The sequence below is a fragment of the Salmo salar genome, chromosome ssa04 (genome assembly GCF_905237065.1).
Source record: "Salmo salar chromosome ssa04, Ssal_v3.1, whole genome shotgun sequence".
In the NCBI taxonomy this organism is placed as follows: Eukaryota; Metazoa; Chordata; class Actinopteri; order Salmoniformes; family Salmonidae; genus Salmo; species Salmo salar.
The window spans coordinates 27844135-27916223 of NC_059445.1; the positions used below are offsets into that span (position 1 = coordinate 27844135).

Here is a 72089-nt window from a genome sequence, read left to right on the forward strand (position 1 = left end):
GTTATGATTATTATATTAAATGGTGCTTTCTTTGTCTTTGTAGGCTTGCTGTATACTTACAGAGTAGTCTTGAGAGGATTTGGTCTCAGATCTCACTTCAGAACTGGGTCTGAGTAACATTGACCTGCAAGATTCAGGAGTGGTGCTGCTCTCTGCTGGACTGGGGAACCTGGAAATACTGAGGTCAGGGCTCATATTAAAAAAACATGTAGCTTTAAGACTAGTCCTGGAGTGGTACTTTTATAGGCAAAACTAGACGGTAACATGAAGATTATTAGGCCATAATACAATGGCCCATCTGTACACATTCCAGACCACAATCACTGAGCCCCTCTACCCAGCATTTGGGGGCAGACATGATGTGTCCACTGTAGAGCTAATGCTCATACTCCCTCCCTGCTTCTCAGTGTCCCTGTGTCAGGTAGAGTAGCCTCCTGTGTCCTGTAGAAAACACCCGAGTCTCCATGGAACCACCCTCTTGTTATCTAACCGTGTGACATGATAGGGTGTTGTTGACAGTGTTGACTTCAGTTATGGACGTTGTTCCAGATAAAGTTGTTGAGAGTGATCATGACACCAGATATGGACATAAATAATCACAATGAGGTTGTAATGACATGAATGATTGTTACATTCCTGTGACTGTGCATCCATTTTCTGAGGTGAAAGGCCTTTATATCTAAGTAGGAGACATTTAATAATTGTGTTGTTGTTAAATCAGTGACATTGATCAAATCTATAGTTTGCAAATATTACTGTTTGGCAAATGACTATGTTGAATAATACAGACAACATACAACACACTTCTCTGTCTTATTACCGCAAGAGAAAAAAAGCTTTTATGAAAGAAACTGTGTGTGTGTGCGTCCGTGTGTGTGTGAAATCTTCTGCCCTCTTCACCTCTTCTTAATGTAAAACATTTTTCACTTGTCCAACTCTTTCAGATCTTTGTAGTTCACAGGTGTCAAACTAATTCCATAGAGGGCCGGAGTGTCTGCCGGTTTTCGCTCATCCCTTGTACTTAATTGATCAATTATGGTAACTGAGCCGTAGTTGTCAAGGTCTTAATTGGAAATAACAAAAAACAGCAGACACTCTGCCCTCCATGGAGTTTTTACACCCCTGGTGTAAATGAAGGTAAGGAGACAAGGTGAGGAAGCCACTTTTGACGTGGTGGAAGATGAGTTGGGCAGGACGCCTTTTGATTGACACCCAAAGTGGCAAATAGCCGGTGTGGTGATACTGATGTTTTGTCGGGACTGATGATTTGAAGACAGTTGCAGAATTGTAGCTAATCCTAACCCAGGTATGGAGAGAAGTGAGTTTACATAACATGTTAGGAGAACTAACGCAGCAGGTTAGGAGAATTAACGTAGCAGGTTAGGAGAATGAGGTTAAGGTTAAGAAAAGGGGTAGGGTTAGGCTTGACTAAAACACTACAGTTGTCAACAACTGTTATCCCTGACATGACATCTAGATGGAGCTATACTCCATCTAGACACAACCAGACAAAACATCAGTATCATAACAGGATGCCCAAACCAATGCCCATTCTCCAAAACACTGAAAATGATTAACTAATGTTAGGCTGCTACATTGACAGGCACTGTGAAAGACATATAAGGAGAGGTATCTGCATTTTAACCCAAGTGCCATGACAGAGCATATCAGTAGATATGTTCTCTACAGTTAATATATTAGGCACAAGAATATTGCTAGGTTAAGAATATTGAATCTATAACAGTAGATGACAGATTAACTTAATAATTATGATTAGATTATTACGAACAGCATAAATAATACGTTTAGGCCTACATTTAAGATAATACACTTCAAATGATGTGACTAATTACAGTACCATCTTTTATGCATTAATATTACTTGTGATTTTGTTTCAAGTAATTTTAGCATCAGATTTTCTGGGGACTTGGACATTTTCTTTAACTTTATTTAAACACAATTTATTCAACATATTTTAATCTGATTAAAAAATAGCAACAACTAACATACGTGCTGATGAATGTAACATTATTTCATTCCATCTGGATGTTTAAAGGTCAAATACTGTACCTCACGTGACCTAATTTGAGCTGACAGGCAGTCAAGGCCACCGACACTCGCGTCATTGAAGATCCGTGCTGCGCGCTCTAGTTGGGTTGCCGGTAGTACCAGCGCGGTTTCAGTGTGTATGCTTACCCGACGGATTTCAAAGAAGCCTTACTATTTTTCCAATATTATAAATATTTCGAGGGACCTAATCATATTACGTTAAATAAACTGTGTAACCATGTTTTACATGTTGACGAGTGAACTATCCTCTAACCGAGCGCAAGAATGTGTTAAGTTACCTGTCCTCATTTCGAGTATCTGTCTGAAACGTGAGTAACGTTATCTTCAAGACTCTCCGTGTTTGAGAGTCATTTTACACGGAAATATGTAAATTAAATTTCGGAATATAAAATGTCGAGTGCAAGAATTAGCCGTCGAAATGCGGCGACTTTATTTACACTATTTGCTGTGTGTCTTTTGTGGGAGCGCTCATTTGCTCAACAGGTGTACAACCTCAGTCTCTCAATTGAAGAGGGACTACCTGCGAGGACTATTGTTGGGGATATAAGAGCGGGGTTACAGACTCCAAGCAGTGGATTTTTTATATCTGAAAGTAGAGATTCATATGTTTTTAAAGACTTGGAAATTGATGCAGACACTGGAATAATTTCAACAGCTGTGGTGCTGGACAGGGAGAGCAGAGACCAGTATGAATTTGTGGCAGCCACTCTCACAGGTGATGTGATTAAGGTAAAAATAGTGGTTAAAGATGTGAATGACCATTCTCCTTTATTCTCCACTGAAAAGGTGGAGTTGAATGTGTCAGAATTAAGTCCTCCAGGAACTCGCTTTGAATTTGAGGGGGCTAAAGACCAGGATGAGGGTGAGTTTGGAACTCGGGGTTACCGCATCACTGAAAGTGAGATGGGAAATATTTTTAAGGTGAAATATCGTGAGGGGGTTGGAAATGTATTCAACCTGGACCTCATCCTCACTGACAAATTGGACAGAGAAACAAGAGATCTTTATTCCCTGACCATTGAGGCATTTGATGGGGGTATCCCACCTAAAACGGGTCTGCTTAAGGTTTATATCCACGTCTCAGATGAAAATGACAACCCACCTGCGTTCAATCAGACTGAATACCAAGCTTCAGTGTGGGAGGATGCTCTGGTAATGTCACCTGTGTGTCAGGTCTACGCCACAGATCTGGACCTCGGAGACAACGGGCTCGTAACCTACGAGATCAATCGACGCCAGAGTGACCCGAATGAATTCTTTGTCATCAACGGAACTTCTGGTGTCATCCATGTTAACAAACCCTTAGACTTTGAGACACAGCCATTTTATGAGTTGATTGTCAGAGCGAGGGATAATGGTGCCCAGCCGGAGTATAGCAGCACCTTCGTAGCCTTGAGGGTACTAGACATCAATGACAACAGCCCCATTATCAACGTAATGTTTCTGAGTGAGACTGGGGAAGCCGAGGTGTCGGAAGGGGCAGGTATGGGGGAATACGTTGCGAGGATATCAGTCTCTGACCCCGACCTGGGAGAGGTCGGGAGGCTCAGGGTCACCCTCGAAGGTGGCGATGGGAAGTTCACCCTGAAACAGACTGATGACTTCCTGTACGCCTTGTGTGTGGATGGCGAGCTGGACAGGGAGAAAGAGGGGCTGTACGAGTTAAAAGTGGTTGCCTCGGACTTCGGTAGCCCACCATTGAAGAGTGAAAGCACATTGTTGGTGAGGGTCACCGACACCAACGATTGGCGGCCGGTTTTTGACCAGGACATCTACACTGTGTCTGTATCTGAGGATGTACCCCAGGGTAGTTCCCTACTGAGTGTGCAGGCCAGAGACTCAGACGACGGGGTCAACGCAGCGATCCTCTACTCCATCCTACAGTCAGACCAAGACCACCTGGTCAACGTCGACCCAGAATCAGGCCTCATTACCACGGCAGCCAGGTTGGACCGCGAGAGGGAGACGGAGGTGCGGTTCCTGATGGTTGCGGTCGATGGGGGGTCACCAGCCCTGTCCTCCACAGCCACCATCACCGTTATTGTTGAGGACGTCAATGACAACGAGCCTGTGTTCCAGCAGCAGCTGTATAACGTGTCCGTCCCGGAACACACCCAGATTGGGAACTGCTTTTTACAGGTATGTTGGCTAGTTTAGTGTGTGTGTGTTGCATAAATGAATATGTGAAAAAAATATTCTGGGCAATTTCCATGTAAAATGACCCATGAGCACCAACGTGAAGTTCATAGGAGCACATAACATTTGTTGTCAAATTAAAGCTTTAAGGTATTTGAAATGCATCAAAACACAATGTTAAGGCCCTTGCCAACCAATATCAACATTTTAATATCTAATTTTGCAGAAATTATTTGCCTTCTGTAAGTTAAGAAATATTGCCTAGTGTCTTGTCATTCTGTTACAAAACCCCACATACAGTTGAAGTCGGAAGGTTACATACATTTAAACTCAGTTTTTCACAATTCCTGACATTTAATACTAGTCAATATTCCCTGTCTTAGGTCAGTTAGGATCACCACATTATTTTAAGAATGTGAAATGTCAGAATAATAGTAGTGATTTATTTCAGCTTTTATTTCTTTCATCACATTCCCAGTGGGTCAGAAGTTTACATACACTTAATTAGTATTTGGTATCATTGCCTTTTAAATTGTTTAACTTGGGTCAAACATTTCGGGTAGCCTTCCACAAGCTTCCCATTCCTCCTAACAGAGCTGGTGTAACTGAGTCAGGTTTGTAGGCCTCCTTGCTCGCACACACTTTTTCAGTTCTGCCCACAAATTTTCTATAGGATTGAGGTCAGGGCTTTGTGATGGCCACTCCAATACCTTGACTTTGTTGTCCTTAAGCCATTTTGCCACAACTTTGGAAGTATGCTTGGGGTCATTGTCCATTTGGAAGACCCATTTGCAACCAAGCTTTAACTTCCTGACTGATGTCTTGAGATGTTGCTTCAATATGTCTGCATAATTTTCCATCCTCATGATGCCATCTATTTTGTGAAGTGCACTAGTCCCTCCTGCAGCAAAGCACCCCCACAACATGATGCTGCCACCCTCGTGCTTCACGGTTGGGATGGTGTTCTTCGGCCGGCTTGCAAGCCTCCCCCTTTTTCCTCCAAACATATCGATGGTCATTATGGCCAAACAGTTCTATTTTTGTTTCATCAGACCAGAGGACATTTCTCCAAAAAGTAAGATCTTTGTCCCCATGTGCAGCTGCAAACTGTAGTCTGGCTTTTTTATGATGGTTTTGGAGCAGTGGCTTCTTCCTTGATGAGCGGCCTTTCAGGTTATGTCAATATAGGACTTGTTTTACTGTGGATATATATACTTTTGTACCTGTGTCCTCCAGCATCTTCACAAGGTCCTTTGCTGTTGTTCTGGGATTGATTTGCACTTTACGCACTAAAGTACATTCATCTCTAGGAGACAGAACCCGTCTCCTTACTGAGCGGTATGACGGCTGCGTGGTCCCATGGTGTTTATACTTGCGTACTATTGTTTGTACAGATGAATGTGGTACCTTCAGGCGTTTGGAAATTGCTCCCAAGGATGAACCAGACTTGTGGAGATCTACCATTTTTTCTGAGCTCTTGGCTGATTTCTTTGTATTTCCCCATGATGTCAAGCAGAGAGGCACTGAGTTTGAAGGTAGGCCTTGAAATACATCCACAGGTACACCTCCAATTGACTCAAATGATGTCAATTAGCCTATCAGATGCTTCTAAAGCCATGACATCATTTTCTGGAATTTTCCAAGCTGTTTAAAGGCACAGTCAACTTAGTGTATGTAAACTTCTGACCCACTGGAATTGTGATACAGTGAAATAATCTGTCTGTAAACAATTGTTGGAAAAATTATGCACAAAGTAGATGTCCTAACCGTCTTGCCAAAACTATAGTTTGTTAACAAGAAATTTGTGGAGTGGTTGAAAAACGAGTTTTAATGACTCCAACCCAAGTGTATGTAAACTTCTGACTTCAACTGTATATACATTCTCTCAAGGACTTGTCCCGAAGCCACTCCAGCATTGTTTTAGCTATGTGCTTAGGGTCGTATTGAAAGGTGAACCTTTGCCCCTCTGGAGCAGGTTTTCATCAAGGGTCTCTCTGTACTTTGCTCCATCTTTCCCTCGATCCTGAATAGTCTCCCAGTCCCTGCCGCTGAAAAACATCCCCCACAGCATGATGCTGCCACCACTATGCTTCACCGTAGGGATGGTGCCAGGTTTCCTCCAGACGTGACACTTGGCATTCAGGCCAGATTTCAATCTTGGTTTCATCAGACCAGAGAATCTTGTTTCTCATGGTCTGAGAGTCCTTTAGGTGCCTTTTGACAAACTCCAAGCGGGCTGTCGTGCCTTTTACTGAGGTGTGGCTTCTGTCTGGCCACTCTACCATAAAAGCCTGATTTGGTGGAGTGCTGCAGAGATGGTTGTCCTTCTGGAAGGTTCTCCCATCTCCACAGAGGAACTCTGGAGCTATGTCAGAATGGCCATTGGGTTCTTGGTCACCTCCCTGACCAAGGCCCTTCTCCCCTGATTGCTCAGTTTGGCTGTGAGGCCAGCTCTAGGAAGTCTTGGTGGTTCCAAACTTATTCCATTGAAGAATGATGGAGGCCATTGTTTAGGTACCCTTCCCCAGATCTGTGCCTCGACACAATCCTGTCTCGGCGCTCTACGGACAATTCCTTCGACCTCATGGCTTGGTTTTTGCTCTGACATGCACTTTCAACTGTGGGTACTTTTATATAGTCGTGTGTGCCTTTTACAAAATATGTCCAATCAATTGAATTTACCACAGGTGGACTCTAATCAAGTTGTAGAAACATCTCAAGAATGATCAATGGAAGCAGGATGCACCTGAGATCAATTTAAATGGATTAAATGTGTTTGTCCATATGACTGATTCTGTTCGACAAACCTCAAATGCAAATAGCGAGTTGAAACTGCTTCTTGTCAGAGAGGAAGTTGTGATGGAACATCACGCTAAAACATGCATTCTAATTCATTAATTTGATATAATTGCCCAGTCCTAACTGTGCTGTCTATCTTGTGAAACAGACACCATGATTGGTTCAGATTTGGATTGACCAAATTTCAACGTCCATGGATGTCCGGTGTCGGTCGGTGCTCAGTTTGTACAGTAAATGGAAATAGTGGGATCATGGGTAGTCGTCCTTAAGAGCTGGGAGAGGTAATATTAAAGGTGTCCGCATACCTAGGCCTTTCCTCAATTGCGTACTCCTCGTGTCCTCTCCTCCTCAAACCCATTGGTTTTGAGAAGGAGATGAGGAGAGAGGACACTTGGCGTATGCAATTGAGAAAAGGCCATAGGTTCTGTTTGCTCCTAGTAGAACTAGGCAAAATGAATGTCTGTGCTCGCAGACTCTCTAAAGACCTTGGCTTGAAAAACGGACATGCAATATTCGTTTTTTCCCTCTAGAGCCACTGTAGCAACAACAGCCAGTCATAATACACTTCATGGCCAGAGGTATGTGGACTCCTGCTCGTTGAACATCCCATTCCAAAAATAATATGGAGTTGCCCCCCCCCCTTGCTGCTATTATAGCCTCCATTCTTCTAGGAAGACTTTCCACTAGATGTTGGAACATTGCTGCAGGGACTTGCTTCCATTCAACCACAAGAATTAGTGAGGTCGGGCACTGATGTTGGGCGATTAGGCCTGGCTCGCAGTCGGCATTCCAATTCATCCCAAAGGAAATTTGACAAACTGACTTGTAGGAAAGGTGGCATCCTATGACGGTCCCACGTTGCAAGTCACTGAGCTCTTCAGTAAGGCCATTATACTGCCAATGTTTGTCTATGGAGATTGCATGGCTGTGTGCTCAATTTTATGCACATTTATAAATTATTCTATTTTATTCAAGTTCAATTATAGTCTTCTTACTGTAAATTCATAGCCCTAATATAAATAATGGCACAGCACTTTTAAGCTTGTCTTGTCAGCTAAATGAACAAACCTACAGCCTTAGGCATGGAACATAGCCAAGTAACATACAGTAGGCAAACCCATTCTATTCTTCTGACATACATCTTCTTCATATCATGTTTCTTTAGACATGACTAAAATAAATCATGGATTTATTGTGATTTGGTATATTAAATTGATTTAGACTTTTTAAATGTAGACGTGCCAAAGGCACGCATCAGCCACTTGTATGCAGGTTGTATGCGTGGAGGCCTGTAGTTACGAAGTGTTTGTTAATTAATGGTCAATTACAATGAGACCCGATCGACTTTTGCATGACAATAACCGGCTGAGAAAATGTCATAACCGCCACAGCCCTGTAAATAGATCAGATATCCTTAATTATGCATTTCTATATAGTACAGATCAGGCACCCATGATCAAATCAAACTTAATTTGTCACATGCGCCGAATACAAGTGTAGACCTTACGGTGAAATGCTTACTTTCAAGCCCTTAACCAACAGTGCAGTTAAAGAGCTAAGGAAATATTTACCAAATAAACTAAAGAATAAAAGTAACACAATAACGAGGCTATATATATATGTACATATAGGTAGGGGTGAAGTGACTATGCATAGATAAACGAGTAGCAGCAGTGTACAAAACAAATGATGGGTGGGTCAATGTAATAGTCCTGTGGCCATTTGATTCATTGTTCAGCAGAGTGATGGCTTGGGGGTAGAAGTTGTTAAGGAGCCTTTTGGTCCTAGACTTGGCGCTCTGCTTTTTGAGGATCTGGGGACCCATGCCAAATCTTTTCAGTCTCCTGAGGGGGAAAAGGTTTTGACGTGCCCTCTTCAGTCTTTGTGTTTGGACCATGATGGTTCGTTGGTGATGGGGACACCAAGGAACTTAAAGCTCTTGGCCAGCTCCACTACAGCCCCATTGTTCGGCCCGCCTTTTCCTGTAGTCCACGATCAGCTCCTTTGTTTTGCTCACATTGAGGGAGAGGTTGTTGTCCTGGCACCACACTGCCAGTTCTCTGACTTCCTCCCTATAGGCTGTCTCATCGTTGTCGGTGATCAGGCCTACCACTGTTGCGTCATCAGCAAACTTAATGATGGTGTTGGAGTCGTGTTTGGCCACGCAGTCGTGGGTGAACATGGAGTACAGGAGGGGACTAAGTGTTGAGGATCAGCGTGGCAGACGTGTTGTTGCCGACCTTACCACATGGGGGCGGCCCATCAGGAAGTCTAGGATCCAGTTGCAGAGGGAGGTGTTTAGTCCCGGGGTTCTTAGCTTAGTGATGAGCTTCGTGGGCACTGGTGTTGAACGCTGAGCTGTAGTCAATGAACAGCATTCTCTCACAGGTGTTACTTTTGTCCAGGTGGGAAAGGGCAGTGTGGAATGCGATTGCGTCATCTATGGATCTGTTGGGGCGGTATGTGAATTGGAGTGGGTCTAAGGTATCCGGGAGGATGCTGTTGTGAGCCATGATCAGCCTTTCAAAGAGCTTCATGGCTACGGACGTGCGTGCTATGGTGCGGTAATCATTTAGGCAGGTTACCTTCGCTTCCTTGGACACAGGGACTATGGTGGTCTGCTTGAAACATGTTGGTATTACAGACTCAGTCAGGGACAGGTTGAAAATGTCAGTGAAGACACTTGCCAGATGCTTTGAGTACATGTCCTGGTAATCCATCTGGCCCCGCGGTCTTGCTAACATCTCCTACCAAGAGCGTTATCACATAGTCATCCAGAACAGCTGGTGCTCTCGTCAATGCTTCAGTGTTGCTTCCCTCGAAGTGAGCATTAAAGGCATTTAGCTCGTCTGGTAGGCTCGCGTCACTGGGCAGCTCGCGTCTGGGTTTCCCTTTTGTAGTCCGTAATAGTTTTCAAGCCCCTCCACATCTGACAAGTGTCAGTGTCAGAGCCAGTCCTGTAGCATCCGCGCCATTTGACCACTTCCGTATTGAGCTAGTCACTGGTACTTCCTGTTTTAGTTTTTGCTTGGAATCAGGAGGATAGAATTATGGTCAGATTTGCCAAATGGAGGGCTGAGGAGAGCTTTGTATGCATCTCTGTGTGTGGAGTAAAGGTGGTCTAGAGTTTTTTTTTTTTTTCTCCTCTGGTTCCACGTGACATGCTGGTAAAAATTTGGTAAAACTGATTTGTTTGCTTGCATTAAAGTCCCCGGCCACTAGGAGCGCTGCTTCTGGGTGAGCATATTCTTTTTTGCTTATGGCCTTATAGATTTGGTTGAGTGCGCTCTTTGTGCCAGCGTCGGTCTGTGGTGGTAAATAGACAGCTACGAATAATATAGATAGTGTGGTCTACAGCTTATCCTAAGGTACTCTACCCTAGGCGAGCAATACCTCAAGACTTCTTTAATATTAGACATCGTGCACCAGCTGTTATTGACACACACACACCCCCACCCCTCGTCGTACCAGACGTAGCTTCTCTGTTCTGCCGTTGCATTGAAAATCCCTCCAGCTCTATATTGTCCATGTCGTCGTTCAGTCTCGACTCAGTGAAACACAGGATATTACAGTTCTTAATGTTCCGCTGGTAGGATAATCGTAGGTCATCCATTTTATTTTCCAATGATTGCATGTTAGCAAGTAGAATTGATGGCAATGGGAGTTTACTTGCTCGCCTACGGATTCTCAAAAGGTAGCCTGATCTGCGTCCTCTTTTCCTCTGGATCTGGGCCTTTTCCCGGGAGAGCAGTATATCTTTCTCGTCAGACTCGTTAAAGGAAAAAGCTTCTTCCAGTCCGTGGTGAGTAATCCCAGTTCTGATGTCCAGTAGTTATTTTCGGTCATAAGAGACGGTAGCAGCAACATTATGTACAATATAAGTTACAAACAATGCAAAAAATAATAATAAATAGCACAATTGATTACGGGCATGTAACACGTCAGCCATCTTCTTGGGCACCATTTTAAATAACTGATGTCAGTTACCATCATTCTGTTATCAGATGTTAACGCACTCGACTTACTGTTGCTCAATAACAAAATCAAGTTGTCAAATCACAACGGGGACACAATTATTTCTGCAGACATTTTGTCATCTTAATTCAGAGTAGACATTTAAGAGTTTTTGGAAAACTTTGTCACAAATTGAGGGAGAATTTTATTTAATTCTGTTACAGAGCTTTACATTTGCCCTGTTCAAGTATGTGTTTTTGTAAAATTCAGTGAATTTTTGTAAAACAATTGTCCTTGAGCATAGTTGGTTGGTTTAACTTTGCAACCAATGGCTTTTGTTTAGCATGCATTTTAAAGTGAAAAATCTCAGTCTCGGTGTCACTGTTACCATGGGATTACCCTATGCACAGCAGTATAACATAATTTTTTTTGAATTCCCATAAGTATGTTTCTATGAAATTAAATTATTGTTTAAATAATATGGCCCTTTATTTTAAAAGGTGAGGCCTATCAGCCCAAATAACATGACAAGATTGTGGACAAATTATCAACTCTTGCGGGTGTGCAGGTGCGCGCGTGCGCACTCTCTCTGAGGGGACAGTGGCATGCTTTCTCTGTGTTCACAAAGCCACCAGTGTTACCCTGAGGGGCCCAGTGTTGTCCAGGCTGGATCCAACACACTGACCCAGTCCAGCCCAGTGTTTATGTGATATGACAGATCTGATGCTTGGTACCACCTCCCTAGCTTGGCACAAGTCAAGGACCATGACAATGAACCATTAATCACAAAGTCTGTCTGTGTAGTTGCCAATGGGCAGGTTTGAATGGTGGAAGAAACAAGGACAACAAAAATTCAGTTTCAGCAATATTGGGATGCTATTAAAAGCACCGTCCTTAATTTGTTTTCAGCCAAACAGCACTTGCTTTGCTGAGGAATGGGGTTGAAGAAATAGACATTAACACAAATTGTGTTCAAAGATTGAGCAGTAAGACAGCAGTTATAAAGTGCCACTACTGGGCATGCTGATCCTGAGCCCATACTTATTTTTTGAATGGAGCCCTCATTAGAATTCTTCTGAGTAGGACAATCTGTAAACAAATTAACTTCCGAAACGTAATTGCGGAAGACTAATTGCTATCAGAGGGGAAGACCGTGCACAATAAGTAGAAAAACACACATTGGAAAAGAAATGGCAGTGGAACAGGGGTATTATGACAACTAGTAAGGAGTCCGTTTTGCCTGATTCAAGGTGCACTATGCTCGTGTGTGATGTATGTATGTATGTATGTATGTATGTATGTATGTATGTATGTATGTATGTATGTATGTATACATGTATACATACATACATACATACATACATACATACATACATACATACATACTTACGCACACACACACAGTGCCTTCGGAAAGTATTCAGACCCATTTTTTTGTTACAGCCTTATTCTAAAATGTATAAAATAAAATCCTCAGCAATCTACACACGATACCCCATAATAACATATCGACAAAAAGGTTTTTAGACATTTTAGCAAATGTATTTAAACACATACCTTTATTTACATAAGTGTTCAGACCCTTTGCTATGAGAGTCGATGGAATTGTCCATAGAGCTTCGAGACAGGATTGTCAAGGCACAGATCTGTGGAAGGGTACCAAAAAATGTCTGCCGCATTGAAGGTCCCCAAGAACAGTGGCCTCCATCATTCTTAAATGGTAGACGTTTAGAACCACCAAGACTTCCTAGATCTAGCTACCTGGTCAAACTGAGCAATCGGGGGAGAAGGGCCTTGGTCAGGGAGGTGACCAAGAACCCGATGGTCACTCTGACAGAGCTCCAGAGTTCCTCTGTGAAGATGGGAGAAACTTCCAGTAGGACAACCATCTCTGCAGCACTCCACCAATCAGGCCTTTATGGTAGAGTGGCCAAATGGAAGTAAAAGGCACATGACAGACCAATTGGATTTTGCCAAAACTCACCTCCAGACTCTCAGACCATGAGAAACCAAGATTGAACTCTTTGACCTGAATGCCAAGCATCACGTCTGTAGGAAACCTGGCAACATCCCTACGGTGAAGCATGGTGGTAGCAGAATCATGCTGTTAGGATCTTTTTCAGTGGCAAGGACTGGGAGACTAGTCAGGATCGAGGCAAAGATGAACGGAGCAAAGTACAGAGAGTTCCTTGATGAAGGACCTCAGACTGGGGCGACAGTTCACCTTCCAACAGGACAGCAACCATAAGCACCCAGCCAAGACAACACGAGTGGCTTCGGGGATTGGTCTCTGAATGTGCTTGAGTGGCCCAGCCAGAGCCCGGAATTGAACCCGATCTAACGTCTCTGGAGATAACTGAAAATAGCTGTGCAACAACGCTCCCCATTCAGCCTGACGGAGCTTGAGAGGATCTGCAGAGAGGAATGGGAGAAACTCCCCAAATACAGGTTTGCTAAGCTTGTAGTGTCATACCCAACAAGACTCGTCTGTCATCGTTGCCAAAGGTGCTTCAACAAAGTACTGAGTAAGAGTCTGAATACTTATGTAAATGTAATATTTCAGTAAATTTTTTTAATAAATTAGCAAACCTTTCTAAACCTGTTTTTGCTTTGATTATGGGGGTTGTGTGTGTGTGTGTGTGTGTGTGTGTGTGTGTGTGTGTGTGTGTGTGTGTGTGTGTGAATTAAGGGGGGAAAAACATTTTCATAAATTTTAGAATAAGGCTGTAACCTAACAAAATGTGGAAAAAGTCAAGCGGTGTGAATATTTTCAGAAAGCACTGTATATTTCCACCTCCACATTGTTTTTCATTTATGATAGCCCTGTCTGACACATGACTAGACTCACCAGTAAATGAACAACTTTATAGCTTATATACATTGCAACAACAACAAAAAGTCCCTGAACCAGCATTGGGAAACGCTTGTAGTATTTCTCCCCTCATTCTCCTCAATTCTATGTATACAGTGTCCCAGCTGTCAACTGTAATACAGTTGGATACGGTCAAAGAAAAGAGCCATGCAATGTCACACGACATGAGGCAGAACCTCTGCTTGGAATTTTCAATGTGATTGCATTGTTGTGCGTATAGTGTTAGCTGGCATGTCAAACAATGGGGTAGTTCTCGTGCCAGTGTGCCCTCTGTGTACACACACACACAGCGAGGGGTCATTACATTTGCATGCATATGAGTAAGTAACAACTAAAAACTGTTGCAGACCTTGACCTGTGTCTCTACACCTCATCTCACAGTCAATAAAGCCCGGCATGATATCACTTTTATGGTGGGAAGGGAAGGGCACCATCAAATGGAGACGGTGAGATGAATCTGTCATATGCGTTCCGAAACGTACCTGCAATCTCCCATGTTTTGCGTTGGGTGTATGTGTAAGACAAACGGTCATAAACTCCCATCAAAGAATCCCCAGGTTCAAAGGCGTTCTTTATCTAGCTTCTTGGCTCCACTTGTTATTTTATGGCCTGTATGTGGAATCACACTAGATCTTTGCTGGTAGATATTTGCTGCAGACATTGCAAGTCCTTTATAAGTGATGTCTCACGTGGTCTTTGCTTTGATCCAGGTCTTCTGCTCATACTCTTTGCCCCTGGGATAAGGATGGCTATTTATAGTCTTGTCTCACTGTCTCCCACCAGCTCACTGTACCTAGCACCACCACTAGTTATGGGAGAAGAAACTTACGTACCTACAATATTTTTTAAATGCTTCATTCAGAAATGACATTTGTCAACCCACTCTGTGTGTGTGTGTGTGTGTGTGTGTGTTGGTTATAATTGATGGTGCCACATCCACAGAGATGATACAATAACCTCTAAGATGAATCGGTCAAGGTGCACCAAACACCCTGCCTTACGCCTGGGTTTTATCATTAACGAACTAATGTCCAGCTAATGAGATGTGCATACTTGTAAAGGAAAGGGTATCTGTAAAGTGGAGATTAATACTACGAGGTTTATGGGGAAAGAACATCAGATTTAGGCAGACCTGCTAAGTAGACACGTCATTGTCAAAGCCCTAGGGGATATCGTCAGACTTTGTCCGAGGTAGTAACACTGTCGTCATTAAAAATTAAATGTATAGCATAAGTTGCTAAAACTCTTTTGTACTATTCCTGAATGATGCTTTTTGTTGCAAGTGTTGCGGTGTCTTCCCCATTCAGGTAGATGTTAGTTTATGGGATGTTAACTTGATGTGATGCCATCCTCTGACCTCCATAATGTGACCTTACAAAACGTGTTGTGATTAGGGTCTTGGCACCATTCCACCCAACTCCCTGGCTTTAGCGCTAAACCCAAACTCCAAAGCGATTTGCAGGTAGAGCTCCTGGAAAAGGTGCTCTCATCCTCTACCTAAGCAACTTACTACATTTGCCAAAACCATAGAAAGCGTATTACGCACACCTTTTGTATGGCCACAGATTACTATAATTCCTCTGTCAGAGCCAAGTCGAGGTTCTCCTGAAGAGCTATACCGGCGTAAACACGATTTCGGTTACAACCACATGTTCAATCCCTTCACGTTTCCGCTAATGCACACGCAGACTCTGCTGAGGTAATCCTTGGTGGTCATGATCCTTAGGGTCATCATTATCCAATTGTTTTGTCATGTGTTTCCTGTGCCCCTTGCCACGAACCCTCCCCCATAGCTAATGTCTTAACGAGATAAAGGAAGCAGCCCAGATGGGCAACCTGGTATCTCTCGTCAACCAACATATGGCGTCGAGATTGAGCCCCATCATAAAGGTCATAGGCCACATAGGAGCTTATGGGTCAGCAGCTAAAATACTGGGCCCTGAATTCTAACCTGGTGGTCCTGTATGGGGAAAACAACATTTATGAGAAAAGCTAAAGGGCCTTACCTGGCCAACAAACACGTGAAGTTAATAATTGGTTTTGTTGTGGTGTGAGTCACGCCCCACTCCCCTTTTTGGTTTGCGACCACAAGCTGAATTGTTAGAATTGGTTACATTCCTATGGATGTTTTAAAATATTCAAATTACACAGACCTATATCAACCTGTGCTTAGAACTTTGACTTCCAACCCATGTGATGGAGGATGTTTCCTTACCTTCTGCAGGTTGTGGCCACTGATGTGGATGGCAGGGATTTCGGTACGGTGCGCTACTCCATCTCTGACGGCTTTGATAAACAGGACACGCACCCTCTCTTCCAAATCAACCCAGACTCTGGAGAGCTTTGCATCTCACAGGATATCGACAGGGATTCGGGCCTGGCGACCTATGATTTATTAGTGAAAGCTGAGGATCAGGTGAGTTGAGAATGATCAAGTAGTTATATTAGTAGTTATACACTGTGTACAAAACATTAAGAACACCTTCCCAATAGTGTGTTGCACCTCCCCAAACCTTTTGCCCTCAACAGACTCAATTAGTCCAGCATGGACTCTAAAAGGTGTCGAAAGCGTTCCACAAGGATGCTGACCCATGCTTCCCACTGGTGTCATGTTGGCTGGATGTCCTTTGGGTGGTGGACCATTGTAATATATACAGTACCAGTCAAAGTGTTGGACACCTACTCATTCAAGGTTTTTAAAAAACATATTTTTTTACTATTTTACATTTGTCTTCACTGTTATTCTACAAAACTATGAAATAACACACATGACTCGTGTAATAACCCAAAAAGTGTTAAACAAATCAAAATATATTTTATATTAGAGATTCTTCAAAGTAGCCACAATTTGCCTTGATGACAGCTTTGCATTCTCTGAAGCAGCTTCATGAGGTAGTCACCAGGAATGCATTTCAAATAACAGGTGTGCCTTGTTAAAAGTTAATTTGTGGAGTTTCTTTCCTTAATGCGTTTGAGCATATCAGTTGTGTTGTGACAAGGTAGGGGTGGTATACTGAATATAGCCCTGTTTGGTAAAAGACCAAGTCCGTATTATGGCAAGAACAGCTCAAATAAGCAAAGAGGAGGAAAATAACACTGGAACATGCATGAGAGCACCAGCTGTACCGGAAGACTGTGTGATCACGCTCTCAACCTTTAAACAGGTCAACATTCACAAGGCCGTAGGGCCAGATGGATTACCAGGACGTGTACTGCGAGCATGCGCTGACCAACTAGCAAGTGTCTTCACTGACGTTTTCAACCTGGCCGAGTCTGTAATACCAACATGTTTTAAGCAGACCACCATAGTGCCTGTGCCCAAGAACACTAAGGTAACCTGCCTAAATGACTACCGACCCGTAGCACTCACGTCTGTAGCCATGAAGTGCTTTGAAAGGCTGGTCATGGCTCACATCAACACCATTATCCCAGAAACCCTAGACCCACTCTAATTTGCATACCGCCCCAACAGATCCACAGATAATGCAATCTCTATTGCACTCCACACTAGCCTTTCTCTCCTGGACAAAAGGAACACCTATGTGAGAATGCTATTCATTGACTACAGCTCAGCGTTCCACACCATAGCTTATTGATGAGTTGAGGGAACTAAGGACCCTGGGACTAAACACCTCCCTCTGCAACTGGATCCTGGACTTCCTGACGGGCCGCCTCCAGGTGGTAAGGGTAGGTAACAACACATCCGCCACGCTGATCGTCAACACGGGGGCCCTCAGCGGTGCGTGCTCAGCCGCCTCCTGTACTCACTGTTCACTCATGACTGCACGGCCAGGCACGACTGCACGGCCAGGCACGACTCCAACACCATTAAATTTGACGATGACACAACAGTGGTTGGCCTGATCACCGACTACAATGAGACAGCCTATAGGGAGGAGGTCAGAGACCTGGCCGTGTGGTGCCAGGACAACAATCTCTCCCTCAACATGATCAAGACAAAGGAGATGATTGTGGACTACAGGAAAAAGAGGACCGAGCATGCCCCCATTCTCATCGACGGGGCTGCAGTGGAGTAGGTTGAGAGCTTCAAGTTCCTTGGTGTCCACATCACCAACAAACTAACATGGTCCTAACACACCAAGACAGTTGTGAAGCAGGCACGACAAAACCTATTCCCCCTCAGGAGACTGAAAAGATTTGTCATGGGTCCTCAGATCCTCAAAAGGTTCTACAGCTGCACCATTGAGAGCATCCTGACTGGTTGCGTCACCTCCTGGTATTGCAACTGCTCGGCTTCCGTCTGCAAGGCACTACAGAGGGTAGTGCGAACGGCCCAGTACATCACTGGGGCCAAGCTTCCTGCCATCCAAGACCTCTATACCAAATGGTGTCAGGAAGGCCCTAAAAATTGTCAGACTCCAGCCACCCTAGTTATAGACTGTTCTCTCTGCTACCACACGGCAAGCGGTACCAGAGCGCCAATTCTAGGTCCAAGAGGCTTCTAAACAGCTTCTACCCCCCCAAGCCATATGACTTCTGAACAACTAGTCAAATGGCTACCCAGACTATTTGCATTGCCCCCCCCCCTCTCTCCACGCCACGCTCTGTTGTCATCTATGCATATTCACTTTAATAACTCTACCTACATGTACATACTACCTCAACAGAACCGGTGCCCCAGACATTGACTCTGTACCGGCACCGCCCTTTGTATATTATGTTTTTACTGCTGCTCTTTAATTACTTGTTATCTCTTATCTGTAATTTTTTGCAACTGCACTGTTGGTTACGGGCTCGTAAGTAAGCATTTCACTAAGGTCTACACCTGTTGTATTCGGCGCCTGTGACTAATACATTTTTTATTTGAATTGCACAAAGAAACCGCTACTGAAGGACACCAATAATAAGAAGAGACTTGCTTGCGCCAAGAAACACGAGCAATGGACATTAGACTGCTGGAAAAAATGTATGATTTTTTTGGTTCCAACCGCCATGTCTATGTGAGACGCCGAGTAGCTGAACGGATGATCTCTGCATGTGTGGTTCCCACCGTGAAGCATGGAGGTGGTGTGGGGGTGCTTTGCTGGTGGCACTGTCAATGATTTATTTAGAATTTAAGTCCCACTTAACCAGCATGCCTACCATAGCATTCTGCAGTGATACGCCATCCCATCTGGTTTGTGCTCAGTGGGACTATTATGTTTTTCAACAGGACAATGACCCAACACACCTCCAGACCAAGAAGGAGAGTGATGGAGTGCTGAATCAGATGACCTGGGGTCTCATTTATAAACGTTGTGTAGGCACAAAAGAAGGCGTACACCACTTTCTAAGCAAACTTTGAGATTTATAAAAAAAAACTAGCTTGACAGGAGAATGTGCGGTCCTCCATGGACACTTTGACCCATATGTACGCACATAAACTGGAGAAATGAGAAACTGCAACTCCGATGGCAGAAGGTTGAAATTCGAAACGCTTTGAAATGGATACCATTGTGTAAAATAAATCGAAACATTACCTCTCACAAACTCAGCAAAAAAGAGACATCCTCTCACTGTCAATTGAGTTTATTATCAGAAAACTTAACGTGTAAATATTTGTATGAACATAAGATTCAACAACTGAGACAAACTGAACAAGTTCCACAGATGTGAGTAACAGAAATTGAATGTGTCCCTGAACAAAGGGATGGTCAAAAGTAACAGTCAGGTGTGGCCACCAGCTGCATTAAGTACTGCAGTGCATGTCCTCCTCATTGACTGCACCAGATTTGCCAGTTCTTGCTTTGAGATGTTACCCCACTCTTCCACCAAGGCACCTGCAAGTTCCCGGGCATTTCTGGGGGGAATGGCCCTAGCCCTCACCCTCCGATCCAACCGGTTCCAGACATGCTCAATGGGATTTAGATCCGGGCCCTTCGCTGGCCATGGCAGAACACTAACATTCCTGTCTTGCAGGAAATCATGCACAGAATGAGCAGTATGGCTGATGGCATTGTCATGCTGGAGGGTTATGTCAGGATGAGCCTATAGGAAGGGTACCACATGAGGGAGGAGGTCTTCCCTGTAACGCAAAGCGTTGAGATTGCCTGCAATGGCAACAAGCTCAGTCTGATGATGCTGTGACACACCGCCCCAGACCATGACGGACCCTCCACCTCCAAATTGATCCTGCTCCAGAGTACAGGCCTCAGTGTAACTCTCATTCCTTCGACGATAAACGTGAATCCGACCATCACCCCTGGTAAGACAAAACCGCAACTCGTCAGTGAAGAGCACTTTTTGCCAGTCCTGTCTGGTCCAGTGACGGTGGGTTTGTGCCCATAGGTGACGTTGTCGGTGGTGTCTGGTGAGGACCTGCCTTACAACAGGCCTACAAGCCCTCACTCCAGCCTCTCTCAGCCTATTGCGGACAGTCTGACCACTGATGGAGGGATTGTGCGTTTCTGGTGTAACTCGGGCAGTTGTTGTTGCCATCCTGTAACTGTCCCCCAGGTGTGATGTTCGGATGTACCGATCCTGTGCAGGTGTTACACGTGGTCTGCCACTGCGAGGACGATCAGCTGTCCGTCCTGTCTCCCTGTAGTGCTGTCTTAGGCGTCTCACAGTACGGACATTGCAATTTATTTTCCTGGCCACATCTGCAGTCCTCATGCCTCCTTGCAGCATGCCTAAGGCATGTTCATGCTGATGAGCGGAGACCCTGGGCATCTTTCTTTTGGTGTTTTTCAGAGTCAGTAGAAAGGCCTCTTTTAGTGTCCTAAGTTTTCATAACTGTCAGTAAGCTGTTAGTGTCTTAATGACTGTTCCACAGGTGCATGTTAATTAATTGTTTATGGTTCATTGAACAAGCATGGGAAACGGTGTTTAAACCCTTTACAATGAAGATCTGTGAAGTTATTTGGAATTTTACAAATTATCTTTGAAAGACAGGGTCCTGAAAAAGGGCCATTTCTTTTTTTGCAGAGTTTATTATATTTGAGGAGTTCCCTGGAGTGCATACAAAAAAAACACACAAAGAATATGATTTAGGACGATAAATGCAAACTGAGATCTGTTTTTGCAAAACAACCCCTCATATGTTGTACAGTTTAATCGGGATTCATATTTAATTGGATCTGTAATTAAACAATACTTGCATGTTATGAAATGTATTCTAATAAATTATGTTTAAACTGATGCCGTTTTCGATGCCTCAGGCGGGCAGATACGAGTGTACAGTTACATATTGTTTTCACATGTTTGTTGAGCAGAACTGTCAATGTGATAATGGCCCTGTCATTGTCAGTTACAATCAGGGTAATTACCATACCTGAAGGTGTTACGCAATTTTGTAGCTTTAACAATCAAATGGGTGGGTATTTAAAAGGCATGCAATTACAATGTGTAATGACGCATAATGGCTGCTTTGGCACTGTTGGAAGATTTGGCGAATGGAAGAATTCTGAGAGAGCGAATTTCCTGAGACCAAGATTTACTGGCCAATGATGATGAGTGGCTTATGTGCCATTTCCGATTACCAAGCGCTGTTCTCTTGGATCTCTGTGCTGTAGTGGGCCCAGCTTTACTGAGAAGCACCAGCAGAAACCAAGCTGTGCCTGTCCCACTTCAATCCTTGGCAACCTCGTTAATAGCATCTGTGAGGACATGGCTGCTGGAAGGTTGTGACACACAAGGTGCAGTGGAGACACCGAGGCTGGGCGCACTCAGCTCCTGCTCAGCTGCAGCATCACCGACCCCGCTGGAACACGCAGCGACTAAAAACAATAGAAATGTCACAATTGTGTAAATAAATGTTTAAACCGAAATTGAATGCATTTGGTTTACTCGTCTTCAAATGAGGGAATACTAATTACGTACCTGGATCATCCGGTGCATCTTGCATGTCCGTGTCCCCCTCCACCTCCGTCACTACTCCACTCAGGAGGGATTCCCCTATAATACTGGCATGTCGCTCATCAAGGGGGTTGAGCTCCGATGTCCCTTTTCCCCCACCTGTGGCACAAACACTTTGTCTGTGTAAGGCCTTTTGGCCTCCACTTTTATGTCGGACCACTTCTTATTTCTGAGAGGGTCCGACCTTCTGAGCCAGCAGCATTCACAGCATCCGCCACATGCTACTACTCTAATGCTTTTTTGGCCATTTGTAATGCCCACACCAAACAATATATTATTTCTTGGTTCAACTTCCCCTACAAGAACTTCCATTTTACGCTGGGTGAAATTTCTTTTTTTTAGCCTTTCTGTCGGGATTTGCCGTCATTGTTGTCATGCAGTCAGTATGGATGAATATTAATTAGGGGGGTTTCACTGACTATAGGCAACTATGGGAGTTAAAAGGGTGGGACAAGACGCTCGTTCACTTGCGCCAAATTTCGAGTTGATTATGGTTTATAAAGGGAAACTGGCATTGGATGTGCGTGTGCACTGTTATAAATCAGAGTATTTTTGTGAGTAAGCAATTTGCGTTTCGTCCGTACGCCACCTTTTGACATGAATCCTCCGCACAGTTTTATAAATGATGCCACTGGCCTCCACAATCACCCGACCTCAACCCAATTGAGATGGTTTGGGATGTGTTGGACCACAGAGCGAAGGAAAAGCAGCCAAGAAGTGCTCAGCATATGTGGGAACTCCTTCAAGACTGTTGGAAAAGCATTCCAGGAGAAGCTGGTTGAGAGAATGCCAAGAGTGTGTGAAGGGTGGCTATACTTCGAATCTCAAATATAAAATATATTTAAAATTTTTTAACATGATTCCATATGTTTTAATAGTTTTGATATCTTTACTATTATTCTACAATGTAGAAAATAGTAAAAATGAAGAAACGCTTTTTTGACTGTGTCTGTGATATATAAAATGGTGTACTTTTTACCCCTTTTTCTCCCCAATTTTGTGATATCCAATTGGTAGTTAGTCTTGTCTCATCGTTGCAACTCCCGTACGGACTCGGGAGGGAAGAAAGTTGAGAGCCATGCGTCCTCTGAAACCCGACCCTGCCAAGCTGCACTGCTTCTTGACACACTTCTCGCTTAACCAGGAAGCCAGCCGCACCAATGTGTCGGAGGAAACACCGTACAACTGGCGACCGAAGTCAGCGTGCATGCGCCCGGGCCGCCGCAAGGAGTCGCTAGAGCGTGATTGGACAAGGACATCCCGGCCAGCCAAACCCTCCCCTTATCCGGACGACGCTGGGCTAATTGTGCGCTGCCTCATGGGTCTCCTGGTTGTGGCCGGCTGCGACACAGCCTGGGATTGAACCTTTGTCTGTAGTGATGCCTCAAGCACTACGAAGCAGTGGCTTAGACCCTTGCGCCACTTGGGAGGCGGTGGCGCATTCTTGATACACACAGGAAACTTAAGCATGGAAAAACCCAGCAGCGTTGCAGTTCTTGACACAAACCAGTGCGTCTGGCAGCTACTACCGTACCCCGTTCAAAGTAACATCTTTTCTTGCCCATTCACCTTTTGAATGCCACACATACACAATACAAGTCTCAATTATCTCAAGGTTTAAAAATCCTTATTTAAACTGTCTCCTCCACTTAATTTACACTGATTTTGAAGTGGATTTTGAAGTGACATCAATAAGGGATCATAGTTTTCACCTGGGCAGTCTGTCATGGAAAGAGCAGGTGTTCATAATGTTTTTGTATACTCAGTATTACCTCATATTTACAGTTTCACGTATCCCTTAGATTTTGTTCCTGTCACTGAATCTGCAGATAGTGTCTATTTTGAAAAAGGGTCAACTTGCAATAACTGTGGTATCAGTTTTTTTTTTCCCCTTCTTAACTAAGTTCAATGTGTTCACTGTAAGTCACTGTGGATAAGCGGTTATGCTAAATTACAGTACATGTAAATATCTTTGAATATTGTTTGTCTGATATTGAAACATTGTACAAGATTGCTGGTGTTTGTCACTGTCCTGGACGGTCTTACTGTTTTGTTAATATTCTACCCTATAATATTCTTCTCTCCCTCTTTGCCCAACAGGGAGGTTTGAGTGCCCAGACGTATGTCCACATAGAGGTGGATGACTTGAATGACAACCCACCGGTGTTCAACCCAGAGAAGTACGTGACCAGCGTCAGCAGCCACGCACAGCCCGGCACAGAGGTCCTCAACGTCATCGCAACCGACAGGGACTCTGGGGACTACGGTCACGTTACCTACCAGATCCTGGCCGGGGACCTGTCCTCCCTTTTCTCAGTGGATAAAACTACAGGTAGGATGACAGCAGAGATCTCTGGGATAAGAATGAAACAGGGTTGTGGTCAAATATTTTTTTCAATTCAGTGAATTAAGTCCTCGTAGAAAACCATGGGCAATTTTCAATACAGGAAGTAAATTAAAATTCACTTCTTGAATTGAAAACTGAATTGACCACAACTCTAGGTCTTGGTTGTTGTGTCGTGGAGGAACACAGTGTTAAGGGTCTGCTTATTGTAGTACTATGTTGTCAACTTGTGTTTACGAAATCCCCTCCCGTCCTCCATTGTATACCCAAACCACTTAGTGTTCTTACTGGACTAATTGTGCCACAGCCCAACCCCACATCACAAGCACAGCATAGGTAGTTGATGTAGTTTTACCAAGTGCTAATCAGGTTTTGCACTGAATTGTGTCTATTACATCAGGTGTCTTTAAACCCATTTTGAGGTGAATATTATTGCCTTGCTGTCAAAATCCACGAAATACCATACTCCTCTGTACATAATCTTTTGAAAAAATATTTATGCTCCCTGACTGTCTAGCTTGTGGTGATTAGCTTTCTGGACACAATGTTAACTACGATTACTGAAAGATTAAATTATTACATGGTCCAATATCATTTCGATAATTTGGCTCACGGGCTGCATCTTGCTCATGGGCTGCCAGTTTGAGATTCCTGTACTACACCTGTAATGTCAGTCTTATGTCAATGAATTCAAATTATTAATTTGTACACTACTTGTAGGTATGACTTGTGTCAACCTTCGAGCTTTCTAAACTCCACCACAATTTTTTTTCAATACAAAATTAAGAAATACATTTGTGGATGACTTTGACAATGGAGTATTTTTCTTGCTTCATTTACTGTATTCACCTCAATTCCTTCACGCAGCTGGTCAGTCACATTGACCATGCACGTATAACATATAACCTGCAGCTAGAAGTCTCACTTGCACCCTGGCATCATTTGATGCCAGCAGCCACATTGCGATAAACAAGTGCTTACTCGGCATAAGCCCCCAGTAGTGGACATGATTGCTATTGTCACCTCACAGCAGGGATGCTGCAGATTTAGGAAGGCCTGCCCTTGAAGTCTGCAGTAGATACCATTGTCCTAAATGATGGCACACTACCATGATTAAGACAATTGAATGCGTTCATAATGGTACAAGCCGGTGACCATTTGAAAAGCAACATACAGCCGTGGTATAGTAGAGAGAGTTATTGCAGTTTAACATGTTTGTGTCATGGCGTCAGAAAGCACATGATTTTTACAGAGCCGAGTGAACTCCTACAGATGACGTCGTAATGAAAGCATTATAATAATTCTGACCAATAGTTTCCAGAACAATGTCTATTTGCGTTTTACTATGACGCAGGCTCATAAAAATAGTTTGAGGGTAAATTAATTAATTAACTACTGCTAAGCTAATTGTTACCATTGCTATTTCTCCAGCCATCTGTGCAGGCCCTGTGGGAGCCCTTTTATTAACTGAGGCTTTCCAGTACAATACTGCCTGAAATCGGTGAGATTTGAGGGTGAATTCAGGTGACAAAATTAGCTGACCCCTGGGCCATATGTCCTGTGTCTGTTGTGCTCCACACATAATCTACCATTCAAGAGAAGCCCAATTTTAAAGGTGCAATATGCAGAAATCATTCTGCCATTTCCTGATTGTTAAAATTCTAATAGTTTGCCTAGTTTCAGTTTGTGTGACAAACAAGCACTCGGTGTAAAGAATCATTGTACAATCCAGACCGCTGTGAAATATCTTTTCAATAACCAAAAATATTTTCAGCTGTTTGAAGCTGGTGTACAAAACCGAAAGTAAAAGACGCAAAACCAAAATTTAAGACCAGGACGCTTAGAAGTAGGACACATTGAACAGATCTACCGCTTCATAACTTGCTTTTAATGAGAGTGACAGATCTATAACTCACATTTCCATGTGACTTTGGTCGGGTCGCCCAAAAAGTTACATATTGCAGTTTTAAGAAGCCCAATCATGATGTGAATAATCCTTCCCTACCATGGCAACAAGTTGAATATAGATTTATACCCCTGATTTAATTAATAAAGAAATTGATATGTTGATTTGAATTCTATATTTTTTTCTCCAAATTTACAAAATGACAAATGTAACTCTAGCAATTGATTTTCCCCTGTTACTTCGAACAAAAAAATCCAAAATGTTGACCGTTCTCATCCTTTTGCCTCTACAGGTGTGGTCTACCTGACCTCCACCCTGACCCACCTTGGCACTGCGAGCATCAAGCTGGCTATTACCGCCCAGGACAGTGAGGGTGTGACGTCGGCCCGACCCGCGGAGGTCACGGTGAACGTCCTGCGCAGTGCCCAGGCCCCAGCAGTTTTTCAGAGGTCACGCTATGCCTTCACCGTGCCCGAGAACGCCCTGCCTGGTACCCCGGTGGGCCTCGTGGAGGCCCTCAACCCTGCCAGTGAGTAGTGGATGGACGGGTGTGAGATGTTGATGGGGCTCTTATTGTGTGGGTTGTATCAGTGTAAACCAGATGGTAATGTCTCTTTCTTGTCCACTGAAAGACTAGGTGCAGTTCAACTATGTTGCTTACAACTATCTAATCCATTCAGATGCGAAATGAGTCTAGTGGCCCAGTCACTAGTAGGTGAAAGTAATCCATGACTTGTTTGTTTTGTCTGTTAAAGTGACAGACTTCTGTCACTCCCCTTTTTTTAACTGTCCCTCTTCTTCCTGACCAGGCTTAGTGCAGTTGTCAGCTGAGGTGGATGTAGGGTGAAGTTGCTCTTAGACGCTAATCTCGGTCAGTTTAGCATTTTCCCCACTAATGGTTAAGGTTAGGATTGGGGAAGGGGAAGCTGATCATAGATCTGTACCTAGGGGGAAACTTCACCCCGGAGCGCTTAGGTGAGTGCTGGGCTGGTGGGAGGCGGGGGTGTGTGTGTGTGTATGTGTGTGTGTGTGTAAGTCTCTCTCCCCCCTGGATGATCACACAAAGGGGATTTGGATGGCTTTGGTGCTCTTCAGCACCTGCCAGGGCCATAAGTGTATGTGCAAATGATTGTGACACAATGTGAATTTTCTTGCCTCCTGTTAACTTCTCACCACCTATGGCTCACAACACTTTGCTATTAAAATATAAACACAGGGATATTTTGGTATTACCCTTTACTGTGTTCTACCTTGTTTTGATTTGTCTGCTATGCAGGTGTATTAGTCTGTTAGTGGATTGACTATATAAAGACTACAATATACAACTGGCAATGAGGTATTTGCCAACAAAGGCAATGAGTATTAGGCTGATATGAAAACCTGCCGTTTTGTCCTGTTAATGCTGCATGACCAAACTGAAATGGACAGAATGGCACATTATCCAAAGTGAATTCCACTGTACTGTAGGCTACTGCAACTTCTTTCCATGGACATTGTATTGTTTAAGAAAAGTTGCAACATAAATTGTAAAATGCAATGTTTAGAATCGCCTCCATAATGTGCCATCACATCTTTTAAAAAATATGATTTTCTCACGTGACGTGTTTTTCACTTCTTATCATTTAGCTGTACGTGGGTAGCTGACAAGGGCCCATATTCAAGCGTCTCAGAGTAGGAGTTAAGATAAAACTGATCCTACTCTGAGATTCTTTATGAATACGAGCCCTGATCTTCAATAATCCAAGTGAACTAGCTTTTCAATAAGACCTGTACTTTTTCCTGGAGGAATTCCTTTGGGGATTCCCTTACTGTGGAGAGTTTCCCACTTTTCGATTTCCCTGGTTTATCCCGTCACTGGCAACTCAGAGCAGTGTCACTCCTAGCTCTGGTCCAAGGCGTTAGTGTAGCTTGCTAACACCTGAAGGCTCAGGAGCTATGTCACTCCTTTCAGTGTGTCTAAACGACTAAGCCTTTCTTCTGCAGTAGACAGTCATTTAAGGTTGTCTCGTTGGTTAACAGATTAACCCCTTGGAGATATTCTTGATGTTTCACAGTTTTGTCTGCTTTTAGGGAGGGGAGGGAAAGCCCCCTCTTAAGCCCCCCTCAAAGCTTTACTGTTCCCCTTGGCTGTTAGGGTATAGTTACTGTTAAAACACGGGGGGAGGATTCCCATTATCACATTTTGTGAAAGTTGAATTGGTTGCTTGATGAGTTATTATGTTCATTGTTTGACTAAATAGGAATAATTATACAGGTCAGCCAAAAATACCTGATATTGTGGGGCCTAGTTTTATTTCAATATTTATATCCATTCATAAATGTTTTTCTTGTCATCCCAGACTCAGTGGACTCGTTGTCGTACCGCATCTCATCGGGCGACCCCCACGGTCTGTTCTCTGTCCACTCCAGTTCGGGCCTGATCAGTACCAGCCACCCGCTGGACCACGAGTCCCAGCCCTATGCCCTCCTGGTGCTCCAGTGCCATGCGGGCACCGCCTCGCCCGTCTACAGCAGCACCCAGGTCAACGTCACCATCGCTGACATCAACGACAACGCGCCTGTCTTCCCCAAAATGGCAGACACCGTCGCCGTGTCCCAAAACACGCCTCCCGGAACGGTTTTGTTCATAGCCCATGCCCACGATGCAGACAGCGGCGCAAATGGGAGGGTGCGGTATTTCCTGTCACGTGGTAGTGCTAGTGGGAGTGTGCCATTTTATGTGGATGCTGACCAGGGTACAGTGTACTTAAACCAAAGCTTCTCTCGGGACCCACGACCAAAGTACACCTTCGAAATACTGGCGAAAGGACATGGGCGAACCTTCGCTCACCGCCACGCTGATGCTCACGGTCAATGTGGCACGCAGTGCTACTGAAGACACCCTGGCCTTCGAGACACTAGTCTACCAGGTGGAAATGGGCGAGGGCACCCAGATAGACACCCGGGTCATCCAGGTGAGGGCACATCGAAGCCGAGGAAGCAGCAGCCACCAACAGGGGTCCAACCCCAATCCAGTCCTCTCCTACTCCCTGGAGCCTGACCCAGACTTTCCCCCTCCGCCTCTCCGAGTCCACCCCGCGAGTGGGTGGCTCTTTCTTTCCCAAAACCTCGACTACGAAACAGAGCCCATGTTTCGCTTCAAAGTCCTCGCCACTGTTCAAGATGAAACAACACTAGCTATGGCTAACACCACCGCTACAACCAATGTTATCGTGCTTGTCCTAGATGAGAATGACAATGCACCAGTGTTCACCAGCCTGGCCTACTTCTTCACGGTCCAAGAGGGGCCTTCGCCCCAGGGCCTGGTGGGGACGGTGCAGGCGGTGGACCGAGACTCCAGGAAGAATGCGCAGCTGTCCTACATCCTGCTGTCGGACGGGAAACACTTCCGCATCAACACCAAAACAGGTAAGAGGCCCTTTCCAAAGACTTGTGCATACTTCCTTTCATCCCTTCATTGAAGTAATCCCTGATCTGACATGACTGGATGTGTTAAAGCTATGATGTGGGACCTTTGCTTTCACCAATCCATTTGTGATTTATTTCTCCTAGGAATGGAGCAGGTAAGGATTCATTTTAACAGCATTTCAAACTGGGCAGAGTGATCATAGATCATGTTTAAGCCTATGATAGAAGTGGCATTAAATGGTAGTTTCCCTAGAATATGGAGTAGCCAGTCAAATTGAAAGAGTAGCCTGCCATGGTGGTCCGGGCTGTCTAGTATGAAATCAAATGTGGTGCCCTCTGGACCACTAATACATTGATTTCACCCCAAATACACAGCTAAATTCTCCGGTCTATGATTTTTACATTTAATTTTCATTCTACTAGTCAAGTCAGTTTGGAACAAATTCTTATTTACAATGACTGCTTATGACCAGCGCTTATGGAAAACACTGATTTTAAAGCTGAAATCAGTAATGGTTAAATTGCCACATCTGTTTGCAATATTACAACAGATGTCAACAGTCGACTATTACGGATTCCAGCTTTAAGAATCTCATACAAGATTGCAGATACTTATATTTCCCAATGCCTACCCTATCTATGGTAATGGGGTTGCAGGTAGCCTAGCGGTTAGAGTCTAATAGTTAGAGCATTGGGCTAGTAACTGAAAGGTCGCTCGTTCAAATCCCAAGACAACCAGGTGAATAATCTGTTAATGTGCCTTTGAGCGAGGGACTTAACCCTAATTGCTCTAGGATCGCCGTTGATAATGTCAGACCCTGGCCGTGACCGGGGGTAGTTAGTATATGCAAAAAGACACATTTCAAATTCATATTAATACACACTTGTACATGTAAATAGGACAAATATAAGCACCCACCAAATGATTATTTCTAACACTAATGCTTTCTCACTCTCTTGCCCATCCTGCTCTCCCAGGGGAGATAATCAACTGGGTGTCTCTGGACCGGGAGCAGCACGCTGGACACACCCTGAAGGTGATGGTGACGGACCAGGGCCAGCCCCGCCTCAATGCCACTGCCACCGTTCACATCCTGGTCACCGACATCAATGACAACCCGCCCCAGTTCACCCACCTACCCGCCTCCGGCAAGGAGCTCAACGTCCAGGTAGAGAGACACACACACATTTTCACCAGGCAGCACGTCACATGAGCTGAAACAAGTAACACTTAAAATTGTACTTTCTAACTAATATTATTCGATTATAAATGGCTGTGATAACATGATGATGATGATGATTATTCATTTGTACAAGTTAACTGCAGATTAACAACTGATGGAAATTATAATTTTGAAATGTGATAAAGAAAAGTAACTACACTGCTCAAAAAAGTAAAGGGAACACTTAAACAACACAATGTAACTCCAAGTCAATCACACTTCTGTGAAATCAAACTGTCCACTTAGGAAGCAACACTGATTGACAATAAATTTCACATGCTGTTGTGCAAATGGAATAGACAACAGGTGGAAATTATAGGCAATTAGCAAGACACCCCCAATAAAGGAGTGGTTCTGCAGGTGGTGACCACAGACCACTTCTCAGTTCCTATGCTTCCTGGCTGATGTTTTGGTCACTTTTGAATGCTGGCGGTGCTTTCACTCTAGTGGTAGCATGAGACGGCATCTACAACCCACACAAGTGGCTCAGGTAGTGCAGCTCATCCAGGATGGCACATCAATGCGAGCTGTGGCAAGGTTTGCTCTGTCTACATTTACATTTACATTTAAGTCATTTAGCAGACGCTCTTATCCAGAGCGACTTTCACCTTATAATATCCAGTGGAACAACCACTTTACAATAGTGCATCTAAATCTTTTAAAGGGGGGGGGGGGGGTTAGAAGGATTACTTTATCCTTAGGTATTCCTTAAAGAGGTGGGGTTTCAGGTGTCTCCGGAAGGTGGTGATTGACTCCGCTGTCCTGGCGTCGTGAGGGAGCTTGTTCCACCATTGGGGTGCCAGAGCAGCGAACAGTTTTGACTGGGCTGAACGGGAACTGTGCTTCCTCAGAGGTAGGGAGGCGAGCAGGCCAGAGGTGGATGAATGCAGTGCCCTTGTTTGGGTGTAGGGCCTGATCAGAGCCTGAAGGTACGGAGGTGCCGTTCCCCTCACAGCTCCGTAGGCAAGCACCATGGTCTTGTAGCGGATGCGAGCTTCGACTGGAAGCCAGTGGAGAGAGCGGAGGAGCGGGGTGACGTGAGAGAACTTGGGAAGGTTGAACACCAGACGGGCTGCGGCGTTCTGGATGTCTGTCAGCGTAGTGTCCAGAGCATGGAGGCGCTACCAGGAGACAGGCCAGTACATCAGGAGACGTGGAGGAGGCCGTAGGAGGGCAACAACCCAGCAGCAGGACCGCTACCTCCGCCTTTGTGCAAGGAGGAGCAGGAGGAGCACTGCCAGAGCCCTGCAAAATGACCTCCAGCAGGCCACATTTGTGCGTGTGTCTGCTCAAACGGTCAGAAACAGACTCCATGAGGGTGGTATGAGGGCCCGTCGTCCACAGGTGGGGGTTGTGCTTACAGCCCAACACCGTGCAGGATGTTTGGCATTTGCCAGAGAACACCAAGATTGGCAAATTCGCCACTGGTGCCCTGTGCTCTTCACAGATGAAAGCAGGTTCACACTGAGCACATGTGACAGACGTGACAGAGTCTGGAGACGCCGTGGAGAACGTTCTGCTGCCTGCAACATCCTCCAGCATGACCGGTTTGGCGGTGGGTCAGTCATGGTGTGGGGTGGCATTTCTTTGGGGGGCCGCACAGCCATCCATGTGCTCGCCAGAGGTAGCCTGACTGCCATTAGGTACTGAGATGAGATCCTCAAACCCCTTGTGAGACCCTATGCTGGTGCGGTTGGCCCTGGGTTCCTCCTAATGCAAGACAATGCTAGACCTCATGTGGCTGGAGTGTGTCAGCAGTTCCTGCAAGAGGAAGGCATTGATGCTATGGACTGGCCCGCCCGTTCCCCAGACCTGAATCCAATTGAGCACATCTGGGACATCATGTCTCGCTCCATCCACCAACGCCACGTTGCACCACAGACTGTCCAGGAGTTGGCGGATGCTTTAGTCCAGGTCTGGGAGGAGATCCCTCAGGAGACCATCTGCCACCTCATCAGGAGCATGCCCAGGCGTTGTAGGGAGGTCATACAGGCACGTGGAGGCCACACACACTACTGAGCCTCATTTTGACTTGTTCTAAGGACATTACATCAACGTTGGATCAGCCTGTAGTGTGGTTTTCCACTTTAATTTTGAGTGTGACTCCAAATCCAGACCTCCATGGGTTGATAAATTGGATTTCCATTGATTATTTTTGTGTGATTTTGTTGTCAGCACATTCAACTATGTAAAGAAAAAAATATTTAATAAGATTATTTCATTCATTCAGATCTAGGATGTGTTATTTTAGTGTTCCCTTTATTTTTTTTAGCAGTGTATATAGTTTCTGTGAAGTCACGTATACTAACTCAAAATATTTAATTTGACTGACTGCATGTCCATCGGTATAGTATTTTAGAATGACCCACTATTATGAATGTTATTAATTATGCATGCAGTAGCATGTACATGTTTTTAGCAACACTTGTTTTGTTCATTCATTCTCTTGTTGGTGTTCTTTCAGGTTTGGGCAGGCCTCCCCACAGGCTCATTGGTGACCACCATGTTTGCCAAAGACCTCGATGCAGGAGAAAATGCAACAGTCAGGTTTTGTCTCACCACAGGTAATGTTTTCAAATCTTAACACAGAATTGTTTTACATAAACTCAGCAAAAAAAGAAACGTCCTCTCACTGTCAACTGCGTTTATTTTCAGCAAACTTAACGTGTAAATATTTGTATCAACGTAACAAGATTCAACAACTGAGACATAAACTGAACAAGTTCCACAGACATGTGACTAACAGAAATTTAATAATGTGTCCCTGAACAAAGGGGGGGTCAAAATCAAAAGTAACCGTCAGTATCTGGTGTGGCCACCAGCTGCATTAAGTACTGCAGTGCATCTCCTCCTCATGGACTGCACCAGATTTGCCAGTTCTTGCTGTGAGATGTTATCCCACTCTTCCACCGAGGCACCTGCAAGTTCCCGGGCATTTTTTTGGGGAATGGCCCTAGTCCTCACCCTCCGATCCAACAGGTCCCAGACATGCTCAATGGGATTGAGATCCGGGCTCTTTGCTGGCTATGGCAGAACACTGACATTCCTGTCTTGCAGGAAATCATGCACAGAACGAGCAGTATGGCTGGTGGCATTGTCATGCTGGAGGGTCATGTCAAGATGAGCCTGCAGGAAGGGTACCACATCAGGGAGGAGGATGTCTTCCCTGTAACGCACAGCGTTGAGATTGCCTGCAATGACAAGCTCAGTCTAATGATGCTGTAACACACCGCCCCAGACCATGATGGATCCTCCACTTCCAAATCGATCCCGCTCCAGAGTACAGGCCTCGTTGTAATGCTCAATCCTACGACGATAAACACAAATCCTACCATCACCCCTGGTGAGGCAAAACCACGATTCATCAGTGAAGAGCACTTTTTGCCAGTCCTGTCTGGTCCAGCGATGGTGGGTTTGTGCCCATAGGCGACGTTGTTACCGGTGGTGTCTGGTGAAGACCTGCCTTACAACAGGCCTACAAGCCCTCAGTCCAGCTTCTCTCAGCCTATTGCGGACAGTCTGAGCACTGATGGAGGGATTGGGTGTTCTTGGTCTAACTCAGGCAGTAGTGCTGTCTTAGGCGTCTCACAGTACGGACATTGCAATTTATTGCCCTGGCCTCATGCCTCCTTGCAACATGCCTAAGGCACGTTCACGCAGATGAGCAGGGACCCTGGGCATCTCTCTTTTGGTGTTTTTCAGAATCAGTAGAAAGGGCTCTTTAGTGTCCTAAGTTTTCATAACTGTGTCCTTAATTGCCTACCGTCTGTAAGCTGTTAGTGTCTTAACGACTGTTCCAGAGGTGCATGTTCATTAATTGTTTATGGTTCATTGAACAAGCATGGGAAACAGTATTTAAACCCTTTACAATGAAGATCTGTGAAGTTATTTGGATTTTTACGAATTATCTTTGAAAGACAGGGTCCTGAAAAAGGGGCGTTTCTTTTTTTGCCGAGTTTATTTTAATTGGTCTTACTCGGATACCATTTGACTTAAAGGGACAGTTCATCACAAAGTTAAGATTTAGGTTAGTTCAGGCCCTTTAGGGTTAATGTTTTTAGAGCGCAAAGTTGGTCTTACGTTGCCCTCATTCCAGGCCATTGTGTAGATCCAGCTATACTCATCAATCCAAAATAAGGAAGATGAGCAACATATCATTTTTATCTATGTCTGTATGTGACGTGTAGTTTTCTTTCTTTCCTTCTTTCTCTCTTTCTCTCTACCTTTCTCTCTCTCAGATGAGGAACAGGGCCACTTTGAGATAGACAGTCAGAGCGGAGACATTCGGAGCACGGAGGAATTCACCCAGAACGCCAAGGCCCAATACACCCTGACAGTGGTTGCCACCGACAATGGAGCTGTCCCCCTAGAGGAGACAGCCGTCATTCACCTCCAGGTGCCCTGACCTTCTTTTGCATAATGGGATTGATATTGGCCCAGTTCTCACTGAGTACTACTATGACATGCCTCTACATGTTTGTAATTTACCTTTACCAGTTTCTCTTGTCTAGGGTATCATGCAATTAAGATACCTTATCTTATAATATGTAATAGACAACTGATGATTACTGTGGATGGTTTGGAATTCTAGTGTAATTACTTTAATTTAGTTGCATTTGTAACATGATTTGCACTACTTGAGTCTGCGTTGGCAATTAGACATTTAATGGTTTGAATTGAAGTTGAATTCAACCCATTTCCAGGTTCAAGCTGCAGAGAAACAACACGGCGGCACCCACCCCCAAAGTGTGCGACTCTTCTCCGTGAGGGAGGACGCCAAACCCGGCACTGTCATCGGCTCCGTCCACCTCTCCCCATCCCCAACAACCAATGGCAGGCTGCGTTACTCCATCGCCGAGAGCGACGGGGTCCTTCACTTCGGCCTGGACAGCTCGTCCGGCGACCTGTACCTCAACCAGCCGCTGGACTATGAGTCTACGTCACGCTACTTTCTGGTTGTACATGGCGAGGACGCCACCAGACCAGGGACGAACATGACTGCATTTGTGAGCGTAGCGGTGGAGGATGTGAACGACCACGTGCCCTGGTTCCCCTGCGAGGTGATCACGTTGGGGTTGCTGGAGGACGTAGAAGTCGGAACGCGTGTGATTGCCTTCAATGCCAAAGATGGCGACGGGAGCCTGGCCAACAGCGGCCTGCGTTACTCATTGACCTTTGATCCTGAGCTGGGCAGGTCAAGAGGGTCATCGTTGTCATCCACATCATTTCCTTTCCGCATCCATCCACTCACCGGCACTCTCACCACGACCACTCCCCTGGACCGCGAGAGGACCGTGAGCTTCACGTTCATGGTCACCGCCACCGACCAGGCAGCAAGGGCGGTCGACCGCAAGTTTGCGACTGTGACTGCTCAGGTGTTCTTGCTGGACGTGAATGACAACCGTCCGGCGTTTGTCTCCCAGGACACGGTCCTCGTGATGGAGGACGCAGAGGTGGGGAGCCTGGTGCATCGTGTGGTGGGCGTGGATGATGATGTGGGTGAAAGCGGCCAGGTCACCTATTGTCTTGTCTCTGGGAACAAGGAAGGGTTCTTTACTTTGGAGGAGAAAACAGGTATGCTCTTGGTAGTATTTTGATGAATGACGAAAGTAGGATTCTGGAAAATGTATGAGGAATCATTTACCTCACTACAGTCTTTCCGTAGTTTAATTTCCAGTCGAAGCACAAAGGCCCCCAAAGCAAAGCATCCAGGTAGTCTAATGAATCACACTAAATTCTTCTGCTGCTCTATTGTTCGCTACATACTTTAGTCTGAGACTGCCATTAATGAAGTCGTTTGTGGTGACAAGGGGCATTGTACAAAAAGTCCTCAGAGATTGGATCGTCTCTAACCAATCAGAATATCAAAGCCGATGATGAATTTTCAAACCGCCGCTTTACCCGTGTGCTCTGGCTCTGGTCCGACCAACCTAATTGGTGATTGGACCAATCATACGGCGCTGAATGTGTTTGCATTCGGTGAAGCGGTACTCAGATCCAAACTCATTGCGAAGAATAAAACCAATGTCCTTGGGCGTAGCGTTTGGCCAGAGCAAGGAGCCTGGGTAGCCAGGCAAACATCCAGATCCTCTGACATCAAAATTGTCAAATGAATCCCTGATCTATGAATCACTTTGCATCCTAAACAACTGCTCATTATGTGATCATGGCTCGATTCTGCGCCTTGCCTTGCTCTAACTGATCCCTTCAGACACACTGAATCTCTTTAGGTGGGGGGGTAGCAGCGCTAGGTAGTGGCCCGCCCTATCAATACAATGGCAGGGGAACACTGCCACAGTACATCAGTCTCAACTCGCCTCTTCTCCCCCCGTAGGTCTGCTGTACCTAGCATCCCCTCTGGACTACGAGCTCCAGACCTCCCACTCCCTGACCATCCAGGCCTCGGACCAGGGGCTCCCCTCCCTCTCCTCTATCCAGACCCTGATGCTGGAGGTAGGGGATGTGAACGACCAGCCTCCTCTGTTCCAGCAGGACGTCTACACAGCCAGCGTTGCCGAGAACGGAGAGCCTGGGGAGAGCGTGGTCACTGTGTCCGCCACAGACAAGGACTCCGGTACGTACCACTCTGGATACTGTTATTTTTTTCAAATTGTGTTTCATTGTTCAGTTCAGATGGAGAATACAGAGCAGAAAAACAAGTCGCACAGTTTTCTCTCCATTTGCAGTGCTTCAATTATTTATAGGAGATATTGTTCTGCGCTAGCTAGCGCCTCATCTCAAAGGAAGAAGTAAGCTTTGTCTGAGCCAAAATGGTCCATAGGGAAGAAGCCTCATGTTTCTGTAGCATAAGGCAGTTTGGTGTAAAAGTACACCACCTGGAGATCACAAGGCCTTACCTACCCCCTTACCCCCAATATATCTCCTTAATGCGGCGTGCCAAGCAGAGGCAGCAGGTCCCATTTTTTGAGTTTTTATGAATCAACCTAGGATCAAACCCCCAACCTCAGGGTGGTCAGGACAAAGAACGATAAGCAGAATAATTCTCTAGGTAACCTAGAGCCCACATCACTCATTGTAGACAAACCCATCCACAGTTTAGATGTAGACAGTGGTCACATTACAGTATATCAGTTTAGGCTCTAGGTGGCAGCATCAGCATATGAATTCTGCTTTGAGAGACCCTATCTTACTGTGGTTGTGCCGAGTCCGATCTGTCCTGTGATTTAGTGGTCAACAAACACTGTTGATTATTCTTTCTAACCCAAAATCCTGACCATAAAATTGCATTTGATAAAATAACCAAGTTGGCTATGGTTTGGATTGCGGTTTGGGACAATTTTTTTATACTCACATTTGATTCTTATGTTGCTCTCTAACTGTTCACTGTCCAATGGTAGTTTAAATTACTTTTGATATGACATACTGTATCTATAGCTTATGGAAACATTTGAGATTCCTGTATCTTTTCTGCTATCTCAAATAAGTATTAAGCAGGTGCAACTATGGGGTAACCTTGTTCCCTGAAAAGCCACACAAGTCTACCATAACCCCCCCCCATTTTCCCTTTCGCCCCCCTGTCCATATATGGTTCATGTCAATCACCAGTATATCACACTGACAGGGGCACCATTAACTGACAATCTGCCTCAATCTGTGAGTTTTCAGTAGAGCCCTAGAGGCCTGACAGGTCAAGAATTTCTACTTCTCCTTTGGTCCCAAATGGCACTCTGTCCTCTACATAGTGCCCTATGGGCCCATGGCACCTTATTTCCTATGGGCCCTGGTAAAAAGTAGTGCACTACATAGGGAGCATGGTGCTATTTGGGATGCATCCTTTTGGGTTTGATTGAAATTGAGGGAGAGCCGCAGTGCGCTCCCTTGATCTTGTCTTCTACTGTTTGTTTTCGCTCTGCACAGGCTAGTTCAAGCATTCATCCCACCGAATTACACTCACGACCCAACTTAATCACGTTCGCACATCCACACGTTGGCCCTTGTTTATTGTAACACTTTTCCCCGCAGTAGCCCGCCGTCCCCCAAATCACATTTTCTTAATTGCTCTCCCAAATATTGAAAGTTGAGGAAGAAGGTGAAGCGAGGGAGGGTGTGTGCTCTTTTTAAACACCAAGGAGGTGTGTGTGTCTGTGTCTCAGCGTGTCTCACTGTGCGTCCATATGAGTGTGTGTGAGATATTCTTGGGGGTGAGAACAGTGTCTAAAAAAAGCAAGCAGACAGAAAGCCCCCGCTCCTCCAGGAGATGTGAAAGGTCCCACAGACGATGAGTCCATAATCCCAACCATCTGTGCTAATAGGCCTTGAGTGTTCATCTGTCTCCTCCAATCACATATCTCCGGAGTGGCCTGAATATATATATATATATATATATATATATATATATATATATATATAGATATAGATATAGATATAGATATAGATAAGATAGATAGATAGATAGATATTAGATATAGATAAAATAAAATTGCCTTTGATCTTTGTCTTCTGCTTCAGTGTTGGAGAAATTGTGAGGAGAGAGAGAGAGAGAGAGACTGGTTGTTCAGTACTTCACTCCAAACCTTGCTTTAGGTACAACTGGAGTCTGAAGTTTACATACACTTAGGATGGAGTCATTAACTTGTTTTTCAACCACTCCACAAATTTCTTGTTAACAAACTATAGTTTTGGCAAGTCGGTTAGGACATCTACTTCTAGTAAATTTTCCAACAATTGTTTACAGACAGTGAATTATAAGTGAAATAATCTATCACAATTCCAGGGGGTCAGAAGTTTACATACACTAAATTGACTGCCTTTAAACAGCTTGGAAAACCCCAGAAAATGTCATGACTTTAGAAGCTTCTGCTAATTGACATCATTTGAGTCAATTGGAGGTTTACCTGTGGATGTATTTCAAGGCCTACCTTCAAACTCATTGCCTCTTTGCTTAACATCATGGGAAAATACAAAGCAATCAGCCAAGACCTCCAAAAAAATTGTAGACCTCCACAAGTCTGGTTCATCCTTGGGAGCAATTTACAAATGCCTGAAGGTACCACGTTCATCTGTACAAACAATAGTACGCAAGTATAAACACCACGCAGCCGTCATACCGCTCAGGAAGGAGACGCGTTCTGTCTCCTAGAGATGAACGTACTTTGGTGCGAAAAGTTGAAATCAATCCCAGAACAACAGCAAAGGACCTTGTGAAGATGCTGGAGGAAACGGGTACAACAATATCTATATCCACAGTAAAACGAGTCCTATATCGACATAACCTGAAAGGACACTCGGCAAGGAAGAAGCCACTGCTCCAAAACCGCCGTATAAAAGCCAGACTACGGTTTGCAACTGCACATGGGGACAAAGATCGTACTTTTTGGAGAAATGTCCTCTGGTCTGATGAAACAAAAATAGAACTTTTTGGCCATAATGACCATCGTTATGTTTGGAGGAAAAAGGGAGAGGCTTGCAAGCTGAAGAACACCATCCCAACTGTGAAGCACAGGGGTGGCAGCATCATGTTGTGCGGGTGCTTTGCTGCAGGAGGGACTGGTGCACTTCACAAAATAGATGGCATCATGAGGAAGTAAAATGATGTGGATATATTGAAGCAACATCTCAAGACATCAGTCAGGAATTAAAGCTTGGTCGCAAATGGGTCTTCCAAATGGACAATGACCCCAAGCATACTTCCAAAGTTGTGGCAAAATGGCATAAGGACAACAAAGTCAAGGTATTAGAGTGGCCATCACAAAGCCCTGATCTCAACCCCATAGAACATTTTTGGGGAGCACTGAAAAAGCGTGTGCGAGCAAGGAGGCCTACAAACCTGACTCAGTTACATCAGCTCTGTCAGGAGGAATGGGACAAAATTCACCCAACTTATTGTGGGAAGCTTGTGAAAGGCTACCGAAAACGTTTGACCCAAGTTAAACAAGTTAAACAAAGGCAATGCTACCAAATACTAATTGAGTGTATGTAAACTTCTGACTCACTGGGAATGTGATGAAATACATCGTTCTCTCTACTATTATTCTGACATTTCACATTCTTAAAGTAAAGTGATGATCCTAACTGACCTAAGACAGGGAATTTTTACTAGGATTAAATGTCTGGAATTGTGAATAACTGAGTTTAAATGTATTTGGCTAAGGTGTATGTAAACTTCCGACTTCAACTGCGTGTCCATCTTTTTGGTAATAAAAACAATAACATAGTTGTTTTTATTGGTGGAAAATACAAAATAATTTTAAAAAATCCTCCGAGTTTACAATCTTTCACTGACATTTTGCTTGACAGAGTTTTTCCTTGTTTCTCTTCACTTTATTGTACAATTTATAGTTTGGCAGAAATATGTTTTTCAATGTATTCCCACAAGTATCTTTTTATGTATTTCAACAGTGAAGAGGCGACTCCGGGATGCTGGCCTTCTATGCAGAGTTCCTCTGTCCAGTGTCTTTTGCCCATCTTAATCTTTTATTTTTATTGGCCAGTCTGAGATTTGGCTTTTTATTTGCAGCTCTGCCTTGAAGTCCAGAATCTCACAGTCGCCTCTTCACTGTTCACTGTTGACGTTGAGACTGGTGTTTTGCTGGTACTATTTAATGAAGCTGCCAGTTGAGGACTTGTGAGGAGTCTGTTTCTCAAACTAGACACTCTAATGTACTTGTCCTCAGTTGTGCACCGAGTCCTCACACTCCTCTTTCTATTCTGGTTAGAGACAGTTTGCGCTGTTCTGTGAAGGGAGTAGTACACAGATCTTCAGTTTCTTGGCAATTTCTCTCATGGAATAGCCTTAATTTCTCAGAACAAGAATGGACTGACAAGTTTCAGAAGAAAGTTATTTCTTTCTAGCCATTTTGAGCCTGTAATCGAACCCACAAATGCTGATGCTCCAGATACTCAACTAGTCTAAAGAAGGCCAGTTTTGTTGTTTATTTAATCAGGACAACAGTTTTCAGCTGTGCTAACATAATTGCAAAAGGGTTTTCTAATGATCAATTAGCCTTTTAAAATGATAAACTTGGATGAGCTAACACAACGTGACATTGGAACACAGGAGTGATGGTTGCTGATAATGGGCCTCTGAACGCTTATGTAGATATTCGGTATAAAATCTGCTGTTTCCAGCTACAGTAGTCATTTACCACATTAACACATTAACAATGTCAACACTGTATTTCTGGTCAATTTGATATTTTAATGGACAATTTCTTTGCTTTTCTTTCAAAAACAAGGACATTTAAGTGACCCTGTACTTTTGTGTGTGTAATAAAAACTGTACAAAACCATCCACTGTAATCACCAGGGCCACTAGACAGGGAAGAGAATATACCCCACAGTCACCCCTGACAATTAGTGGTTGAGTTATAGTTGTCCCGTGAAAGTGTGGTGATGTGAACCACATGTGAAGACCTGCGCTGGCTGGGTCCTGATGGGGCTGCTCTACCACTTGACCTCTATGTCGGGAGGGCTGGAGGGGCTATAACTCGGTCAGGGACATCAGTCTGTATCTGTTTGGTACTCTACTAGCAGCACTTTCCCTACTACCACCTCTCCCTGTTCTTCCTCGAAACCACCAACCTGGGTTGTGTTCATTAGGGCACGCCGTAGCAAAATGTTTTCCAATGGAAAACAAGTGTTTCCTATTGGACATGTACCTACCCATGTCCCCATTTTTCATCCGTTTTGTGCCTGGGACTAGGGGGAGGCGAGTGAGATGATTGGGGGGGGATTTCGAGGTTGTGTGCATGGGTGATCCACTAGCATTGAATCATACCGTATCACTTGGTGGGGCTCATGTGAAGGTTAGCCAAATATTTTCATTTGTTTTTTTCCTTTATTTAAGTGACAGATCATATCTCGAGGTGATTTACCCCTGTTAGCACTGGTTTCAATCTGGGAATCAGATAAGGCCCCTTGTCCCAAACGCCTCTTTCTCTCCAGACAGGCCCCTAAACATGGCACCGTATTCCCTGCCATTTGTGACGCGTACATGGGCTGACCTAACGTGATGCTAAACGGCGACGTCAGAGCGGAATGTTTATTAATGCACCCCTAAACTTCAAGTGTGGTTGTGTCCCAAATGGCTCCCTGTTCCCTATGGTGTAGTGCACTTCATTTGACCTGAAATGGCACCCTATTCTGTGTATATAGTGCACTACTTTTGGTCTGGTCAAAAGTAGTGTGCTATAAAGGGAATAGGATGCTGTTTAGGACACAGCCCCAAGATGTCGAAATGGAGCCAAGTGGAATTTGCTGGGTTATCATCCATCATATTGCCAGAAGAAAAAAGTAGTTCATTGGTTTTGATGGAAAGCATGAGTGAATTTTGGTGGGAAATGTTGGAGCACTAGACTAGTCGTAGCAAGGGTTGTTAATATTGAAATGGATGGTTTTTATGCGCATACCTGCCATTTATTGAACAATGTCCTATTTATTACATGTTCCTTGTTTTGAATGCCTTTGATTCAAACCATGAGCTGGACGGATGGTGCCATGGCTATGTGCCCTCAACCTTTATACTGTTTTCGTGTGTGTGCCGGACCAGAGTTCAAATTATGTTTTCTTTCAAATACTTCATTTCTGCTTGATTGAGCATGTGTGGCACAATGGAACCACAAGTCCAAACCCTGCCTATCTGGCACTCAAGGCAGGTTCAAGCAAACGCTGAAAGTATTTGAAATATTTAATTATTTTGTGTACCATGCATCTGATATTGATGTGAACAGTACTCTACCTGTAACCAACTGTCCATCCATCTCTCTACCACAGAAGAGAATGCTGCAGTGTGGTACAGCCTGTTGCCCGGGCCGGGCTACGACTTCTTCTCCATCGACCCCCATTCTGGAGAGATGAGTACCACCTCTCAACTGGACAGGGAGCTGCACCAGCACTTCACCCTCAGAGGTTATACACATTACACACAGAAACTCATTACTGTTGAATGTGCAGTTTGTCACTTTCATTTCCGGTAGCCTCCATTTACAAAAAAGTAAATGGAGGCTTTTTTGTAAATGGAGCCGTTGAGTCAATCTTGAATGATTATTTTTGTGTGTGTAGACTGGCTTGTGGTTGGTTCATTGAGTCTCTGGGAAAGTTGAAGTTGCACTGCACCTTTCAACAACTGTTGAATTACCATGAAAGAACTACAGAAATATACTGTAACTGTCATGGTGCATTTTGTAAGTCAACCAATGCTCATCTCAATTACACACACACAGAGTATATAAGTAACATAAATAATTAGACACACTCACTTTAGTTGGTCGATATTTACCAAATAGTTTCTCTGCAGTGAGAAAGTTCCACCCAAAGACTGTATAAGGGTGGATTGCAGTTCAGCGATGTCCAGAGTTGGGGGGGCATATCTGGGAATATCAGCCAGAGAGTGGAATTATAGCCCCATTTTCAAATCAAATTGTTTTTGTCACATGTGCCGAATACAACAGGTGTAGTAGACCTTACAGTGAAATGCTTACTTACAATCCCTTACAATGCAGTTTAAGAAAAATAAGTCTCTTAAAGTATTTACTAAAATAAACTGAAGTTAAAATTATTAAAGAGCCACAATAAAGTAACAGTAATGAGGCTATGTACAGGGGGAACTGGTACAATGTGCTGGTTAGTCAAGGTAATTGAGGTAAACATGTATAGTACCAGTCAAAAGTTTGGACACCTTCTCATTCCAGGGTTTTTCTTTATTTTTACTATTTTCTACATTGTAGAATAATAGTGAAGACATCAAAACTATATGAAATAACACGTGTAATCATGTAGTAACCAAAGAAGTGTCAAACAAATCAAAATATATTTGATATTCTTCAAAGTTGCCACCCTTTGTCTTGATGACAGCTTTGTACTCTTGGCATATATTTTGATTTGTTAAAAATAAATTGGTTTACTACATGATTCCAAATGTTATTTCATAGCTTTGATGTCTGCACTATTATTCTATAATGTAGAAAATAGTAAAAATTATTAAAAACCCTTGATGGAGTAGGTGTGTCCAAACTTTTGACTGGTACTGTACTTCACGATATCTCCGTCTCTTCATGCAAATGATGAGGATTTTTGGGCCTTGTCTGGTGCCTGAAGTTAATCCTTTGCATCCGACTCAGTAATATTTAAAACCCCCACCATGCGATATGTGGAGACAGTTATCCCATACGACAGTCCTCTCTCATTTAGGGCATCGTTTAGGGCTTGTCACATCTGTTTCCACCATAGGGCTTAATAAAATATCTAGAATTTTTTCCCCCTCTTGCTCCTTCTCTCTCCCTCTCTTTGTTGCTTTCTTTCGCTCCTTCTTTCTCTCTTTCTCATGTTCTCTCTCGCTCCCTCTCTCATTCTCTCTTTCTTGTGCTCACTCCTTCCTCGCTCTCTTGCGCTGTCCCTCTCTCCCGATTTTGTTCTCTCACCACCACTCTCTCTCGCCCTCTTTCAATCTCTCTTTTTTGTGTTATGGTTCACAGCCAGAGTCATAAAGAACTCGGTCTACCCACTTTTTGAAAGCAACATTATTCACCAGATTTGATTGATGTTGAGGCTAGACGTTACAAGGGTACGTCCAAAATGGTACCTGATTCCCTAGTGCACTGCTTATAGGGAATAGGGTGCTATTTAAGACTCTTTTATGCCTTGGACTAGGGTATTTTTTTGTGCCCCCCCCCACAAGAATACAATTACATCCAAAATATGCAATAATATTTTGTGATAAACTGCCTTCAGATGTGCACATGACGATATTTGTACAGTCTGGAGGGAGTTTGAACAATTAAAATCTAAGGAAATATAATCACAGGAAAGCCGTGATTTGAAGTCGTGCCAGAATCGACCCGGTGATGATTGTGAAATACCAAGAGACGTCGGGCCAATTTTCCACTGGTACGGTCAGATTAAAACAAGGGGGAAAATGAACCCTGAAAAAAAAATCTGTTTCATATCAGCATTTTTGGGGGGAGGGGTGGGTGGGCAATATAAGATGTTGATACAATGTAGAGAGAAGCTGTGAAAGAAGTACGTCTTCAGTTATGACTTTCAAAGGACAGTCTATTTTTTGCTAAATTGTTGGTCTGTTAAATCTGTGAAGGATGCAAAACATAGAACTCATGAAATAAAGAAAATCTGTGAAGGAACCGCTGTTTGTTCATGCCAATGTTTGTGGGGGAAAAAAGAGCATTCGAATCAAATTCAAATCAAATCAAATTTATTTTTATATAGCCCTTCGTACATCAGCTGATATTCTCAAAGTGCTGTACAGAAACCCAGCCTAAAACCCCAAACAGCAAGCAAAGCATGTGAAAGAAGCACGGTGGCTAGGAAAAACTCCCTAGGAAAAACTCCCTAGAAAGGCCAAAAACCTAGGAAGAAACCTAGAGAGGAACCAGGCTATGAGGGGTGGCCAGTCCTCTTCTGGCTGTGCAGGGTGGATATTATAACAGAACATGGTCAAGATATGAATGACTTGAAGCGGTGAAAACCACAATGATCCCTTGCTCCCACCTTTCCAACTGTTAGTTCAGCTATCACATCAAGGAGGGGTGGCACACTGTTGCATTTTTATTCTATTGTCACTAGTACTAACGGAACTATCTATGCATCAAACCGCAGCTATTCTCGAGCAATGCTGTACTTGCAATGATCGTGATATATGGCCGTCTTACCTACTTTTGTCAAATGCACTGATTGCATGTCACTCTGGATAGGTCTCCAAAATGACACAAATTTAATGAAGAAAGTTTGAACAATATTCAAACAAAGGATTTCCAAAATTCCTATTTTCTTTTTTTAATCCTGGTTGGGGGATTCTGGATTTCCTTATCGTTTCTGTATGATTCTGGGAATCTTCCAACTGGGATTTCTGAAAACGTAGGAATTTTGCAACCCTATTCAAACAGGACCTAAACCCTCAACTTCCTCTCCCTGTTGTCCCTCTGCATCATCTCCCTCGTCCCCCTCACCAGTCCAGGCTCGGGATAGCGGCGTCCAGCCCCTCTCCAGCACGTCCACGGTGCTATGCTCGGTGCTGGATGACAACGACAACGTCCCCGAGTTCATGCAGGCCTCCTTTCAGCTTAGCCTGCCAGAGAACCTGCCCCCCGGGGTCATCCACACATCCCAGGCCTCGGACCCAGACCACGGAGCCAACGGCACCATCACCTACGCCATACAGGGTGAGATTCCTAAATGGAGCACCTCAGTGTTTCAGTGGAAAATTACTTGGTGGTTTCAACAAGATTTATTCTAACCAGAGTGTATTGACTTATCCCACCAGGCGAGGACTACGGCGGGCGTTTCACCATCCACGCCACCACGGGCGCCGTCAGCACCACGCGGGCCCTCGACCGGGAGGAGCGGCCCAGCTACACCCTCTGCATCCAGGCCAGCGACGGCGGCCAACCCTCCCCACTCAGCTCTTCCACCCAGCTCCTGGTGCTCCTGCTGGACCAGAACGACAACAGTCCCTCATTTCACCGCAAGAGTTATCGCGCTTCCTTGGCTGAGGGGCGCCCCGCAGGAGCAGAAGTGCTGCGTCTGGAGGCCCGAGACCCGGACCAGGGCCCCAACGGCGAGGTGACATTCTCTCTGGCTGAGGACACCCTGGGGGCCTTCTCGGTAGAGCCCGCCACGGGTGTGATTCGGACCACCCGGCCCTTGGACAGGGAGAGCCGTGCTCAGTACACCTTCAGGGCCGTGGCCACCGACAGCTGTGCCAGAGGTCCACGGAGCTCCGCCACCGCGGTTACCGTGCAGGTGGAGGACGCCAACGATAACGCGCCCGTCTGCACGGAGAACCCCATTATCGGCTGGGTCGCCGTGGAGACGATCCCAAACAAGATTGTCGCCACTGTGACGGCAGTGGACGGTGACCGTGGTGAGAACGGGACTGTGTGGTTTAGCTTGGTGGAAAACAACCCTTTTTTCACCATCAATGGTCAATCAGGAGACATACGATTGAATGGTTCCATTAGTCAGAGTTTCTTGGGTGCTAACCTGCAGGTGTTGGCTGCAGACCAGGGGAGGCCAGCTCTCACCTCTACCTGCCTGGTCCTTATTCACTTGAAGGGAGAGGACGAGCCACTGCACTTCACTGAGATGCTCTACGAAGCAGTTGTGGTGGAAAACAGCAAAACTGGTACAGAAGAACTGCTCTAATATCAGTATATGAACAACTATTCAAGACAAGTGCATTGATATGTACCAGATCTGGTTTCAACTAGTATTTGTTTTCTATCATATATGTGCTTGATTGAACTTGGCTGCTGCAATGGAGCCAATTGAATAGTCCTAAAAGTTGGAACCCAGCCCATCTGGCGCTCCAGTCAGGCTCAATCAAACACTTAAGTCTGCTGTGTATGTTCAATACTTTATCCAAACTCTTTACTGGCGTCACGCTATCTATCAAACCCTTTGAGTTCAGGTTAGGGCTAAAAGCCATTGAGAGTTATCTTTTTTTCCATCTCTTCTCCTTTCCCCTCCAGGCGCGTGGGTGGGAAACGTGGTGGCTCACGACCGGACCGATGACAGACGGCGAATCGAGTACAGCATTTTCAACGGCAACGAGAACAGCGCCTTCGCTATCAACCAACACACGGGTATGAACCAACCTTTCCAATACTAAAAAAAAAACATATTTCTCGTGTGGTCCAGTGGTTAGTGCCACCATCCCCGGCACACATATACCAGAGTCAGAATGTGTTTAAACCCACCTTTTTGATTCATAATCTCTCCCACCTTTTTGTCTCCTCTTCACTGTCCTAATCTTCAATAAGTATGTTTAAAACCCTAAAATAACTTGTTCTCCTCTCCAAAACACTTCTCTGAGGCTGGAATCATAGACATAGCTTAGGCTCCAGTGTGCTTGTTGGCATAAGCCAGCTAGGATTCTTTCATTAGTTGCCTGCAGCAGGAACTTAAAACCATGCTTGTCTTTTCTTCCTTGTTCGTTTTTCAGGTCATTTTTTGACTCCAGGGACACACCAAAGCCAGAACCTCCGCCTATCCCTGCATCCATCTGTCTAGTTTTCCGTATCTCCATCCAGGCTAATAACCCCGGCATTCCAGACTCCTCAGATCCCTTTCCCAAACAAGACTTTACTCCTTTTTCTTTCAATTAGCGCGACTAGCATCTCAATACCTTTGGACCATCGCTCGCTCTCGCACGCTCGTTCATTGCCATGTAACACATTGGGGGCAATGAAACAAAGGAAGGAACTGAATAGGGCGGGGGGACCGTTGGGCAATGCGAGCATGGGCGATGGAGCGTGAATAGGGTGTAAAAACGCCAGTGAATCAGCTCCAGGTGACTTATTAAAGAAATCTATTCCCACGCACAATAGAGACTTGATCGTATACAAGGTTTGAAATAAAAATAGTTTTAGACAAACATATCTGTTTGCAGTCTACAAATACATTTTTTATTGTCTTCTGGCCCACGGCTGAATCTAGTTGATGATTCCTGCACTATAGTTTCCAGCCCCTACTGGATTGGCTGTAGATACCTAGCCTGCTTGCTTGTGTAAACAACGTCACGCTGCTTAGCGAGTCCCACTTCCTCCTGATTCAGACCATACCTGGCACGAACTCGGGACCTCTGCCTCACAAACACACATGACCGTCCTCCCTCAAGCATCTTAGCCGATCGCGCCACCTCAAAAGCTAGCTAATGAGGCTACACAAGCGGGACACTCAAGGCTGAGGAGTATGTGTCTCACATCCCCATGTGTTACACTAGCACGCACATGAGGGCGACGCTAGAGTGGCTATCCAAATTATCGTGTGGAAATCCCCTTTTAGGATTATTGAAGGCATTGTCTACTACAGCAGTCGAGGTTATTTTCCCATATCCCCCTGTTCAGAAAACAGGCATTGTATCCCAAATGGAACCCTATTCCCTATGTAGTGCACTACTTTTGACTAGGGCCCATAGGGCTCTGTTCAAACAAAGTGCACTATATAGGGAATAGTGTGCCTTGAGGGACGCATACACAGGCTTTTCTGTGGATTATGGACTGCTTGCCTTAGCCAGCATGGATTCATTATGGCCCAAACTCTCCCTGAGCCCCTATATATGCAGTGTGGCTGAAGTGGAACGGGTGGGGGGGAACATCAAAGTCCAGATTACATTCTTGTTTGGAGACTGAGAGGAATCAAGTTGTTAATGGAATGTGTACATATGTTTTGAATGCACAACTGCAAAACATGGATGCAACATGGTGCTAGAATACACGCACGCTCAACATAACTCCCTGTGAATTCTATGAACTTTTTATCGTACATCCATCATACAATCTTTCTTATTTGCGCTCTCCATCTCTTCTCCCACATTCCTGTCTCTCTTTCTGTTCGTTCGCTCACTCGCTAAATCCCTATCTTTCTGTTCCCTCTATTTCTCGCTTTCTTTCTCTTTCCACCCCTCTCCCAGGTGACATCACAGTGTGGGACCAGGCCAGTCTAGACTACGAGGCCAACCGGAGGGTCCACCTGGTGGTGCTGGCTGACGGCGGCCCCCTGCGCACAGCCCACTGCCGGGTCACTGTCACGCTGCAGGACGTCAACGATAATGCGCCGGCCTTCGAGCAGGGCCACTACCGCACGGCCGTGTGGGAAGGCCAGGTACACAACACCTACGTCATGCAGGTATGGATTGGAGGCCAGCCAATCGAGTTGTTACTTTGTCATTTTGAGCTAAGGCAGAAACATAATTTGTCGTTACCAATCAGTTTCTTTTGAGCTATGTTCCTCTCAAGGTTTCTTCCATCTCGGGAGTTTTTCCTGGGCACTGGGCTTTTGCTTTGATTGATTGATTGAAACATGGCTGTAAAAAAAAAAGCATTTACAATCCATTTCAAATACCAAATGCATAGCATTATTGCGTATTTTTTCCATTAAGTGTTGTGCGGCCTGTAACAGTCTGAACTGACTCTTGCGAATGTTATTTTTACATTTGCCAATGTGCCATGCTTACGCTGGGTATTGGCTATGTAGAAATAGGCTTCCTAACTCTATAATGCCTTTCTTCCTGTAGGTGTTTGCCTCTGACGCGGACAGCGGTGTGAATGGTCAGATTGAATACTCCATCTTGTCCGGTAACCAAAACCAGGCGTTCATCATCGACTCTGTGCGCGGGATCCTTGCCACCAACACTGTTCTAGACCGGGAAATCACTTCCTCTTACAAGTACGCTAGCTTACATTACACTTTACGCTACTGTTAGAGTTGTCACTTGCTATGGCAATGTATTGTGAGTTGTGTGCGTCTAATCCTACATGCTAGACAAAAGATTTCAGTGTCCTTGAACAGGGTATGGTAGTAGGTGTCAGGCACACCGGTCTGTGTCAAGAACTGCAACGCTGCTGGTTTTACATGCTCAACAGTTTCCTGTGTGTATCAAGAATGTTCCACCACCCAAAGGACATCCAGCCAACTTGACATAACTGTGGGAAGCATTGGCGTCAACATGGGCCAGCCTCCCTGTGGATCATTTTTAAGGTTGTTCTGAGGTCAAAAGGGGTGCAACTCAATATTAGAAAGGTGTTATAATGTTTGGTATACTCTGTTTTTCTATACTGAACAAAAATATAAATGCAACATGCAACAATTTCAACAATTTTACTGAGTTACAGTTCATATAAGGAAATCAGTCAATTTAAATAAATTCATCAGACCCTAATCTATGGGTTTCACATGACTGGGCAGGGGCGCAGCCATTTGTGGGACTGGGAGGCCATAGGCCCAGCCACTTGGGAGCCAGGCCCAGCCAATAATAATTTGTTTTTCACCACAAAAGGTGAAGACAGAAATACTCCTCAGAATAGACAGAAATACTCCTCAGTTTCATCAGCTGTCCGGGTGGCTGGTCTTAGACGATCCCGCGGTTGAAGAAGCTAGATGTGGAGGTCCTGGGCTGGCTTGGTTACACATGGTCTGCAGTTGTGAGGCCGGTTGGATGTACTGCCATAGTCTCTAAAACAACGTTGGAGGCGGCTTATGGTAGAGAAATTAGCATTAAATTCTCTGGCAACAGCTCTGGTGGACATTCCTGCAGTCACCATGCCAATTGCACGCTCCCTAAAAACATGAGACATCTGTGGCATTGTGTTGTGTGACCAAACTGCATATTTTAGTGGCCTTTTGTCCCCAGCACAATGTGCACATGTGTAATGATCATGCTGTTTAATCAGCTTCTTGATATGCTACACCTGTCAGGTGGATGGATTATCTTGGCAAAGGAGAAATGCTGATTAGCAGAGAAGTAAACACATTTGTACACAAAATTGGAGAGAAATAAGCTTTTTGTGCATATGGAACATTTCTGGGGTCTTTTATTTCAGCTCTTGAAACATGGGACGAACACTTTGCATGTTGCGTTTTATATATTTTTTTCAGTATATACAATATATGTCTATCGATCTCTACGTCTTCTACCTACACTGGCTAGTTGGAGTCCTAGTAATGTAATGGTGTGCGTTTCCTTGTGGTGTTGTGTTCCCAGGTTGGTACTGCAGGCGTCAGACAGGGGTAGCCCTCCCCTTAGCAGCACTGCCACCGTCCGGGTCCAGGTGGTGGACATCAACGACAACAGCCCCGCCATTCCCCCCATGGAGCCTGTGGTCATAGCAGAGAGTAAGACACCGCCCCTCTCAAATGGCACCCTTTTCCCATTACAGTACATTACTTTTGACCAGGGCCCATGGGGTAACCATTTTTGGTCTACATTTTCTAATCACTTAATTTTTTTGGGTATATTTATTTATTTAAAGCATCATCACAGAAGGCCAACATTTGGTAGCTGGCGCTGAAAGGATGAAGTCCCTCTTTGTAACAGTCCCACAGGCTGTTGTGCCTGAGGCACAGCTCTATCCTTATGCCACTGTCCTGAAGGAGTGAAGAGCACTTCCTGAAACAAATTGCTTGGGAGACAAGCCCACCCAATGAGCAAAATTAGTTGAAATCGGTATTTACAACGTCTTTCCAATGTATTTTGCTCATAGGGCAGTTCCCAGCCCCTCACTGACACACTGATTCAGCTAACCAAGGTTTTTATGATTAGTTGAATCAGGTGTTATAGCAGAAGATTTTATTGATTGACAAAGATTTCCAAGAGAATTGTCAACTTGAGATAATGTTTCAGTTTAATTTGTAATACTAAATACCTGTAGAGATGAAGTAGGACCAGTACACACAATTGCTCTTCGGCTCAGGCCAGGCCAGTACCCCCTAACAAGTTGTGTGCGTTTGACTACATAGACTATTTGGTACTAAATACTTCTTACGCTGTTATCTTGTCGGTCACCAGACCTCCCAGCGGGCTACATGGTAACCCAGGTAAGTGCCAACGATGTGGACCTCAGCTCCACCGTGACCTACAGTTTTTCGGACAATGCCAGCGCTGCCGGGAGCTTTGCCATCGACCGCTACACGGGCGTGGTGACCCTGACGCAGATGCTTGACCATGAGGAACAGACAGCGCACAGGCTGGTGGTGTGGGCCTCGGACTCCCTCCACCAGACCACGGCCGAGGTCCTGGTTCAAGTGCTGGATGTAAACGACAACGTGCCCGTCTTCTCCCAGGACTCCTACCAGGTAGCTAGAACTGCAATCGGTTTTGTATTTCACTAATGATGCATTACAAGACACAGTTATGGTTATGGAACACAAATCCCTCACCACACACACACATCTACTTTGTGGTGAGCCTTTCCACATTAGCAAAAAAATATTATATAGGAGGCAGAAATGAAGTTGTTTAAAATGTAAACATGACTGACTAACTGAGAGGATGAGGGGATTTGAATGTCAAGTTGGACAATGTCTGATCTATCCATTTGACACCATTGTACTCCCTCAGTGATGTCTTGTGACTCCAAGGTCTCCTTGAGTCCTCAATGAGATGTTTATAAATGTATTTATTTTTTCCTGGAAATTGACATGAGACTTTGTTTGTTTGCACCACCAGGTGAAGTTGCCAGAACTGTCTCCTGCCAACATGTTGATCCTGACTGTGGCTGCCACGGACCGAGACTCTGGGCTTAACGGCAAACTCGGCTACAGACTCCTCTCGTCACCTCTACACGGCTTCTACATACACCCAGACAATGGTAAGCACTATTAGATTTACCAATTAGATTAAAGTTAAATGATGTAAAACAGTGCATGAATAGCTTTCATCAGAATTAGCCAGATATAGTGAACTTGCCTGTTCTAATTACAAAATATATTTACTTTTGTGTTTTTACTGAAGAGAGACATTGTGACCGAGATTGGAGGGAGAATGTGTCATATTGAAGAATGTGTAGGCCGGATATTACCCAATGCCGACGTGTACATACAGTATGCGTACCACATTTTAAACTACTGTACCATCCAGTCCATTCTAAATCAGTTTTAATCAAATTGAAGGGTAACAATGGAAGAACTTATTTAGGCACGAAGTCTCTAAAGTGCGAACTCTTGGCAGAGGCCACGTGAAAATGTTTTTAATGGACCCGGGACCATTCTCCCAATCATACCCAGAGTCCAAGGACGAGTCAATCAGAAATTCCAAGGCTGAATCTATATAGCTGCTGCTAGGTCTTGAAGAAATAGGCCTAATCCTCCCGTGATGCTACAAAATGTGCTTCTCTTAATTCCTACGATTCAGCCTGTCAAAATGTAGTAGGAGAAGAAAAGTTACCGCCACATGCTTTCCAAGGTTCACGTCTTAAGACTGTCTGGTAGCCCGGTTTTCATATTCATCTTTTATATTCCCTTGTTTAAAGTCAAATTTTTCTGGCTCGACGTGCTTATTTTACACGTTGGCCAAGAAATGGGGGTTTGCGCCAACAGTAAGTATATGCCCAGTTCTGCATGGTTCTACACATCAAGGGTTATTCAGAGTATTCACACTGTCAGTAGCCTCAGTTTCTCCATCCATCCATCCATGGTTTCTCGTTTTACGGACTTGGATGTGTGAAGGAGTGCAGTGGAGGGGGGGAGAGAGAGAGAAAAAAGAAGGGCTGAGTGGGAGAGATTGCTGATGAGAGGTCTGCTTCAGAGCTGGGTCTGCCCTGTTATATCCAGTCTCGGGAAGCACAGTTAAGTCTTCGCCCTCCCCAACCCGACAAGTGAAGAAGACTAATTGAACCCGACGAGGCTAACAGAGACCACTACATTCTCAAAGCTCTGTTTTTTTCCTTCTTGAAACATTTTTTTGGGGCCACCTTGTTACTTTCGAGGGCCAGCGACTTTAATATCTGAGAAATGCGTTCTCCATGTTTTGTGGTGCAAGTAACTAATGGGAAGTGAAATTTGGACTGGCGTCAATATTAGAATTGAGCCTCTCAGAATCGTGTCTTAATCCTAACTCGAACCAGAAACTAGATACTGGCTCGTTCTTTTGTGTTTCCTCATGTTTCCAGCACTCATATGTTTTAACTTATGTGAATTATGTGTTTCAAGATAAGTTTCAATTTTACACGAGGCCGGGCGATATCCAAAACTGATTTGACTATACAGTAGTGTTCGATTTTATGTAATGAAAAATACCAATCTTGCTCATTTTCAGTCTCAATTTACTGTGCTCACGTCAGTAAACTCATTCGATAGTTCAACATTCTCAAAATAAACTTCAGCAAAAAGCCCACAGAACGCACTATAGAGAGCATTAAAGACACAATCCTGAATGTGGGTTTCAGTCAAAAGGCGGCCCCGCCACTCGGTTTGCTATAAAGCTGAGGAGTGGGGCTGGAGAAATATAATTACGCTCAGATTCCTAGACTAAGCTATGGATGCAACCCATGAGGTAGTGAGTGATCTTATTCTACTGTACAGGTTTTGCGGTTGCCAGGTCTCCCTTGTATTAAAAAAAAATAAACTTTTAATCACCAGGGACTTTCCTGGTTAAAGGGGCATTCCACCAACGTTGCTCTATTTGATAGGTTGTTCTTTACCATAATAACAGCTAGAGAGCTGTGCGTTGTCGACAGTCAGCATGGTAAAGCCTCCCTCATAGTAGCTGTAGACTGAGTGGACACCTGAAACCCTACATTAGACAATGTTAAAATAGATCAGCTTGAGTGTTTGTCTAATAATTATGATAACATATTTATTTTGATAGCACTTTTAAATTCTGCATAGGAATAAAGCAATTTCTAAAGGACCTGCAGCACTTTCAGTTGATTAAAAACACTAGTAAGATGTTTTTCACTGTTTTCAAATCGGAGACGATGGCTAACTCCAAACCCATTTGTCTTGTAGGGTCGGTGTTCACCAACAAGCCCTTGAAGTATGTCACCAACGGTAACGTGATCCAGCTCCTGGTGGAGGCCAGAGACTGGGGCGACCCAGTCCGCTCTACAGTCACCTCCGTGGACATTGTGGTCCTGGACGCCAACGACCACACCCCGCTCTTCCAGCATGACGCTTACACGGTCAGCCCCCTTGAGGATACCCCCGTCGGCACAACCCTGCTGACCCTCTGGGCAGAGGACCTGGACTGGGAGTACGAAAACACCCACCTGGACTTTGTCATTGCCAGTGGCAATGAGGACAGGAGGTTCTGTATAGAGGTAGGTGCGGTCCAAACGGAGAACCAGCAGAGGACCGCTGGGAGTCTGGTTCTGTGCCAACTGCTGGACCGCGAAACCACTGAGGGCTACATCTTGACAGTGATAGTTTCTGACCGTGGCTTGCCTCCGCTCAACAGCTCGGTGGTCGTGGCGGTGACCGTAGCGGATGTCAACGACAACATGCCGGCTTTTGTCAGCGCGGAGTACCACACTCAGGCCAGCGAGAGCAGCCCACCAGGCACCAGGTTGGTTCAGGTGACCGCCCAGGACCCTGATCGAGGAACCAACAGTCTGGTCCGGTATGACATCATCTCAGGCAACAGCAAGGGTCACCTCAGGTTAGACCCCCACACCGGCGCCCTGGAGGTCAACCACAGTCTCGACTATGAGGAAGACTCCAAGTACGCACTGACCGTCCAGGCTTCCGACGGGGGCGAACCTGGAAACCGTAAAGTAGCTTTCACCGTGGTCTTTGTCATGGTGTTGGATGAGAATGACAACTCACCCTACTTCATCTTCCCCGTAGTCAACTGCTCGGTACCGGAGAACCTTCCAGCCTTCACCCCCACCTGTTCAGTCCATGCCATCGACCAAGATGCCGGGACCTATGGACAGCTCACCTACTCCATCCTGTCCTCCTGCTTCATGGACTACGGCAGTGGCAGCCCTGACAGGAAGGAGGCCTTTGCCATTGACAGCCTCACTGGGGACATCCACACACGGCAGACCTTTGACTTCGAGCGGGAGAGTGACTACTGCTTCATAGTGGAGGCCAGGGACAAAGGCGAACAGGCGGCCACCGTACGGGTCCAGGTGGCCATCGAAGGGGCGGACGAATTCAGTCCCGTCTTCACCCAGAGGCAGTACCGTTTCATTCTCCCAGAGAACGCCAAGGCGGGGCAGACGGTCGGCCACGTTATGGCCATGGACCATGATGGAGGCCTGGATGGCATGGTGGAGTACTCCCTGGTCAACCCCTCACAGTTGTTCTCCATCAACAAAACAACAGGCGCAGTGTTCGTCTCTGGCCCAGTGTACCGCAAGACAGGAAGTTTCTCCAACGACGTGGTGGAGCTCTTGGTGACAGCCGGCAGTCCCAGAATGGACTCCAGGTCCACCACCAGCCTGGTAACAGTCAATATCTCCAATTCGGCTGAAGCTCTGATCGGGGTGGCCCTTGGTGTCCAGACAGTCACTCTGGGTGTGTCGCTGGTCATCTTCCTTCTCCTACTCGTCAGTTTCGTGGCCCTTGTTCTGAGGTACAAGACCAAAGAGGCTGCCATCAAGAAGGCCGCTGCCCTCGCAGCCAACCTAAACACTGGCACGTTTGGCAGGACTGGCGGTGCCCAACAGCACAACGGCATCGGCTTGCGGGAGCTGAGGGCACCCATCACCATCCGAGTGAAGAGGGACATATCCCTCCCTATCCGGAACTCTGACTCAAGCGGCCGCGGCTCGGCAGAAGGTGAGACGGCCGAGGACCATGAGATCAAGATGATCAACGAGTACCCGTGCCGCAAGAGGGCCGACTCATCTCAGAGCAGAAGGTTCCCTGACTCTGGCGTGCCCAAGGACTCGGACCAGCTTTCCTGCCATTCAGAGGATGGAAACCCAGGGACGGTCGTAACCACGGTCTCCAGCACATGTCTGGCCACAGAGATGCAGAGCTCTGAGAGCCTCCACACCTTCAAAGAGGAGGGAGGGGGGGAAGGTATGCTGCCACGGGTCAGGGTGAGAGACATGGAGGAGAGCATGAGGGGCTACGTCCCTCTCTCGGACAGCCAGGCCTCGGTGGACGGCTCCTTCAGCTCACTGCTGTGTCCGGAGGAGCAGCTCCGGGGCAGCTACGGCTGGGACTACCTGCTGGACTGGGAGCCGCGCTACCACACGCTGGCCTCAGTCTTCACCGACATCAGTCTGCTGCCCGACGAGGACCTCCAGGGGGGCCATGAGGGCCTGGCGTCTGAAGCCTGCTGCCTCATGCATCCGCCACCCCTCATCACGGGCGTAGCGCAGCCAGGCCTCAGGGCCGTGCCCCCCCGGATGCCCCTGCGCAGCATGCACACCCTGACCCGGAGGCCCTCCTACCCCAAATACGCTTACGAGCCCCTGGCCAGGAACACAGGGCTCACCCCGTCTGCCATGACACCCAGTTTCTCTCCCTCGCTGTCGGTGCTCACACTGCGGACCCCCAACGCCTCCCCGGTGGTCTCGGAGACTGGGCTGGGGTTCTTCAGGCTAGACGCCGGCAGCCTTCTGGAGGGAGAAATACAGGTGTAGACTTGCGGACCTTTTGATATTATGATAGATGCCAAACACTAGCATTAAATCATTTGGTTCTCAAGCTTATTTTAAGTCTTTTAACATCTCTATTCAATTAGTTTCTACAATTAGTTTCTCAACATAAAGGATCTACAAATCAATATTGGCTCATGTTGGACAATATTCTGTCATCTGGCACATCTATTAGTAAGGACATTATACAATGCAGATGCATGGGTGAAATCAGACATTTATTAGATGTCTTTGTACAATTAATGATTTGCATTGTGGCGCATTTAATATTTTCATAACTTGCTTTTGTAATAAAGTTATATATGCAAAAGCCTGAACTCTGGTTTGCATTGCAATAGCACAACGCAGCACTCTGTACACGAGTGGATGTTTGAATCCACAATTAATGAACACATGTATGGTCGTAAACATGTTTTCATGCTAAAGAAAATGAAACGCATTGTTATTTCAGTTGGCTATAGCTTTTTGACTTGGCAAGTATTCTTGTTGTTCTGTAATTGTATTATGTCAGAGTACCACGAGCCCATATTCTGTGAACAACTACATTTCAAATACCTACAGTATTTGAAATGTCATTAACAGCTGCACAAAGAGCCAGGGCAGTTGGTGTGGGACCAGTCTTTTGATATTGCTGTGTGCGCCGATTGTATACTATAGATACTAACGGCACTTATGTATGTAACATTTCAAAATGAAAAAAAAGTGTTCTCTCAATTGTAAAATGTATATAAACTAAGGTCAAATTTAAGTAGGTTAAACAATGTCCTGCTATCTTTTAGCTCTATGGGGCAGTTCTAACTAACTTGAACAACAATTAGTGTACGATTCAATTCCACAATGGTTTGTGACTTTCTCGTCATTCCTTTTCATCGTTGAACTGATTTGTTAATGTGGTTCATAAATTAAACAATTCCAAAGGAAAATGTGTGTTGCTTACGGAGCAATAATTTTTCCAGACTCCCTCTGCAATTAGTTTAGTCTTATTTAGAATTTCCTATCACATTTCAGAAACCTATTGATACCACATGGAGAACAAAACCCCCATAAGCCTTTATTGTTGTTCTTCACATGGTGGATCATGCTTGTTAAGAAACTGGAAGTCCCACTCTTTAGAAATGTCTTGGAATCACGATAGAATAGCATTTTGGTTCCATCCAACATTCTTCCACAAACCCATTTTCCACATGGCCACCCTGAGTGTTTCCTTTAACCCAGTGTTGGAGAAGGTCTGATGCAAAACAATTGTTTGAATCAGTTTCAAATGGAATCCAGATCCCCCCCAAAAAGTGCAACCATTCCCTGGCTAATAGAATAGTTGCATTTTTAAAGGGTGGAATAAAAACAAGGTTTGCTTGTGGCTCTCTGAAAAGGTCCAACGTTAGAATCCCAAGCTTCAGAGGCTGGTATCGTTCCTCGGAGGTTATACAGTAGAACATGTTTTCCATGATACTAGATCTCGTTCCTCGCACTGTTTTTGAGGTCTTTGTAAATTTTCCTCCTCACAGCTATGAGGAAAGTGCCAGATGAAGATACAGTATGCTTCTCTCTTTCCAAGGGTTTAGGCCGTGGCAGCGTAAACAGTGTCTGAGCTCGGGGGACCTAACACTCCTCTGCTTGGCTTAGCTTGAGAGCATCCTTTAATGTTGATCAGCTGTTTCCTCACATTCTGGTCACAGCGACAGAGATGATGCATCGATTGTTTTTGGTTGGAGAGCAAGAATCTATTGAAAGACCTTTGGTCTGGTGTAAAAGCTAGTGTGGTAATGAGGGGTCTCTTACTACCCCAGAGGTCCTTGAAGCGTCCAAACACTTCTTCAGAGCCTCAGTCTCAAGATTAACATATGGATTTACCATCCATACATTTGGCCACTAGGATGTGAAAATATGGAATTGCTTTTGGCCTTGAAACCCATTTTGGGGAAAAGTGTAGAATTTGAATTAGCCTTTTTCAATGTGTCTTTTTACTCATTTTCAACTCAAATGAGACTGCACACGATCTTACGTCAAGAGGCTATAAAATGGCGTCAGAAACTGCTGGTGAAAGACTCATGGAGAAGTAATAGGCCCTGACATCCAAGTCTAATAAGGTCTGATGACTTTCAGCCATTTTTCCCTTGCGCCCACCCAAGCGTCCCTTACTGTCCATAACGGCCATCTGAACACCCACGCATTCCTTTGCTCCAAAAGCAATTTTAAAAAGCAGGGCGATTTGACACTGCTTCACTTGGGCTGGTGCTAATCCCCCAAAAAGTGTCGGCAGAGGTCTAAAACTGAGCCATTATCAGGTAGCTTAATTAAGGATTAGAAACATTTGCGTGGCTAGTCAGCTAGCTGTGCAAGCTTCATGCGTTCTGAGTATAGGCCATGATAGGCATCTTATTTATTGACTCAGTTCTGGGTCACTCCTTCCTCCCAGGTTGGTTTGGACTACAAGCTCTGCTCGCTGATATTTGTGATTTCGGTGGGTATTTGGCTTTGGGAAGCACAGACGATGGAGAGATCTCTCCTGTGTCATGTGATCTGGTAAAACAAGCATCTGCATGTCTCGGCACACACTAGCTGGGCGAGTCAGGAGACCCGGACAGGAATATAGAGCTCCTCTGAGATGTTCCATCACCACTCCTTCAACGTCTGTCAGTCAGTTGACAATGTTTTGGACAGAGACCGGAGAGGAAGCCCGTTTTGGTAAACTTTCACCTTGTGGTATTTCTTCTGGAAATTGATGGTTTGCAGATGTAAAACATCTTTTCATCCTTGAGTTATCAGACAGACTAGGCCAAACAGCCTTTAGTATTAACGTTTATTTAAAAAAAATACAAAAAATAAAGCACTTATTTATCCCCCCACTACTGTCATAAATGCGCTGTTACCTGCCTAATGTCAGTACTGGTCTGCTCTCTCATATCGTAATTTGAGAAGAGATCGAGCTTCCCCAGAGGTGCCTTGAGTTCGGAGCACAGTAAAACAATCTCCTTGCGTCAGACACGAGCAGTTCATGCTCATGATTATGCAGGTCCGATGTTCAGTTGGACGGGGATGCGTGTTGGTAAATTCAAGACAGCTGCACTCTAACCTGGCTTAGATTTCATTCTACTTCGCTTGATATTGAAATGTGCATTGGCTTCTAAACAAGTCCTACATTGTTGTCTGTTTTCTCAGCGACTGAGCTCTGTAACGTCTCAAGGTTCGGTGGGGGCTGCTGAGTCATCCGCTGCAAAATCTAGATTGCGTTTGGATTTGGCGGAGCAACACTCACTGAAAGGGGGGGGGGGGGTGTACAGTCCGGGTGACAAGTTGTTTTATTCGGTTTCTGGAGCGCGATTGAAAGGCAGTGGTAAAATATTTAATCCAACGCTAAATCTGATCATGTTAACACAGCTCTACATATTTGAGCAGGCAGAGCAGACTCTTGCCTCTTTCAATGTTTTAAAGTAACAGTTGACCGCTGTCACCTTTAAACTGGTATTCTATATTTGGAAGCCAACAGACTTTAATATGTGACTCATTTGTCAGTGTTCAACAAAGACTTTAAAAGCAGTTGTTCCAACATGCGAAACACGAAAATATAATTTTCTGTGGGCCCGCGTCCAAAAGGTGATGCTGCTACAGAGAGGTATACTACAAAGATCAATGAGTTAGTCAGCAAACTTGCCTAAATATTCTGAAATAACATTTTTTTTAAATAAAGATAAGCTTTAAATGGGCATCATCAAATTGACTCAACAACCAAAAACAAATTAAGATTAACTATTGATTTTCTGATTAGTTGAAAAAGTTATTTGTTGTTTATCAAAGTTAACAGGCTAACTCATTGATCCTAAATAAAGGTTAAATCAAAATAAAAATCATGCTTCGTGGTATACCCCTCTTGAGTCTTCTCACGTCACCCCGCTCCTCCGCTCTCTCCACTGGCTTCCATTTGAAGCTCGCATCCGCTACAAGACCATGGTGATTGCCTACGGAGCTGTGAAGGGAACGGCACCTCCATACCTTCAGGCTCTGATCAGGCCCTACACCCAAACAAGGGCACTGCGTTCATCCACCACTGGCCTGCTGGCCCCCCTACCTCTGAGGAAGCACAGTTCCCGCTCAGCCCAGTCAAAACTGTTCGCTGCTCTGGCACCCCATTGGTGGAACAAGCTCCCTCACGACGCCAGGACAGCGGAGTCAATCACCACCTTCCGGAGACACCTGAAACCCCACCTCTTTAAGGAATACCTAGGATAGGACAAAGTAATCCTTCTAACCCCCCCCCCCTTAAAATATGTAGATGCACTATTGTAAAGTGGTTGTTCCACTGGATATCATAAGGTGAATGCACCATTTTGTAAGTCGCTCTGGATAAGAGCGTCTGCTAAATGACTTAAATGTAAAAAATGTAATGAGTAGCCTACACAGTGTTATGGAGCATAAACTGTTCATTACTAAGTATATTTTGGAAATAATCCCCAGAACATGAGTTAATTTGAGTCGCCTTCAACCGTGTCTGGCTTTATTTTGCAGCCATCTAAGCAGCTGGCTAGCTTTCGTAAAGAGATCAGTTGGACACTAAGGCTACATTTCTTATGTCATGATTATGGAAAATAAATATCCCCAAACTAACTTTACTGGCGATTCTAAAATAAACACGGTTACACTGCCGGCTCTTAATGTCTTTGTTTTCAAACACGGGCGACTAGAGTGAATTTTTGGGGCTAGACCATATAGAAAGTTTTACTCAGCCTTTGGAATCAAAATGGCTACCTCAGCGCTTGCATTTTATTATTTACTTAACTAGGCAAGTCCGTTAAGAACAAATTCTTATTTGCAATGATGGCCAAACCCGGATGACACTGGGCCAATTGTGTGCCGCCCTATGGGACTCCCAATCACGGCCGGTTGTGATACAGCCTGGAATCGAACCTGTAGTGACGCCTTAGACCACTGCGCCACCCTGTGACCAATTGAATCACTCTAAACAAGCTTTTTACCCCTAGTTATTAAAATGCTCAACTTTAGTCATATGCTGTATTAAATCATAATTATGTAAATATAATAATTCCATTGCCTGTGGGAAAATATTGACATGCACTTAAATTCAACATGGTCGCCTATACTGTAGAAATACTTCCCTGTGCAATTTAATCAGCTTATTTCTTATAGACTTCAGAAAATACAATCTGAGTAAACCATTGAAAGTGTACACATCTGCAATGGATTGAATATAAAATGGTAAAACACATTAAACGCAGATAATGACAGTCTAGATTTACAGCAGACCCTGTAATCTGTTTACTGTCTTTCAACACTACTGTAGTGAGGAAAATAAATGAGGTCTGCTCTGTCATAAATCAACGCTAGGCCCTTTTAACTCCAGACACTCAGCATTTGGGCAAAGAGTCAACATCGTTGCCTTAAATCTGTAAGTTGGCCTTCCTCAGCCCTTTTGCCCTCATTGAAGATGTATAGAAATATGTTATTCGGGGCATGCTTTATGCTTCATATGCGAGCTGGCCACATTCCTAAGGTTGAATGTTTTCTTTCATTTGTCTTTTTCTCTCTCCTCCCCCAGCTACCAAATAAAAGCAACATCGTTGACAAACAGCTTGAGAAGAAAATGTTTACTCTGTGAGCGTGGAGTAAAAGTAATAGGTAGCATTCTCATACCACTGAGGCATTAATGAGAGAAACATTGTATACATTTTTCATAAATTTTTTTAAATCTTGGAATGACATCTTATTGTTGTGCATGATTTAAATGTACCGTCTCGCAGTTACTAATTTCAACTACAAGTACATATCAAATATTAGATATAAAGGAGATAACATAGCATTGTCCTTATTTGAATACAGTATGTACTTACAGTATTCGTTATAATCATTAAAACGGGTTACATGAAACCTGAACAGGAAGGGCACCAGTACTGTAACAGTTCCATGGAGAACTTATTAGAACAGTAGAGAGCGCTTCACTCGGTGACCATAGCTCACCTCCAGTCCTTATCGAAACCATGTGGAACATCCTCTCTATGGCTTTCAGATGTTTGACAAATGTGTGGGGAGATGGATGCCAGAGTGCGTGGCAGTGCCCGTACCTGGGAGTCTTGAGGAAAATGAACACAGACGGGATACGAGTTGGAGAAGTTTGAAAACAGTGAACAGGCCCCATGCTAGAGCTGCAGTTCACTGTGTTTCACAGGGTAGTCATGTCCTTTTTTTATCTACTGACCAAAACAAGATGGATTTTCCAACTTGAATAAGTGTCTGGGGGCCCAGATAGTTTGCTACTATACGCCTCACGTGTGCCGCTCGCGTGGGGTGCAGTTTCCCTTAAGCACTGATCTGAGGTCAGTTTTGCTGGTTTACCATCTCATACTAATCATTTATTAGGTTATATGGGGCACTGAAAACAACATGCTTAGAGGCAACTTGTTAAATGAGCCCAGCAAATACGCCTGTGACCAATTCAAAGATGTTGCTGAAGGGACTCTCGAACAAGACCGTTTGGGAGAGGGAGTGAGAGGTGTGTGTGTGTGTGTGTGGATGGATGAAGCGTCACATTTGCATCTAATCACCCCAGTGATGTTTTTGTTGGCCACCGTATGTAAAACTGATGTACAAATAGATGGAGGGGGTTCTTCAGTATGTAGCCTCTTTTTAGAGCACAAAGCAGTTAGATGTATTGAATACCCTGGTCTCTTTTACTGATTCAGATAATATATTGCTTTTCTGGATCTGAATATTTAGTAGGATGATTTGCTTTTTTCACACACTGTGGAATAGCGGTTGTAATCTTTTTAAATCATTTACCCTCTTCTAAGTCCCAAGTCTTTGATATTGGATTGTTTTAAGATCAAAATAGGTGAAATCTGAAGATTCATATTGATCTCTTTTGCCTTGGGTCTGCAGAATGTGTGGCATTGCGGTAACAAACTCGGTCCGTCTCTACGCCGTCCTAATGGATTAACCACAGAGCACCGAGTGAACGTGTCTCAACGTGAATGTCGGACAGGCCGAGTTTGCCTGACTTTGCCTCCCACCCTGCACTGTGGAGTTTCCCGACTCCTGGGCTTTACAAGAGGGGGCTGAGGCCAGGAGCGGGGGCTAGCTGAGAGGTGAGGTCCCCTTGAGGCAGGTGTTCGATCCTGGGTGTTCTCTTGACAGCTGCTCCCCCAGTGACGGATGAATCTGGCTGGGGATGCCTGGCCCCCATGTGGCGGGATCACCCAGCAGGGGAGGACCTCATCTGGGAATAGAATGTCAAGGCTGGCCCTAGAGGGAGATTTACACCCCCAAGCCCCCAACCTCCGGTTCAAATGGCCGTCTGTGTCACACCCTAGGGAGGGTGACACCGACGAACCAGGACCTACGGGCCAACCATAGGGCCTGGTTCTCTTTCGGCTCTCCCTCTCTTCCACACCCAAAAAAGAACAAAGAGGACATCCATTATTGTCTCTGGGTGCATCTGGAGGTCCATGGAGATCAAACATCCTGGGGTCAGGTTTTTCCAACCCCACTCTTTGCTACGAAGCAACAGACGTGAGCCATCAATCTATCAAGCTATAGTAGAGAGACCACTGTTTATACATGTCTAGTGTAGCTAAATTACTCTGCTTTCTGACTATGGTTGACAGTCTAGTTGAGAGTCGATTTAATGGTTGTCTGATGGTGCAGTACGTAGCAGTGCTCTACACTGTACAGTGTCTTCAGAAAGTATTCACAACCCTTGACTTTTTCCACATTTTGTTATTACAGCCTGAATTTAAAATGGATTATATTGAGATTTCTACAGTACACACAATACACCATAATGTCAAAGTGGAATTATGCTTCTTAGAAAAGTTTACAAAAGCTGAAATGTCTTATGGCAAGCCTAAATAAGTTCAGGAGTAAAAATGTGCTTAACAAGTCACATAAGTTGCATGGACACTCTGTGTGCAATAATAGTGTTTAACATAATTTTTAAATAACGACCTCATCTCTGTACCCCACACATGCAGTGCAATGGTCTGTAAGGTCCCTCAATCGAGTAGTGAATTTCAAGCACAGATTCAACCAAGACCAGGGAGATTTTCCAATGGTTCGCAAAGGGCACCTATTGGTAGGTGGGTAAAAAATTAAAAGACATTGAATATCCCTTTGAGCATGGTGAAGTTGTTAATTACACTTTGGATGGTGTATCAATACACCTAGTCACTACAAAGATACAGGCGCCCTTCCTAACTCAGTTGCCAGAGAGGAAGGAAACCGCTCAAGGATTTCACCGTGAGGCCAATGGTGATAAGAGAACTGAGGATGAATCAACAACATTGTAGTTACTCCACAATACTAACAAATCACAGAATGAAAAGGAAGTGTGTACAAAAATCTACTGAATACAAAGAGTTATGTTTGTGGCAACTCCAACACATCGCTGAGTACCACTCTTCATATTTTCAAGCATGGTGGTGGCTGCATCATGTTATGGGTATGCTTCTCATCGGTAAGGACTAGGGAGGTTTGTAGGATAAAAAGAAACGGAATAGAGCGAAGCACAGGCAAAATCCTAGAGAAACTTGGTTCAGTCTGCTTTCCAACAGACACTGGGAGACAAATTCACCGAAAACACAAAGACAAAAATACACTGGAGTTGCCTACCAAAACGACATTGAATGTTCCTGAGTGGCTTAGTTACAGTTTTGACTTAAATATAGGGCAAGACTTGAAAATGGCAGTCTAGCAATGATCAACAACCAACTTGACAGAGCTTGAATAATTTAATGAATAATGGGCAAATATTGTACAATTCAGGTGTGCACAGGCTCTTAGTCTTACCCAGAAAGACTTTGGCAGCTGTAATCGCTGCCAAAGATTCATCTTTTTAATTTTACCCCTTTTTCTTCCCAATTTCGTGATATCCAATCTCTAGTTACAGTCTTGTCCCATCGCTCCCGTACGTACTCGGGAGAGGCGAAGGTCAAGAGCCATGCGTCCTCCGAAACACAACCCTGCCAAGCCACACTGCTTCTTGACACACTGCTCGCTTAACCCGGAAGCCAGCCGCACCAATGTGTCGGAGGAAACACCATACAACTGGTGACCGTGTCAGCGTGCATTGCGCCTGGCCTGCCATAGGAGTCGCTATAGCGCGATGGGACAAGGACGTCCTGGCCAGCCACATCCGCCTCTAACCCGGACGATGCTGGGCCAATTGTGTGCCAACACATGGGTCTCCCAGTCACGGCTGGCTGCGACACAGCCTAGAATCGAACCAGGGTCTCTAGAGACACCTCAAGCACTGTGATGCAGTACCTTAGACCACTGCGCCACTCGGGAGGCCAGCCAAAGGTTATTCTAACATGTATTGACTCAGTGGGTTGAATACTTATCTAATCAAGACACATTAGTGTTTTATTTTCCATGAATAAAATAAAAATGTTAGAACAATGATAATTAAATGCATTGTAATCCCAATTTGTAACACAACAAAATGTGGAACACATTTTAGGGGCGTGAATACTTTCTGTCAACGGAAGAAGAGACCTATCTGGAGACTTTCTTGTAACCGTTCTCATACATTCGACAGCTTGCCTTTCCCAATCCACCCCTCCTCGACACACACCACACCCCCGTGCCAGCGGTGGAAAAAAACCCAGGTGGCGGGCGGCAAGAGTTCAGAACCGCTGACCAATGAAATTTCCCATTGGTTAGCCCATGCTAACGAGACTCTGAGGCCTCTGCGGTCTTTGAAGGGCTTATTAGTGCTTTGGCTGCACTGGGAGGTTGGAGGGAGAGAGGTATCAAACAATTAGGGCCGCCGACCCAGATGTGGGTAGAGAGGAAGAAGGGGAGAGGGGGAGGAGAGAGCGTTGGGGCTTCACAGGCCTGAAGAGATGCTTATAATGGGGCTGAGAGCATAGCTAGCTTTAGCTTCATGTGGCACTCATTTTACTCTTTCACTGTTCTCTCTCTCTCAGAGTATCTGCAGGCATCAAATGCACAAGACCTGGGTGCATTAACCAATACAAATGTGGCATATCCTTTGAGGCCCCAGTTTGGCCCTCAGATAAGGCTGTTAAAGAGTGGAAAAGTGTGTGCTACTGTATGTGCTATTGTTACAATGAGCTAGCTACAATGTTTGTGGGCCCTAATCGTGTTTTGACAGGACCAGTTGCGAGCTGTTTGGGAAGCCTCTTGTGACAATGACTGTAACAAACAGAGCACTTATGTAATTAGCATTTGATTTACAACCGAGAAGTATTTTTATTAATATTTCAGCTTTAGCTACAGAATGATAGTATCTGCTAATAACAGTTGACTGTAAACAAAAGGTTTTCAAAGGACCAGAGGAAAATATTCCCTCGTCTACTTCCCCTGACGTGAACTTCCTCCTATAAAGTATTGATTTGTAAACGTATTTGATGTACAGTACTGACTGACATTGGCTGTTACTCATCTTTCTCACATATTCACAATACTCTATCACTTCCACTCTAAATTGACAATGAGTGGTTGAGATGACAATGAGATTAGGAGATAGTTTGGAATCAGTAAAGACCATTCGTCTTAGGGGAGAACACGTGAGACCCAAAGTGAACCATGGCTTTTTGTTTTTGCATTCCCTCGCCACACCATCTACAGAAATACAAACAATACCTCAAGATTCCTGCCTCGCTAGCAGCGAGATCGGGTTTCTGCTGAACTATGTCCACTCGTTCTTTAATATATTGTTTACGAACAGAGATACTTTCCATTGGAGTGCGACTGAGGCGTGCTTTGTGCAACAGATCATAATTCTCCCTTTGAGAATAAGGCGAATGGATGAAAGCCCCATTGTCTTGAGACTGAGTAAGTTTGTCACTTGTTATTTTCAATTTTGAGCAGCCCTAAAATTCAGACACAGTCGTGAACATGGAATGGATTAAGATAACAACATGCGTCAGAGCTTTCTGTAAAATGGTTATGTCATCTTGAGAGAGCAACTAAGGTCTACCGAAGGGTAGTGTCAGGGAAAGTGTTTGGTTGGGGCCATCGTAATCTAAACATTATTATGATGTACTGTACAATAATTCATTGGATTTGAATATAAATCCAATGTTCTGATCATAGTCATAAGGTTTGTTTGAACACCAGTTGGAGAGAAGCGGGCCTACCACAGCCTAGCGAACACTGATCACATTGGTGCTTCTTACCTTGACTAGCTTTTACCAACCCCGGTGCAGGTTTTGTGTGGGCCTACCCTGGGTTTGGCCAGGGTAGGCCGTCATTGTAAATAAGAATTTGTTCTTAACTGACTTGCCTAGTTAAATAAAGGTTACACTACCTTGATCTTAACACTAACCTTGATTTGTTCAGTGCTATTTCGAGTGTTTTCTTGGTTGGAACAAAAGCCTGCACACCCTGCAGCACTACAGAATCAGGGTTGATGACCAACTAACCAAATGTCGTAATTAGACAAAATCTACAAACAAAGTCAACTTAATTGGATTTCATTTATTGTCGAAAAGAAAAACGGTAAATGCAAGCAAACAGTACTTAATTGTTGTTTAGAGAAGCCTAGCTACCATCCTACCTCTTTAAAAACGAGACCAAAATGTCAAACAATTAGCTCGTAGGGACTTTGGAGGTCGTCTCATCAAGGTTTTGGAAATGCCTTCAGCGTTTACAGGAGGCCATCATTTAGTTAATGTGCAGCGGCGTGTCTCCCAAATAGGTTAAGGCTAATGCCTGGTCTCTTTCTGCTGCTCCCAGCAGGACTCTGCAGGTATAATGTGCAGTGCCTTGGGCTTGTTCCATCCAAGCACAATTCCAAGTTGGCACACCCTCCTCTTGGCACGGTGGATGAAGGTAAAATAAAATACTGTAAGTCAACGCAAAGAAGCTGTGTGATGTATTAAGAAAGGATAGGAATTTGGGCTATTCACCTAAAGGTCTATGCTATCTTATACTAGAAAGCAAGTGGAATTCATTTTTGTGGTTTATCTGCAGACAATGTTCTCCACTTACTTTGAGAGGTACAAAACTGTCTTCATGTAGTCAAATGGAGTTGAAATCAATGATATATTACAACTCTATATCAATTGTTGTTGTTGTACTGTGGACCAGGAGGAAGGTAATCTCCTTTGGAACAATATCAATGTTTCAAATGTCAATGTATCCCATGCCGGGTGAGACAAAGACCTTCTTTATCCTTTAATGTAGTGCCTTGCTTTGGTCCATAGGTGCTGAATAATGATTCATTCCTCAAGTTTGCATTAAAAGTAAGTCTTGCAGACATGAAGACACAGGGTCTTTTAAATCCATTTCTATTTGTTCCTAATGAAATACTCAGGCATTTGGATAAAAGGTACATTTTGCCTGGCTCTATTAAAAAGTGTAAATTTGGATGGTAAAGTGTGTTATAAAACTGCTATTTTCGCCATTGGAATTTTAAAAACAGTAAAAATGGCAGGGGAAACCACTTTTAGGCATGGTTAAAAAGCCTAAGCAACCTACGCTATGGAAAGTTCTCTTCAATATAAAGCAAAACTCCCTTTCAATATAGACCGTATTCTGACATTAGGAACGCCCAACCTTTACAGCAAAACAGTACACGCGATCCCATGAAAATGCATCTTTCTGAAATGTTTAGCTAATTCATTCTTGTGGTCACAATGGTCCAGTTCTGTGAGGGAAAAGGACAGGATGTTCCTCAAATGAGATGATCCAACTCGCCAAGGGAATTATCGCATTGGTTTCTACATGCTCTAGAACGTATTTGAAGTGGCTGCACACAGTCATCCATCAAGCATTGTCAAAATAATTGGACATCTTGGCGAAAAACGTCAACGTACCAGAGCATGGGGATACTGGTGATGAACGCACACTGACTGCATAGTGCGGTTCAGTTAGCAAATGGGCAACAACAAGTGGATATTACCCTCATAATTAAATTCTCCTTAACAAGGTTGCATAAGAGTTAAAGGACATTTTGACATATGGACGTTCTGGTGCAATCTTTTGTCATGTTAGACTACAACACCCAATTGTCCCATTTGAAACATGGATTCTAAATGGAAATCGACCCTTTCCCTTGATCTCTTGTTGTGACTATTTTAGCACGTAGCGATAGTATTCGTGGATACACACACACTAACACAGGTTTATGTCAACACCCCCCACACACACACACAATAACACAGGTTCACGTCAATACCCTCATGTACTGTATGTAACTAAATCTGTGTTAGATGAAATATTCAGAAATTATTAATCATTTGATTTGCTGCAATCACATTTTCGCTTGTTTCTCATAGATTCTTATCAAGTGGTTTGCGTTCCTACTATTTCCATGTTTCCAAGAAATCTGTGTTATACTGTATGCTCTGTTTACATACCTCATACCTCAACACAATCTGCTTCATATCAATCAATGGCATTTCAATGAAATTACGTTCAATTAACTGCTTACAACTAGAGTAATCTGGAAAATCCAAAACCATCTCAAACAGACCAAAATGGAAACAAGACCTTATCGCAAAATACATCTGCAATAAAAAAAAGACAATTACCTAGCGAAAATAAATGTTAGTTTGTAGGCCTACTATAGTGTTCCTTTTGGATAATTATATTTTGATAGTGACTTCAGAGACGGACTACAGGTCACTTCACGTTTCACATTTACGGGCTGGCGGGGATTGTTTGTGATATGATGGAGAGCTTCCGCGATGGTTGCTCTCACGTCTGTTTCTGCTCAAGTAAAACCTAATGGGTCTCAGCT

General features: G+C 44.6%; 1 protein-coding gene across 1 annotated transcript; it reads left to right on the forward strand.

Annotated features, from left to right (window-relative positions):
• The first annotated feature begins 2107 nt into the window (after positions 1–2107).
• dchs2 (dachsous cadherin-related 2) lies at positions 2108–59295 on the forward strand. Its single transcript, XM_014195589.2, is given in 21 exon segments — positions 2108–4209; positions 16056–16247; positions 23789–24020; positions 26231–26467; positions 28278–28811; positions 28813–29346; positions 30325–30515; positions 33034–33133; positions 34808–34965; positions 35273–36143; positions 36904–37143; positions 43302–43436; positions 46493–46702; positions 46804–47664; positions 48011–48124; positions 49954–50168; positions 50557–50708; positions 52024–52154; positions 52828–53114; positions 53488–53629; positions 55767–59295. Coding segments are annotated over 21 exon segments (9876 nt in total). The 5' UTR covers positions 2108–2460; the 3' UTR covers positions 58358–59295.
• Positions 59296–72089: the final 12794 nt, after the last annotated feature.